The 72089-nt window shown below is 40.0% G+C and overlaps 1 protein-coding gene across 4 annotated transcripts; it reads left to right on the top strand.

Moving 5' to 3' along the window:
* Nucleotides 1-16507: 16507 nt before the first annotated feature.
* Nucleotides 16508-42964, top strand: LOC141386250 (uncharacterized). 4 transcript variants are annotated; one of them, XM_087257123.1, is made up of 5 exons: nucleotides 17045-17114; nucleotides 20134-20270; nucleotides 20666-20853; nucleotides 38646-39071; nucleotides 39131-42964. In XM_087257123.1, exons 4-5 carry the CDS (start codon nucleotides 38654-38656, stop codon nucleotides 39247-39249), a joined length of 537 nt encoding a protein of 178 aa, XP_087113249.1. In that variant the 5' UTR covers nucleotides 17045-17114; nucleotides 20134-20270; nucleotides 20666-20853; nucleotides 38646-38653; the 3' UTR covers nucleotides 39250-42964. The 4 variants fall into 4 exon arrangements, with proteins under 4 accessions (XP_087113246.1, XP_087113249.1, XP_087113247.1 ...); XM_087257120.1 differs by lacking the exon at nucleotides 17045-17114 and adding an exon at nucleotides 16508-16612 and having other exon boundaries at nucleotides 20098-20270; nucleotides 20666-20917; nucleotides 38646-42964; XM_087257121.1 differs by lacking the exon at nucleotides 17045-17114 and having other exon boundaries at nucleotides 20195-20270; nucleotides 38646-42964.
* The last annotated feature ends 29125 nt before the right edge of the window (nucleotides 42965-72089 follow it).

Here is a 72089-nt window from a genome sequence, read left to right as displayed (position 1 = left end):
ATATTACACTTGTGTTACCATAGCAACTATAGTATTACCACAACTGATCAATTGAAGTTCTTTACTGTAGTAGGCTACTGTTCAAAACATAGTACATGCCAATATACGTGTTCAGGGGCCCTGTGGAACAGCTTTCCTCAAAATGAAGAGGATGACATGGAAAATGTCCTCCACAATCTCATCAGCAAAGTGGAAGCCAGCAGACACTAGTTTACTTTATTTTAGCTGCCATGATAAAATGAGATTGATAGTGAGATTTATTTGAAGAGTGAATAATACAGTAGGCTATAATACCTTATCAAGTGTTTCCTTATTTTATCACAGTTACATTTCCACTTGCATTAGTTTTTGTTTAAATTCTTTTAAAATAAAATGTATTCTTTACATCCAACATCTATTCCAGGGGTGCCTTATAGTGGTGTAAACCCCTTTACAAGGGGTGTTTCCCCTGTGTAAACTCTAGCCACCCCGATATGATTTTGCTGTTGACATTATTTATTTAAATCTACTTACATAAATGCAATACAATGCAATATTTCAATAAATAAATAGCAGCCACTAAATTATTGTGGATTGATTGGTGCCACTGACGTAGCTGGCCTCTTCTGGCCACCCCTAAGCAAATTTTCAGGGGGGCACCACTGGTCTATTCTCTGTCTTTAAGTGTTTGAAACTGAAAATATCTCATCATATAACACAACCAAAAATGTTATGGTTTATTAGATTAAACATTTAATATGTAAGTCTATTTTAGTATTTTGGGTATTGTTATTAAACAGTGCAGCAATATGAATCATATCAAAAAGCATGAAAGGAAGAGGGAACACGACACAAATTGTGAGTCTGCATATAATCTCTGAGAGCGCTCAAGAAAATTTGTGTGTGAGCAGTGCAGATTTGAGAGCGAGAGAAAATTTGCGCGTGAGCAGCGTATATTTGAGAAGTCGCAATCAGTTTTGTCCACAAACAGAGGAAATCCGTGCATGAGCATCACACAAGGTAGAGAGCAAAGCTCTTCAACGTTATGTGAAGAAAACAACGTTATTGTTTGTATGAAGTAGCCTACTTCATTACCAATATGTGCTACCATTTTACATTGCTGCTAGACGGATTTGCAACTCCATCTCTTTAGCACACACGAGATTCAATTGACAAAATTCCAATTTCACTCAATTTAACTTTGCAGCATATACAGGAGTTGGTCTACTGCTACCACATTGAGGTTATGTAATTTTGGTTAATCACAAGTTGATCACCGAAGACATAACATAGCACAACTAAACTTAATGAATTAGACAGCAGTAGACCTGCAATTTCTGTGTGATGTGAGGCAAAATGGAGTCTTTTTTTGGTGGAACTCGTTCTTGTGCATTATGCTGTGGAGACGAGACGCAGCACTGTTCAGTACTTTTTCAGAAAATTGCATTTGTATTTTTATATATCTGAGCAATGTTCTTTCATAAAAAGGTTTGTTTAATTAATACAGATCTTACAACCATACCTTATCTGTATATATTTTTTATTTTTCTGTTAAAAAGACTCGAAAAGACTCGAAAATCAAACTGCAGGACTTTGGACTTGACTTGAGACTTGTTGCCTTTGACTCGGGACTTGCCTGTCTTGACTCGGGACTTGACTCGGGACTTAAGGGCAATGAATTGAGACTTACTTGTGACTTGCCAAACAATGACTTGGTCCCACCTCTGGATGATAGTACAGTCACTTACTGCAATCACCATAAGGCAAAGTAGCACCAACTCTCACTAAACACTCGGCTTAATGTTTTGTTGAATAAAATCAGCAAACAATGCAAAAGAAATATGACAACGAGATGCTGCAGTCCCAAAAACTTGCATTGTTGCCTGCTAGTGAAGGAGTCGTTCATAATGGAGATTCATTCACAAACGAATCGCTCCCTCCGTCAGTATGAGAACTGAAAGCAGGCGAGGAGGTGTGTTTCAGGACATGATTAGATCAAATGTAACAGGGAGGGTGGATAGTATATTTTCATACACAAAAACACAAGCTTTTTGTCAGGAATGCCTGTGCGATCACTTATCCATCAATGATGTAAAATTATAATTTACGTAATTAAAAAAAAAATTTGCATACTGACCCCTGGGAAAACTCCCAATTATAGATATGTATGTCTGATGTGTATGTAGGATGTGTATATCTCTGGCTTTGGATGGCCTTAGTCCTCCACTGCACCTTGGTCCCACATTCATCTCAAAGGAGCACTACCCTGTACTAAAATGGCAGCTCTATTAACGCATTCTTTCTAATAGATAACAACAGGGTAGGCAACATCTAATGTATATATCAATGAGATACGTCGCACACCATCACCGCTACCAAGAGAGTGGTGGAAAAAAAAAACATCTGAGAGATCTTAATCGGTAATGAAAATGTCGGGTTTTAAGAAAATGTTAATTGTAAAAGAGCCCTGTTAAATTATTCCGTCATAAGCCCATTTCAGTCAGATAATTCCTGCTTTCAGCTCCACTAAAATGGCAGGTGACAGTCAAATCAAGCAGATCTGTGCTGTCTGAGGAAAAGGTGAACACTCATCTTTCTGAAAATAAAAAATACTTAAAAATTGATTGAAACTGAATTCCATATAAAAACTAAATTGTTCTTTTCTTTTATTTGTTTAACTGCTGCAATATTACATTTATTTTTAATAAAAAGCTTTTTGGTTTTGAGTATAAAGAAGGATTTGTTTTACCCCGGAAGTATAGCTCTATCACTGTTTAAAGTAAAAGAAAAAAAAAAAAACAGGATCATACTTTTATAATGTTAGTTTTAATTGATTAAAAAATTTAATCAGAGAAATTCCCTGGCTTTTTTCTTTTTTGCTGTATCGAAAACGTACAGAACCGTGACACCACTGTATCGTATCAAACCATGATTTTTGTGAACCGTTACACCCCTAATATATATATATATATATATATATATATATATATATATATATATATATATATATTATATATTATATATATAGCGTACAGTCCATGGATAAAGATTACATATTGATTTTATATAAAAGGGTCTGAGTCTCCTCTGCGTTGGTTTATAAGTAGAAGTGGGTTTAAAAGGCTCTCAACGCTGAAAGGAACTCAGAAATCTTGGATCAGCCAAAAAATAAATGTTATGTGTTTGTAAACTTTGTATTTCATCTCTGATTTTGCTTACATGTATAATCCCTCATATAACCTGTACACCTTGTACTTTTAGGCCTTTTTAAAACATCAATAATGTAAGGATGTGGGAATATGTTGATGTACTTTTAAAACCGCCATGTGTGGTACCGTTCTGCAGCTTAAACAATTCTATAGCTCATGACCTAGGAGGCATGATCGTGATCAATACGGCTTACATTATTTAATGCTCTGAGTTAATGTCCCTCCACATGCTTTTAGGCGGACCCTTAGTTTGCATACTAGCAGGCCAGAGACAAAGAAGATCTCCCGCTCAAACTTTGCCACGAAACGATTGGTCATTTGGTAAGAAAAGAGGTGTGGCAGACCAAAGCTTAAAACCCAGCTGCGTGCCTAAGCTCGAAGCAGAAGTCCTAAAAACAATCTTTTCGAGAGGTGCGCCCCCTTTTTAGGGGGTAGACCACAGTTTTTTTGTGCCGTGTGGCTCACCCGAGCCTACGTTTCTTATTTTTCCGGCAAAGTAAACTCAGATCCTCCGAACTGCGTTGCAAACTCCACGCATCAAGAAAGGACATCAAAGGACTTCCAGCACATCGAAAGAAACTTGCAAAGAGAGAGAGACCGTGAAATCCTAACTCCAGGTACCTTAGTTATGTGAATAAGCTGTGCCCCTTTTATCAAAAAGGTGTTTTTTATAATCTTGGTGATGCTTAATAGTGTGTACAACTGAGGTAGATTTGCCACTCTTTATCTGAACTCTCTTTTTTCTCGCTTTTCTGTTATGTTCTATAGACCCGTAGATACCTAGATGCAGTATACTTTTGTTCTATGTTTTATGTTATGTTTGTGCGTTTGTTTGTTATATGTCAGACTAGTCAATAAACCCCACTATAATCAAATGGATTGTATTGTTTGCCTCACAGAAAAAGTCACTGATACGATAGATTTCCTATAGCTACTATAAAGTTGATCAAAACTTATGAATGATTAATCTACTTCACAATGAGTAGTAATAATTCCCTTTCTAAATAAATAGATCATTACAGAGTCCGCTCGAACGAGCGGTGAGGTCTGGGTATATTAATTTGGTCAAATGAACAATAAGTTAATCCAGAATATTAATGATTAATAATAATTCGTAATTGTTGATAACTAATATTCATAATCTAAGAGTCTGCTCTGCCAAACAGGCGTAATCATATACAATTATATATTTGTTTAACCAAATTGACAGAAGGTTAAGCCTGAATATTAATAATTAACAATAACTCGTTAGCACAGTGGGTAGCACAATTGCCTCACAGCATGAAGGCAACTGGTTCAAACCTCAGCTGGGTCAGTTGGCATTTCTGTTTGGAGCATGTTTTCTTCATGTTGGTGTGGGTTTTCTCTGGGTACTCCAGATTCCCCAACAGTTCAAAAACGTGTAGTGTATGTGAGTGTGAGCAAAAGTGTGCGGGTGTTTTCCATTGATGGGTTACGACTGGAAGGGCATCTGTAAAACTTATGCTGGACAAGTAGGTGGTTCATTCTGCTGTGGTGACCCCTGATTGGATGAATGAATGAGTCACAGACTACAGAGAAACAAAACCTGCTTTCCACGATGATGAAGTTGGAATAAAGACATATTAAAAACATATTTTAGCTTCAAATGTACATTTTGTTCATAAAACACATTCAAGCATTCTAATTTTGATTGATATGTTTAGATCCATAATGTGCTGTGATAAAGTGCTCTTTATTCATCAAGTTTTGAGAGTGAGGATTTTTGCTGCTATTTTATATTATTGTCTTTAAATTAGCTGTTTAATTAGCCATTAAAAATAGTTTTAAGCGTTAATGGAAATGTTGCCTGTCAATAAACTACATAAATTGAAACTGGAATAATTGTTTTGCTTGAAGGGGAATGTTACGGTTTGTGGGCGTTTGTATTTTTCCCCCTCTGTTTTTGCTTGTCTCCCTTCGCTCTCGCTCTCCTTGTCTGTCATTCACTCTTTGTCTCACCTTTTGTTCCGCTATTTTCTCTCTACAAGGTACCTGCTGACTGGATCCCAAGCTTGTCAGCTTTTCCCTGTGAACCAGTCTGGCCCAATTTCTGAACCAGTTTCACGGACTTTAAATTTGACCGGCACTTATGCTGTATGTATGTTTTGTTTTGTGTCTCTGAATAATTACACCAAAGTAAAAAAAAATCAGTAAGTTTAAAGAGTTTATCATTCCTTTTTGGGGAAAAGGGAATAGGTTACTAAGTCGCACGTCATACATTTTGCCCGTAAGTATCTTTACTGTTCAGAAACACTAGGCAAGTGGGTGAGCGCCGCATTTTGTATTTTTGTTTATTATTTCAGGGAGTTAAAGTTATTGTCGTCGCAAATGCTAAAGCTTTTGGTTTCTTTTTCTCATTTTGACTTTCATTAGTAAGTTTCAGTAGGGGGGTAACACTTTATTTTGATGGTCCCCCTTTAGATAGTCTGTTGACCATAAGTTACTTTTCAAGTTCTTATCTGTTTACCCAGATGAGAGTAAACAGATTAGAACTTGAAAAGTAACTTATGGTCAACAGACTATCTAAAGGGGGACCATCAAAATAAAGTGTTACCCAGAGCAAGGAAATTTTCACAGTATTTCTGATTATATTTCTTTCTTTTGGAGTAAATCCTACTTGTTTAATTTCGGCTAGAATAAAAGCAGTTTTTGATTTTTTTTAAACACCATTTTAGGGACAAAATTATTAGCCCCTTTAAGCTATATTTTTTCTCGATAGTCTACAGAACAAACCACTGTTATACAATAACTTACCTAATTACCCTTTTACCTGTCTATTTGTAACGGGGAGACTGACACGGAGGGATCCATTTTGCAGTATTTATTAGACACAGTCAAACACAAACATCCAACACGCACTACAGTGCAAACACACATCAACAGTAATCAATAACGGTCGTGGGGCTAGCGGTTGACAGACACAGAGTGATTTACCAGGCATAGATCAGTGGCAGGCGGCGTGGTTCAGAATCCTTAAAACAGGCGTGGGTCGAGGGCAGGCAGCGTGGTTCAGAGTCCGTGTATAAAGCTAGGGTCGTGGGCAGGCAGAAGGCAACTCAGAGTCAGAAACAGTCCAGGGTTATGCACAGGAGATCAGGCAGGAAAGAACGCTCAGTAATGCTGGCCGGGGCAAAACAGGACTTTGCACTGAACAGTGGTTTGAGTGTGGCTTATATAGGTGGTGTGGGTCATTACTGTGATTCAATTCTTTTTTTTTTTTTTTTTTTAATTAGAATATGCAAAAATCATACAAATACAAGAAAACGTCAACAAATAACAAATACAAAGCAACGAAACAAAAACAAAACAAAAACAACAACAATATAGTCATGTACTGGTATGTGCGTGAGTGTGTGTGTGTGAGTGTGTGTATGCATGTAAAGGTAACTTGGTGGACAGGTCAGAGTACATACATAAGGAACAATAACAGTCAATAAATGAAGCAAGTGTCACAGATATAGATAAAACAAAAGAAAGAAACCAGTCAGAGGTAGGGAGTAACAACAATGCTTATTAATGTATGATAGTAAAAATTAGAGTAAAAAGAAAGAAAGGACAACAGTAATAACTGACAACAATAATAATAAATCACAAGTGCTACACAAACTACTACTACAAAAAGTTACTTATATTACAACTACTACTGCTTCTACTACAGCCACAACCACGACTACTACTACTACTACTACAATGTCTACTAATACTGATACTACTACAACGACTACCACTACTGATACTACTATAGCGTTTGCTACAACTAATACAACAACGTCTACTGCTACTACTACTACTACTACTACTACTACTATTACCACTACTACTACTACTACAATCACTTCTACTACATCTACATCAACAACATCTACTACTGATATTACTACAACAACAACGACTACTACTACTACTGTAACTACCACACCATTACTACTTCTGCTACTACTTACATGAACTACTACTTCAAAAATCTCCGTAACAATTACTCAATAACAATCGATACTATTACACTGTCTACTACTTCAACTACAACTACTACTACTACTACTACTACAACAACTGCAACCTTAATAATGATAATGGTATAAATACTTGTAATAATGATAATGGAAAGATAACAGGACAAGTCAGAACAGTAATAATAATAATAATAATGATTTCAAAAAATAAAAGTAATACCATTTATGACAAAGGTGTCGAGGAGAGGGGAGAATGGGAAATCAGGGAGAGGACAAGTAATAATAATAATAAATAATAATAATAATAATAACAAATAATAATAGTAGTAAGTAGTAAGTTTGAAGGGGAGATAGAGGAAAAGAGAAAATAAACTAATGATAATAAACAAAAATTAATAAAATACTTATAATAAAAATAAATAAATAAAATAAAATAAAAAATAAAAACAGAAAAAGAAAGGGGAGGAGTAGAAGAAAAAAAAGGAAACAATAAGAGAGAAGAAAAATAAAGTTCAGCAAACAAAGCAACGAGAATAAGCCAAAAAAAAAAAAGAATAATAATAATAAAAACTGAATAAATAAAAAAGAAAACACTATATCAATGCTAATTATGAATTATACAATTCCACATGGAAGAATAATATTAAAGATATGTATGATAGATTATTACTGTAATTTGATAACTATAATATACTCATGCTGGTAATAATACTAATAATAATGATAATAATAAAAATAACAACAGCTGTAACAATAAATTGAGGAGGTTGTAGTTGTGTGATGGGCATTGAGGTATATAGTGTTTGTCAGTTGCTTTGTGATGCATTAAAAAAAGTGTAACGTGTGGCATGGATCAGTCCAGTGCAGTGCCCAGACTGCCATGCCTACGTTACACTTTACCCTGTGAATTTAGTACATGTAAGTAGATTTTTTTTCTTTCCTTTTTTTTCCCCTCTCTCTTTTTTTCCTCCTCTTCTCTTTCTTTCTTTCTTTTTTTTTATTTTTTTATTTTTTTTTATCTGTTGTTGGTCAGGAGAAGCACTGGTATATAAATAATAATAATAATAATTTATGTATAATAATAATAATAATAAATAGAAAACAAATATTATATATAATAATAATAAAATGAATAAATAACATTGATAGGGACAGGAAAGGGGAACAAATAGAACAAAAGGGAAAGTAAAAAAGTATATAAAGACCGAATTATGATTCTTTTATTTTATTTGTTTACATTATACTTTTTTTCCAATTGATTTATTTATTTTAAATTAGATTAAATATTAGATTTTTTTTTTTTTTTTCCTCATCTCTACCTGACCCCCTCTCTCCCCTCCCCTCTTGTTTATGTACTGATGAAGGTGTTGTTAGGGAATGGCTTCAGGCAAAGAGGATCTTCAATGGAGATGTATTCTGTTAACAAGTTTTTCCAGTATGAGATGTGAATGGTATTTCTTGATTTCCAGTTCATGAGGATAGTTTTCTTTGCGATAGTTAGAGCCACCAGCAGAAACTGACCATTTGTATTATTTATATTGATTGTGGATATGTCACCTGATATGCAGAGGGAGGGACACAGTGGGATGTGACAACCCATTAAGTTGGAGAGTGAGTCAGTAACCTTTACCCAAAATGATTTAATTGAAGTGCAATGCCATAAGGCATGAAGATATGTGTCTGGAGTGTTTTGTGTGCAATGTGAACATATTTCTGACGTGAAACAAACTGTGATTCAATTCAGGTGTGTGCACAATCAGTGTATGTGGATGATGTAATGCTAGAAGTCCGGGGATGCGGCCTCTGCTGGCCAGCGAGGGAAATGACTGGGACCGATTCGGTGACAGAGCCCTCGTCCAACGAACGTCTCCTGAAGTGAGAAGAATCGCGACGCCGGGGTCTTCCACGGGGGCAAGGGGCCAGCATCTCCGGATGTTGCAAGTGGACCTCATTCAACAGAGTTGGGTCGAGAATGTCCTTACGGTTGATCCAAGATCTTTCCTCCGGGCCGTACCCCTCCCAGTCGATGAGGTACTGAAGTTGTCCGCCCCGGCGTCTGGATCTCAGGATCTCATGGATCCGATAAGCTTCTTCTCCGTCGATCATGATAGACGGGGGACCCTGTTCACCGGCTGCCACCTCCCTATCCACCTCGGCTGGACCAGCAGCAGGCTTGAACAGAGAGACATGGAATGTGAGAGAAATACAGTTAGGCAGTGTCAGTCAAAAGGAAACAGGAGAGATTTGTCTTTCTATTTGGAAAGGGTTTCTTGCAGGGTAGTTTCAGGCAAAGGTCTCGAGTGGTTAGCCACACCCACTGTCCTGTGGACTACGTGGGACCAGGACGACGGTGACAATCAGCCTGTTCTTTAAATCTTCGGATGGCATGCGCAAGATGGGTGTGAGCTGCGTTCCATACCTCCTCACATTTCTGGAACCAGGTGTCAATGGCTGGAAGTTCTGAAGGTTCGCCAGACCAAGGAAATAGAGGGGGTTGAAAGCAGAGTACACACTGGAAGGGAGTCAGACCTCTAGATGGTTTTCGCAGTGAATTTTGAGCGTATTCTGCCCAAATGAGAAATTTGTTCCATTCAGCTTGGTTGGAGTGACAATAGGTGCGAAGGAATCGACCAATCTCCTGATTGAGGCGTTCAGTTTGGCCGTTGGACTGTGGATGATAGCCGGAAGTGAGACTGATGTTAACCTGAAGGTTCTTGAAGAATGCGGACCACAGACGGGAGGTAAATTTGGGGACCTCAATCTGAGACGATGTCTTCAGGTAGCCCATAGTAGTTGAAGACACATTCGCAAAGTAGTTCTGCCGTTTCTAAAGCTGTAGGCAGTTTAGGTATGGCAATGAGTCGGCAAGCCTTAGAGAAGCGGTCAACAACAGTAAGTATGGTGGTATTTCCTTGGGATTGAGGTAGATCTGTGATGAAATCGATAGCTATATGCGACCAGGGACGACGTGGAACTTCTAGGGGTTGGAGCAGCCCAGTTGGACGATGACGGGAATGTTTGGCCATTTGACAGGGAGAGCAGTTGTTAATGAAGTTGATTACATTTTTATTGATTGATGACCCCCAGTAACGGGACTGGATAAGTAAGACGGTAGCTGTGCTACCTGGATGACCGGAACTGGGGTGGTTGTGAACCTCAGCAATAAGTTTTTCTCGGAGCAACGGGGGAACAAAGATTCTGTTCTCGGGACATACCTGCGGAGTGGGGTTTTGTTCAGACGCTTGGAGGATCTCAGTATCAATATCCCATTGAATGGGTGCTAGGACTAGGGAATCCTTTAGGATTGGCTCGACATCCTCAGCCAATGCTTCTTCATCAGAGAGGCGAGATAGAGCGTGAGCCTTGACATTTTTCGAACCGGGAATGTAAGTAACCTTGAAGTCGAAGCGAGTAAAGAATAGAGCCCACTTTGCCTGTCTTGGGTTTAGTCTCTTGCAGGACCGGACATACTCAAGGTTTTTGTGGTCAGTGATAACGGTGAATGGGTGTTTGGCACCCTCAAGCCAGTGTCTCCACTCCTCCAATGCAGCTTTCATGGCTAAGAGTTCCCGATTGCCAACGTCATAGTTTCTTTCAGCTGGATTGAGTTTGCGAGAGTAAAAGGCACAGGAGTGGAGTTTGTTAGTCGTCTGGGACCTCTGGGATAGAACAGCTCCAATGCCCGTGTTGGAGTCGTCGATTTCGACCACAAATGGTAGATAAGGATCAGGGTGACATAGGATGGGCGCCGTTGTGAAGCGGGACAGGATACCGTCCTTCTTCTTAACAAAGAAAAACCCAGCTGAAGCGGGTGAAGTGGATGGTCGTATAAAGCCTTTCTCCAGTTCCTCCGAGATGTAATTATTCATGGCTTCAGTCTCAGGTTGAGAGAGGGGAGAAATCCGGCCACGAGGAGGCGTTGTACCTGGTAGTAGCTCAATGGCACAGTCATACTCACGATGAGGCAGGAGCTTAGTGGCTTTCTGTTTGTTAAAGGCTTCAATAAGATCTTGATAAACTTCAGGGATCTGACTTAATTCAGGGTCTTCAGTACTGGAAATGGTGTTAATCTGGACAGGGAGGACAGACTGCAGGCAATGGTTAAGGCAATTATTGCTCCATTTTACGATCTCACCAGTTTTCCAGGAAATTTGGGGGTCATGAAGTTGTAACCAGGGTAACCCGAGGATAATGGTGTGTCGAGGAGAGTCAATCGCTAGGAAGGAGAGTTCTTCTTTATGGAGAGAGCCTGTTTGAAGAGAGATTGGCAGAGTTCGGAATTTTATGTGTCCTTCCCCCAGGGGGCGCCCGTCTATAGCAGTGATGGCTAGGGAAGTATTACAGGAGATTAGAGGAATGGAGTGGGTTGTGGCAAACGTGTGACCTATAAAGTTGCCAGCGGCTCCTAAATCAACCATGTCGAGAGTCGAGATCTCAATTTCACCACATCTTAAATAAACGGGTACACTCAGAATGTCACTGGAAATCTGAACACGGTGGTTGCACTCACCGGAAGGGTCTTGGGTGGAGCTTTGTTGGGACACAGGATTTTCGGATGACCCGAAAGACCGCAATACAGGCACAGGTGGTTTCTCCATCTTCGTTCACGCTCCTCGGGGGTTAGTCGGGCTCTGCCCAGTTGCATTGGTTCAGTGGGACTCTTAGGGGATACATGACTGGGAGTGACAGAACACAGGGGTTTACTGATGTGGAGTAAATTGTCTAACCTGATGGAGAGTTCAATGAGCTGGTCCAACGATTTCCCATCATCGCGACATGCCATCTCTTTTTGCAGTTCGGGGTTTAGAGCTTTCCTGTAGAGGGTTTTAAGAGGATCATCAGCCCAGCTGGTTTGCGCAGCCAGTGTGCGGAAATGTAGAGCAAATTCGGCTGCAGGTTGATCTCTCTGTTGAACACCTGAGAGCTCCTCACCAGCATTACGACCACCCTCAGGATGATCGAACACAGTGCAAAAACGTTTGAGAGTCATTAAATGAGGGAAATATCGGGGTGCTGTCTGGCCAAACTGCAGTAGCCCAGTCTAAAGCTTTTCCCGTGAGCAGAGAACACACAAAAGCAATTTTACTGTTTTCATCCTTAAACAGATGGGGCTGTTGGGCGATAAACAGTTTGCACTGGAGTAAAAAGCCTTTGTACTTAGCTGGGTTACCTGAGAATTTGTCGGGGAATGCCAAACGAACCCCGGAAACAGTCTGGGTCTGTGTAACAAAGGGTTGACTTGGAGAGTAATTGGCGATGAGTTGCGCTGTGGAAGCAGCTTGCAGGTTTTGCAGTGATTTCACCAATTCATCTGTAAGTTGGGTGAAATGAGACAACTGTTGCTGATGTGTTGTTAATACCTGAGCTTGAACTGTGACTTCGTGGGACAAGACCTGCATGAGCCAAGACCGATCCATGTTGGGCGAAGTCTTCTGTAACGGGGAGACTGACACGGAGGGATCCATTTTGCAGTATTTATTAGACACAGTCAAACACAAACATCCAACATGCACTACAGTGCAAACACACATCAACAGTAATCAATAAAGGTCGTGGGGATGGCGGCTGACAGACACAGAGTGATTTACCAGGCATAGATCAGTGGCAGGCGGCGTGGTTCAGAATCCTTAAGACAGGCGTGGGTCGAGGGCAGGCAGCATGGTTCAGAGTCCGTGTATCAAGCTAGGGTCGTGGGCAGGCAGAAGGCAACTCAGAGTCAGAAACAGTCCAGGGTTATGCACAGGAGATCAGGCAGGAAAGAACGCTCAGTAATGCTGGCCGGGGCAAAACAGGACTTCGCACTGAACAGTGGTTTGAGTGTGGCTTATATAGGTGGCGTGGGTCATTACCGTGATTCAATTTAGGTGTGTGCACAATCAGTCTATGTGGATGATGTAATGCTAGAAGTCCGGGGATGGCGGCCTCTGCTGGCCAGCGAGGGGAATGACTGGGACCGAGTCGGTGACACTATTAAACCTAATTAACCCAGTTAAGCCTTTTAATGTCACTTTAAGCTGTATAGAAGTGTCTTGAAAAATATCTAGTAAAATATTTTTTACAGTCATTGTGGTAAAGATAAAATAAATCCATTATCAGAAATGAGTTATTAAAATGTCTAATAATTCAGGGGAGCTGTTGCATATAAAGGTTGTAAAAGAAAAAATATATGTATGCACTTTATATATGTATGTGGTCTCAAATGTGGTACACTGCCACCCTGTGTTTTTTTTTGTTTTTTTTTTTTTGCTTTTTGTTTTTTCTCTCTCTCTTTCTACCTTGTCTCACCTGTTGGCAATTAAGTGACTGGAGCATGTGGTAGGAGAGAACAAAGAGAGATTGTGCCAAACACTAGTTGGTGAAGGCTGCTCTCACTTGCTTCTCCTGCCCCAGACTAGTTTTTGGTGTTGAATAATTGAGATACTTGTTGTAAAATTACAAATCTTGTTGTTATTGAACAATAGTGAAATTTTGACTTTAAATTCCCTTTGTTTGTTTAATACTTTATCTTGTTGGTTTTGTTTCAACTTTTTGGAGCTGTACAGAGGTAGATGTCACTTGTTTGTTTAATACATTTATTTTTTCTCCTGTTTCTGATAAGAGAGGGAGCAAGGTAAGATCTTTGTTTTTCTTTTTAATTTTCTTTTGAGAATTTAGAAAGTTGCTTCCTCTATCAGTTAGATCTTTTGTTTATTGTTTAGGCATTATCCCCTCCTTAGTATGTTTGACCATAGGTTATTTATTATTTGTTAATCTGTAAATAAATATTCTTGTTTTTGTATATTGGATTTGGTGTGATTTATTGTAGAAGTGCTGGGACAGGAGAAGAGTGATGATTGTTGGCTGCCTTGCCCTTTTATTTTTTTGTTATTTAGTTATATTTTTATAGTATCAAAATTGGCCTCTAATTAATTTTATAATTTGGCTAAATTTAATTTGTTAATTTCTATTTTCTTTTTCCCTTTATGTTAAATTGTTGTATGTTTCCCTGACCCTAGATAGGGGAGGCATGTAACAATAATGGGCTCGTCAACTGCATTAAGCAATTTTGAAGATTTTTTCTTTCTAAACACTTGCTGCAGTTTTTGTGGCTTATTTAATTATAAAACAATTGTTGAATTGTTTTACAGTAAGCTTGTTTGGCTGTTTTGAACTTTGGCGGTTGAGGAAATCCTGCTTGAAGAATATGGATTTTGATTTGGTTAAGTTCACATTATCTCCGACTGTAGAAGAGTTTGATCATTGTCGAAAGAAAGATCTGTTTGTGATTGCAGACTTTTATCAGTTAACTGTTTCGAGAGCAGCACGCAAAGAAGTAATTAAAAATGAGATATATGCTAAATTGTTTGAGGAAGGAATTGTTGAACAAGAGAACAAGAGCAGCAGGAAAATGCTGAGCATATTTCTGGAGCTGAATCTGTCAACTTAGATTTAGATGGCTTAAATGTACCAGATGTAGACCCACACATTGCTGTGAAATTAAAAGAACTTGATCTGGTACTTAAAAAACAAGAACATGAAACTCAGTTGCTTCAGTCAAAAGCACTCGAAATTGAAGCAGATCAAGATATTAAGATGCATAAACTTGATCTTGAGATAAAGGCTTTAACCACTGCACCAGTTCCGCCACCACGTTCTCGAACACCATCGTCTCCTGCGAATAATTCTAAATCCGAATTTGATATTGGCAAGTATGTTAAATTGGTTCCATCATTTAGAGAAGCAGAGGTGGACTCCGTATTTCACTTCTTTTGAGCGTGTTGCAGCAAAACTAAACTGGCCAAAGGACATGTGGGCACTACTCTTGCAGAGTAACCTTGTTGGGAAAGCACAGGAGGTATGTGCCGCCTTGCCAGTAGAAGAGTCATTGGACTATGACATTGTAAAAGCTGCAGTCTTAAGGGCATATGAGTTGGTGCCTGAGGCTTACAAACAAAAGTTTAGGGCATGTTCAATACAGGCCAAACAAACTTACGTTGAGTTTGCAAGAGAAAAGAAAGCACTTTTTGAAAAGTGGACTTTTTCTTGTAAAGTAACTACTGTAGAAGATTTGCGATAATTAATCTTACTTGAATATTTTAAGAATTGCCTTCCAGAAAATGTAGTTATTCATTTAATTGAGCAAAAAGTGTTGATGCTGTCTGATGCCGCAGTAATGGCTGATGAATTTGCGCTTACGCATTGAACTGGTTTTTCCGCTGCGCGTCAAACAAAAACATCTTTTGCTGCAGATTTTGTTGTAAAAGAAACTTTTTGAATAATCTCAGTAAACCAGGCAATGGAGGAAGAACTGTGTCTAAGGCACAGAAAGAAAAAAGGTTTTACTTTTACTGTCTTGATCCACGTCATATAATTTCTGATTGTGTGGCTTGGAAGAATATGACTGCAAAACCTAAGAGCGTTGCACTTGCACAGACGGTTTCTGAGGTAAACCCTATGGAAACATCATCGTTTGGTCCTTTTATGCTAACAGCTCATGTATCAATTCCGGGTACTTCAGTATTTCAGCAGGTACAAGTGCTCAGAGATACTGGATCGACTCTCATTTATATTAGAGGATGTTTTGCCATTCTCTGATAGTACATATACAGGTGCAAATGTTCTTGTAAGTGGTATTGAAATGGGCTGTGTACGTTTTTCTTTACACACAGTTAACCTGAAATCTGGTCTAGTTTCGTGCTTGGTGGGGTTGGGTGTGTGTAAAAAGTTGCCAGTAGACAATATCAGTCTCATCCTGGGAAATGACCTTGCGGGTGGCAATGTTTTTCCCAGTCCAGTTGTTGTAATTAAACTAAATTCACCTGAATCTACTGATCTTTCTGTGTCTTTTCCACAGGTTTTTCCTGCTTGTGCGGTTACACGTTCCCAATCGAGAAAGTTTTCTGATGTTGTGGATATTTCAGATTCTTTCCTGACTCTGCCATCTAATCCGATAGAATGTAAATTATCTGTTAAGACTGACATGACTGATTCTGTCTCTCAGCTAACAGAAAAAAAACCATCAGTTGTGAGTAGGGAACATTTGGGTGCTGCACAAAAGATGGATCCAATGCTCACCAACTGTATAAATGCTGCAGTTGATGACCGTGATCTTGTTGGAGAAATTGGATACTTTTGGGAAAATGGGATTCTAATGCGAAAATGGAAACCAAAGTCTTCAGAGGAAGATGATTGGTGGACAGTATACCAAATTGTACTTCCCGCCAATTATCGTTCCCAAGTATTGAAATTGGCACATGAAAATGTTCTTTCAGTCACCTTGGTGTCACAAAAACATTTAATCAAATCACAAAACATTTTTATTGGCCAGGAGTAAAGTCTGCAGTTTCTGATTTTTGCCGCTCATGTGATGTTTGCCAGTTGGCTGGAAAACCAATTCCGAACATTCTAAAAGCCCCCCTTCATCCAATTCCTGTCATTGGAGAGCCATTTGAAAGATTACAAATGGATTGTGTAGGTCCCCTCCCCAAGTCCAAACATGGGCACCAGTATATCTTGACGATAATGTGCACTGCAACCCGTTACCCAGAAGCTGTGCCATTGAGCACACTAAAAGCACAGACTGTGTTAAAGGAGCTAATTAAGTTTTGTACCACTTTTGGATTGCCTAGAGCAGGGGTGCTCAATCCTGTTCCTGGAGATCTACCTTCCTGCAGATTTTAGTAGCTACCCATATCAAACACACCTGCCTGTAATTATCAAGTGGTGTTTAGGTCCTAATTAATTGGTTCAGGTGTGTTTGATATGGGTAGCAACTGAAATCAGCAGGAAGGTAGCTCTCCAGGAACAGGATTGAGCACTCCTGAGTTTTGAACATATTGTAAGATCTTAAGTGAATTGGCTGGCAAACCCCCAAATAAAGAGTTACAAAAATCTATACGAGACTTGATAAAAGCATGGACAAGCTTTTCAGCATCTGGTGTTGAGAGAAAAGGACGGATGCGGGCAATGTTGCGTAAGTGATAAAAGCAGTTTTTGTTAACAGTTTAAAATGAGGTTTGAGGCTAAGCTGAGCATCAAAGAGGACACCAAGATTTCGCACCTGCATAGGAGTTAAAAGAGATTCATCAACTTTTAACTTGAGATTGTCAGATCTCTTAACATTAGAGGGTGTGCCAATAAGTAAAATCTCAGTCTTGGAGCTGTTTAATTTTAGATAGTTTTGTTGCATCCAGGCTTTAATCTCCACCAAGCAGGCGTTAAGTGTCGACAGTGAGGCAGATAGATTAGGAGATGTGCTATTATAAATCTGTGTGTCGTCAGCATAGCAATGATAATTAATGTCATATTTTTTGTAAATTTTTTCCAAGAGGTAGCATATAAATGCTAAACAAAAGTGGCCTGAGTACCGAATCCTGGGGGACACTGTGACACTGAGGGACTGTCCGCGATCTATGACCTCCCAAATAAATGAACTGCAAGCGTTCGGTTAGATAGGATATGAACCAATTTAGTGTTGTCCCAGCTAGGCCAACCCAGTTTGGAAGTCTGTCTAATAGTAAGCTGTGAGAGATTGTGTCAAATGCTGCAGTTAGATCCAAGAGCACCAGAATACCACAAGCCCCAGAGTCAGCAATCATAAGAAGGTTATTAGTGAACTTAACTAAGGTTGTTCCACACTGTGACCTGATCTAAAGCCCGATTGAAATAAATCAAATAAGGCATTTACCTTAAGGTGGTTTTGTAGTTGACTGGCAACCACACACTCAAGAACTTTTGCTAAAAAAGGTAAATTCGAAATGGGCCAATAGTTTGATAAATTAGTAGAATTACAGCCAGGTTTTTTAAGGACAGACGTAAAAGCAGCCGTCTTCAGCGCGGTATCTATTGACCCTGTACTGAGTGAGGCATTCACAATAGCTGTGATATGAGGCACAACTAGTGATAAACTGTTTTTTAAAACAGAGGTTGGAAAGGGATCTAGTATGCAGGATGATGAAGTCATTGACATCAAAGTCTTTGCAATAAGATTATCATCAACAGCATTAAAAGATGAAAAACTCGGAGCAGAGAGAGGAGAAGATAAAAGCTCAACATGCAGAGAATTCGCATCACAGGCAATAGAGGTGAAAATATTATCAACTTAGTTGTGGAAAAAGTCTAAGAATTCATTACAGATCTCATCGGATGCCGAGGTGAATTTTTTTGGGTGGTCCAGTCAAATTATTAATTGTTCTAAAGAGAATTCTAGAATTGGAACTGTGACTACAGATGATGCGGGATTAATATTTTATTTTTGCAACATTCAGGGCATTATGATACTCTGATTGCTGCTGTTCAAACATTTGTTTTTGTATTATTAAACCAGACTTGCTATACTTTCGCTCTAATTGCCTGTTTCCAGATTTCATTTTTCGTAATTCCTGCGTAAACCACGGGGATGACCTTTTAAATAAAACCTCTCGGCTTTTCAGAGGAGCGATATCATCAAGAACAGATTTAAAAACATCATTATACTGATCAGCTGTGGACATGATGGATAAACCTTCAATGTATAGATTCAGCTGGTCAGTGTTGTATATCATCAAGTTTCCTAAAAATAATAATTCGCTTAAAAGTTGTCTGAGATGGTGCTGTGTACAGATGAAACGTAATAAGTTTATCGTCACTCAACGGCGCTGTAATCGCTTTGGGTGGTTGGATTTTTACTCCAGATGTGCATACAAAGTCTAGTGTGTGACTACATTTATGTGTTGGAAAATCGACGTGCTGAACAAGATTAAATCAGTCAAGTATGTCCAATAAACATGAGGCTTGAGTACAGTCAGCATTCTCCACATGAAAATTTAAATCACCAGTTAAAAGTAGAGCTGGGCAGAGTACACTAGTAAATGTCAGAAGGTCTGTAAATTCAGAAAATAATTCCGAAGAGGGTTTTGGAGGACGATAGATGTTTAAAATGAGGACAGATGAAGTATCAGTCAATTTGAATGCCAGACAATCAAAAGTTGTAAAACAAGGCAAAGTTACCTCAATTACAGTAGCATCAGAATGGTAAATGACTGCTAAGCCACCACCTCTGCCGGTGGAGCGAGGACGCTCTAAATATTTGTAGCTTGGCAGAGCGCACATATTTAGGTTAAAATAGTCATTTGTCTGATGCCAGGTCTCACAGATACACAGAAAATCCTGATCATTGCCCACTACTAAATCGCTTATAAAAGCTGCTGTGTTGTTTATAGAATGAGAGTTTAAGTGAGCAAATCTGACCGTGTTTAGTTGAACTCCACTGGAAGACTTCTGAAGAGGTATAAGATTCATCGGGCAACCCCGTGTTGAAGAACAAGGATGAACCACACGCCTTTGAGACCATACCATGTTTATCGCGCCGGTCCGATGAACCATTAGATTCCGGCGAGAGCCCCGATGAGTGTACCTTGGGCGCCGTAAGAGTTGTAGCGAGCGAAGCGTAAGCATCACATCTGTAGCAGGAGTCCTGGTGTGATCAAGTTGACAGAGATCCATTCCCGAATAAGTGATCATGATAATGTCCAAGTGACCACGAAAGACCTTGTCAGGTACTCCAATAAAAACCAGAAAGAGAAAAACAAAGTATCTTATCAGCATGCTAGCCACCGGGACGTGCCTCACAGGTCGCAGTAATAAACCAGGTACCTGCGGCAAAAATCAGTTCCAATTTCTTTCAAAAAAGATGCAGTATGATGTGTAAAACAGCATAAAAAGTCACATCTAAAAAACACTAAAATCAACCATTAAAACTTGCAAGATACTGGGGGAGAAGCAGCAGCCAAATTGCGCCAGCGTCCTCTCACATCACGTCATCTCACTGTGCCTGTTTCTGTGTCGGACTAGCTTGTGAATTGGCAAGATCTCACCTCTCCACTGCACAATCTAAAATGAAAGCTCACTTTGATGAGACAACAGCACAGCAAAGTTTTCAACCTAAAGACTCTGTTCTTGTACTATTTCCTGTTCAGTGACACAGACTATGTCTTAAAAACACCTGATCGTAGGCGGAAGAAAAGGGTCTGCCACATCAACATGTTAAAACCCTATGTTAGACGTGATCCACCTGAGTTCTCTCTGAATGCAGCATCATCAAGCCAACATTGTTACAGCTGTACCTGTCTGTCTTCCTGCTGCTGACGAAGTAAGTGATGACACAGACTTTATTTTAGCTGAGCCTCAAACACCTGGATTTCAGTTAAATAATTCAACTATATTAGCCAACCTGGAGTCACACTTGTCTTAAGAAAAAACAAAATAAAAGGCGCTCTGGGGTAAGTTCAAATGTATGGTCGGTGCTCTTTGGGTAAGGGATTCATCAAATCTGCAACAAGAATCAGACCAAGATCTAGCCATGTGAATAAAGGCTTTTTAATTTTTTCACTTTACTCGAGTGCCTTGGACTGATTCTTGTTGCACACTTGTCTTACTTGACTGAGAGCCAATGTGTGGACATTATAAACTTGTTGCAATGTTATCCAACACTGTTTGCTGATGTTCCTGGAAGAACTAATGTGTTGTTTCATGACATTGATGTAGGTACCTCTGCCCCGATCAAACAGCATCCATACAGAGTAAACCCTACCAAACGGGAGGTTATGAGGTCTGAAGTAAACTACTTTCTTCAACATGGATTGGCGGTGCCCAGTCAAAGTCCCTGGAATTCGCCATGCTTGCTTGTGCCAAAGACTGATTCCAGTTTCCGTTTCTGTACTGATTATCGGAAGGTAAACACAGCCAGACTCTTTTTCCACGTATGGAAAATTGTGTGGACAGAGATGGAGGTTCAAGGTTTGTCACTAAGCTAAGCTATGACCAAAAACAATAGCACTAAGCTATGACCAATTAACTTACATGCTCGCGTGACGTCACTGGCGTCACTGTCTCCGTTCGGTTGCCTACTGCGTGTGCTTGAAGTTTGGACTTGCTATTTACTCGCAATTTAAATCTTAATCATAAAATTCTTCCTCGTTCGCTAAGTATTTGTCTCTCCTACTTAGGGTGAACAATAGTGTTGGGGTACTCGACCTTGGACTCGGACTCGAGTCCGGACTCGAGTCCAGTTTTGATTGGACTCGGACTTGTCACGGACTTGGGTAAACTTTTACTCGGACTTGACTCGGACTTAAAATATCACGAGTCCAGTCGAGTCCACATCATTTCCAAAACAAATATAAGATATTTAAAATTAATAAATAACAGCATAAAACTATAACAAGAATTAGCGATCTCTCTGGCTGCATGCCAGCTTTTATTTATGCCACCGCACCGTACCAGCAGGCAGCAGCAGCACGTCATCACCTTAAACGTGTAACCAGAAATAGCCATATCACACAATGCGTGGCTAAGTTTAGGACAATAATGTCTTCAAAATCAGCAATAATTTGTCTTCTACCGACATGTTAAAAGAAAACAAAGAAAGGTGAGAGCTTATTTACCTGAATTGTACATTCATATCGTAGGGATGATGTTAAAACATACTGGCGATATTGTTTTGTTGTTTATATTTGTGTCAATATATCCGCAAATAACTGCCAAATTCAAAGTTTTGCTCTTTGGCTCTGAGCCAGAGAATTATGCGTTCAGCGCTTGATTTAAGCCAGCTGGGGCTTCTCAAATCCGCACTCCTTAATATTCAAGTTTTTCCTGTAACTCTTGTAAAGACATCCCGCTATCATCCCGATTAATTTTCCAATTCTTCCACCTTATGCTTAATCTTTCTATGAAAAGTGAAAGTACCATCAACACAGCCGATCTAAAATGTGATAGAACTGCAAGAGCTGTTCAAGAGAATTGTGCTTTCGCTTTATTTTGGCTTGAAAGCACGTTAAAATGAATATAAAAACGTCTGCATTCACTTTCTTTCCATTAAAAATGTGCGTCGATCATCACATTTCTGAATCAGTGTAGCCTATACATGCTGACTGACGGACGCGTTCCGTATAATAAACTCATCCCAGATCCCAGATCAGCTTCTGCTTTTGAGGGTAAGGTTAGGAGAGTATAACGAGTGTGTAAAATTACAGTAATTAAATGATGGAATAGCAAAAATGTTGTAATAATATAATATGCAACTCCAAGCTAAATTAAGTCAATATAAGCACAAATGGATTTAATGTAGAGTTATATTCAAATCCAGACAACATTCAGAATGGATAATCACTGGACTAAGTCCACAAATTCAAGCAATAATTTAATCTTTTTAAAGATAGAATGAGGTTTGACTTTGTGTAAAAAATAATATTCAGGTAATATTTTGATGAGAGACATTGGAGAGATTAGGGGTGCCTGCGTACACATTGTGAGTCTTCTGTGTGAGAATAAACATTACTGTTTGTGAGTAGCAGTATATATCTGCCCTACATGTTGAATATGCAAGAGACAATCTGATAATGACACATTTCTGATTCTATTTATATGTAGTCAATGACCGAGTGCAAGAATATGTGTATTGCACAATTAATCATCTCAAATGTTTCGTTTTAAAATAATTCAAAATTATGCATAGTTGTATGCTGATGTCATCATCACTGTCTTTTGAACAGAGGACCAGGACTATGACCTATATCCTCAAAAGCCCCCCACCCTCCATTTATTTATATATATAAATTATTATTATTATATTAGCCCCTTTCACACAGTGATACCGGTAAATATCTGGAAAATTTCCGGAACGACTTTACCGGTATATTCAAAAAAGCGCTGTTCACACAGGCGAGGACGTTACGGAATTTTTCCGGAAAAGAGCATTCACACATCCATCCCAAAATACCGGTAAATTCTGACATCATTCACCACAAATGAGCTTTAAACGGCTGCGCTTGTATTTGTAAACATTTGACTAAATTACAAACTCTGTGGATGATCAATATCGTGAACAACTTTCGCAGGATCACTTTCGCATGTCGAGATGTTCATAATATGTGCGTGTTTAGGCACTCACAGGCTGTTTCACAGGCACACGCAAAGCTTGAAGGTAAACAAACAACGGCTTATCATAAGCATCTAATTGATGATTATTTACACAGTTGGCATTAAGAAGAACATATAAACGTGATCTGACTAACTTCTAGCAGCTAAATGTGTCTGGAAAAATATTCAAAGGCTTTTATCCTCACAAACCGCGCGAACGTAAATGCGTCTGACTGTTGTGATTGGCTAAAGCAGACGTCTCACGTCAGCACGTTCTAGACGTGCACGCACTTATTACGGGAATCTTCCTTCTGCATTCACACAGCGCAGCATTCCGGCAAATTGCCGGTAATGTTACAACTTTTCTTTCCGGAAAATTGCCGGCAATTTTCCGGAAAGGTCTGTATGTGTGAAAGGGGCTAATGACAGAGTGCAAGAATATGTGTATTGCATAATTAATCATCTCAAATGTTTCGTTTTAAAATGATTCAGAATTATGCATAGTTGTATGCTGATGTCATCATCACTGTCATTTGAACTGAGGACCAGGACCATGACCTATCCACAAAAGCCCCCCACCCTCCATTTATTTATATATATACAAAAAATATATATATATATATATATGTTACGCCCCGTGTGGCTCGGAGGATGAAAAAGGGCTTAACATAATTATGACAACCCAATATTTTAAGAATTCCTCTGAGATGTTAACTGCTATGAATCAACACAGACAACGACGTTGCAAAAAAACTGGTTCGCTTTATTACAATAAAGATAAAGAAGTGAATATTTAAATCACCCAAAGTATATTTACAAATATGTACAATAAAACAAAATGCAAATGCAAAAAGTAAACAAAAATACCTTATGGAGGGAAGGAGAATAAGCGGTGCCAAATCAAAGAAAATAACAAATTAAACACCCGCTAACTAATCCCTCCCCCAACTCTAAATAACTAAAGAGAAATATGTAAATAAGAAAAAAAACATCTTCAGCGTCACACGTCCCTTACTCAACTACACTGACTGTAACAAACATACATATGGTAGCACCCGCCTCTTACCTAGTGGAATAACAAAAAAAATCTACTACGTGTGTGTAAAATGTAAGTCACGTGACATACTTCCCTTCACTTCCCTCTTGGTATTTTTAAATCACAAAAACTCTTTAAAGCGAACCCGAGCACAAGATAGGAACCAAAAGTTACAAAAACACAGCAGCAACAAGCAACATGGATCCCCCTCTCATCTGGGCTGAGTCATCACTGGAGCGTTTAAATAACACCCATCCTCTTCTCATTGGTCCACTCGGGAGAACTCTGCCAACCAATCGGAACACCTAGATTTTAGAAGTATAGGAGACAGCAAATAGAAACAGAGAGGGGAGGAGGGAACAACAGAGCAACACCCCCAGGCATGTAACACCCCACCACTTAAAATCAAACATTATACTCTCAATGATAATGTTTGTACAAGCAAAAGAATGAGTTAGTTACACTCTTGAAAGTGCATCAGCGACCACATTGTCCACTCCTTTCTTGTGCCGAATCTCAATATTGTAGTTTTGAACTACTAAAGCCCACCGCATCAGCCTTTGATTCTGGTTATACATTCGACACAAGAAGGTGAGAGGATTGTGGTCTGTGTATACGATGACTGGATAGGTGGCACACCCAACATACACCTCAAAATGTTGCAACGCCAACAACAACGCCAAAGCCTCCTTCTCAATGGTTGAATAGTTACACTGGTGCTTATTAAATTTCCTAGAGAAAAAACAAATTGGATGGTCAATCCCTTCTCCATCTTCCTGTAACAACACAGCTCCTGCCCCGACTGCGCTGGCATCCACCTCCAACTTGAAAGGAAGAGTAAAGTTAGGAGCGGCCAACACTGGTGAACTACACAGTAGCTGTTTGATCGTTTCAAAAGCAGCCTGACTTTCTGCTGTCCAAACAAAACTTTTTGACGGGCTAAGGAGATCAGTCAGTGGTTTAGCCACAGATGAAAAGTTCCTACAGAAACTTCTGTAATACCCTGACATACCCAAGAACCTCCTTAACTCGCGTCGAGTACTAGGTGCTGGAAATTCTTGAATGACAGCCACTTTTGCCTCTACAGGGCGAACCTCACCTTTTCCTACCTTTTTACCCAAGTAGTTTACTGTAGCTTTACCAAATTCACACTTTGACAAGTTTAAAGTCAAGGATGCATTAGAGAGTCGCTGAAAAACTTTAGTCAACACAGACAAGTGCTCTGGCCAAGTTGATGTATAAATAACTAAATCATCCAGATATGCCTCACAGTTAGATACATCAGCTAGCACCATGTTAACTAACCTTTGAAATGTTGCTGGGGCATTTCGCAGGCCAAAAGCCATAACATTATACTGCAGAAAGGCATCAGGTGTCACAAAAGCTGAAATGTCTGAAGCTCTTGATGTCAACGGCACTTGATAATAGCCTTTAAGCATATCTAGCTTGGTAACAAAAACAGCAGACCCCACATTATCAATGCAGTCATCCATCCTTGGAAGTGGAAAACAATCAGGTACAGTTACAGAATTAACTTTACGATAATCTGTACAAAATCTAAAAGTTCCATCAGCTTTTGGTACAAGAACACAAGGAGAACTCCAAGGACTAGCACTGGGTTTTGCAAAACCCTCACTCAACAAATAGTCCACTTCCTGTCTCATGGCAGTTCTCTTAACATTATTCAAACGATAAGGATGTTGTTTTATAGGGGTGGCATTACCAACATCGATATCGTGATAAACTACACTAGTTTGTTTTGGTATGTCACCAAAGATGTGAGGAAAATTCTGAATGAGTGTGACTAATTCTGTTATCTGATCTTTTTCCAGATGACTTAGAAACTTAGGAAGGTCAGTTAGAATCTCAGAATTACTTAAACGAGCAAAAGGCATTGGATCAACTTGCACTTTAACTTCATCCATCTCAAGCTCATCATCCTGAGAAAAAGGCAACACAGTCTCGCAGTTCACCGCAACCGCAGAAACTGCAGGCTCTGTGTTCACTTTTGAACAGGGAGATGGTGCTTCATTCCTAGAATGATAGGCTTTAAGCATGTTAATGTGGCAAATGCGTTTTTGTCTTTTCCGATCTGGTGTCTTAATGATGTAATCAGTCTCACCTCTCTTACCCAGCACTTCATACGGACCAGCAAAACGTGCAGACAATGCAGACCCTGGAATTGGTAACAAGACAAGAACATTATCCCCTACAGAAAAGGATCGTGAGACAGATGCCTTATCAAAGTAATGCTTCATTCGTATTTGAGCTTTTGAAAGAGCATCTTTAGCTTGAGCACAAGCTTCCTGCACACGCTCACGAAAACGGGCCACATAATCAAGAACATTCTCCTTTAAACTCAGGTGATTGTTCAGTCCAAGCATTTGTTCTTTTAGAACCTTCAATGGGCCTCGAACACTATGGCCAAAGACCAATTCAGCTGGACTAAATCGTAGAGACTCTTGTGGAATCTCCCGAATAGCAAACAAAACAAAGGGTACTCCCTCGTCCCACTCATTTCCTGTATCCCAACAGTATTTCTTCAGCATACATTTAAGTGTCTGATGAAATCTTTCTAGCACACCTTGACTCTCAGGATGGTACGGGCTAGAAACACGATGTTGAATACCTAAGGAACTAAACGTTTGCGTAAACAACTTAGACATAAAGTTAGTTCCTTGGTCAGTTTGTATGATTTTGGGCAAACCAAAGGTGGAAAAAAACTTGACCAAAGCCTTAACCACTGCCTTAGATGTTATTTTCCTCAGCGGTATTGCTTCAGGGTAGCGAGTAGCTACACACATTACCGTGAGCAAAAACTCATTGCCAGATTTTGTTTTTGGAAGTGGCCCAACACAGTCCACAATGACGTGTTCAAAAGGTTCACCAATAGCAGGAATGGGAACTAATGGCGCAGGAGGGATTACCTGATTAGGTTTCCCCATGACTTGACAGACAGAACATGTACGGCAATAAGCAGCTACCTCTCGTTTTAGACCAGGCCAGAAGAAATGATGTAGAACACGGTTATAGGTTTTTGTAACACCTAAGTGTCCAGACATGGCATGATCATGGGCCAGGGAAAGAATAGATGCACGATACTCAACAGGAACTACTATTTGACAAACAGCAGCACATTCTTCACTATCTGAACCCCTTGGCTTCCACTTACGCATCAATAAACTATCCTCCAGAAAATACAGTGTACTTCCTTTCCTATTATTCACTGCCTCAAAACACTTTTCTAAAGTGGCATCACGCTGCTGGGCTTCAATTAGCTTATCACGGGTAATGGGTAATGAAGGTAGAGGTAAACTACTAACCTTTCCAGTTCCTGTTTCCTCACTACGGTGGTTTGCTGCATTAATAATGTTGTCATCTGTGCACATAAATGTATCATCAAGTGTAAAGTCTGTCCCCATCTTCCTTGTTTGAGCACGAGTTAAAACACACGCCGGAAATGCTTCAGGATACTCCTGAGTGAACTTTTCTGAAATAGAAGTTATAACAGGCCTGTCCAATACTTCCAACACCGGTATCACGTTACCACCAGCCAGATCGTTACCTAAAATCACATCAACACCAGGCACAGGCAAAGCAGGTCGCACACCTACATCAACAAATCCAGTGATCAAATCAGTTTGTAAATACACTCGATGTAATGGCACCTTCACAACTTCCATACTGATACCTTGCACTAAAATACTGGAACCAGTGTAGGAGTCATCAGAGAATGATAATACATCCCCACGTATAAATGAGCGGGCTGCTCCCGTGTCCCTCAACACGTGGACTCCAACTCGATCACCTGGTTGGTCACTGAAAGATACAAACCCATCAGATAAGAATGGCTCATAAGCAGAGTCAACAGCAATTGGCATTGTTTTAATCAACCCAATAGGCTGTGGACTGTTAGAATTTAGTTGTTTCTTTTTCAACAGGCCACAATCGGCAATTAAATGACCAATTTTTCGGCAATAAAAGCATTCGCGCTTTTCTCTGGGCTGCTCTACTTTTGGTTTTAACTGAGGTGCAGGCCGTAAAGAAACAGCAGAACTACTTTTATCCCCATGAGCAGAACTGAACACCCCTTTGTGTGTCAGAGCAAACTCATCTGCTAACACAGCAGCAGAGGCCAAAGTTGTAACTTTCTGCTCATTCAAATACAACACAGTTCGCTCTGGCACACATTTCTTAAAATCTTCAAGGAGCATTAACTCACGCAACGTAGAAAAATCCTCTGCCTGACTTGAAGCACACCACTTATCAAATAACACTCCCTTTTCCCGTGCAAATTCCACATAAGTCTGATTACTGCTCTTCCTGTGGTTTCTAAATTTCTGCCGGTAGGCTTCAGGCACTAACTCATATGCACGCAAAATAGATGCCTTCACGGTCTCATATTTCAAACTGTCTTCCAAAGACAGTGTGGAAAATACTTCCATAGCTTTCCCAACTAATCTGCATTGCAACAGCAATGTCCACACTTCTTTTGGCCAGCTCAACGAAGCAGCAATTCTCTCAAACACACAAAAATAACTGTCCACTTCCATTTCTCTAAATAATGGCACTAATGAAATGTTTTTACTTACATCAAACGTAGAGTTAGTCGAAACACATGGTGCTGTTGGTTTACCAGCCGAGTCAGAAGCAGGCAGGCCAGTAGAGACAGATGAAAGCTTCCTCTCCTCTAACTCTAACCGTTTCATCTGTACCTCTTTCTCAGACTGAATTTCGAGCCGTCGGATTTCGAGCCGCAGATCAAATTCAGCACGTCGGACTTGAGCTCTTTCCTCCGCTTCAATGCGAAGCCGAGCAAGACGAAGCTTCAACTGCGCATCCACTTTAGCACCCGGTGACACCGGAGAAAATGCTTCAAAGGGGGGGAAGACCTGTTTTAGCTTTTGCCTCCACATCCACGTCAACATGCCCATCCACCACACTGTTTGAATCAGCGCCTTCGTCTAAATTATGTTCACTAATTTGATCTGCTTCTCTAACCGCTTCAGGCACACTGAAAATATTTTGTTCTGCCAATCCATTCAAAACAGCAGCTTTAATCTCATGTTTTAACAATTGCCGATTAACAGAGACTTGGAAGTGATCAGCTAATAGTAACAAATCGTCTTTACGAAATTTAACGATGAGATCCAATGATGGATTCTCAATAAACTGAAGCACCAATGAAGACATTGCGAGCTTAACGTTAACAACCAACTACACAGGAATATCAAACTTGTAACACTCACCTATCATCAATATTTCTACAAAGTTTGTGTTGGGTCACAGCAGCTACTCCCAGGGAAAAATACAGGCTATCAAAATTATCCGGGCTTCCTCTACACAAAAGGAAGGATCCCGGACGAGCCCCCAAATTATGTTACGCCCCGTGTGGCTCGGAGGATGAAAAAGGGCTTAACATAATTATGACAACCCAATATTTTAAGAATTCCTCTGAGATGTTAACTGCTATGAATCAACACAGACAACGACGTTGCAAAAAAACTGGTTCGCTTTATTACAATAAAGATAAAGAAGTGAATATTTAAATCACCCAAAGTATATTTACAAATATGTACAATAAAACAAAATGCAAATGCAAAAAGTAAACAAAAATACCTTATGGAGGGAAGGAGAATAAGCGGTGCCAAATCAAAGAAAATAACAAATTAAACACCCGCTAACTAATCCCTCCCCCAACTCTAAATAACTAAAGAGAAATATGTAAATAAGAAAAAAAACATCTTCAGCGTCACACGCCCCTTACTCAACTACACTGACTGTAACAAACATACATATGGTAGCACCCGCCTCTTACCTAGTGGAATAACAAAAAAAATCTACTACGTGTGTGTAAAATGTAAGTCACGTGACATACTTCCCTTCACTTCCCTCTTGGTATTTTTAAATCACAAAAACTCTTTAAAGCGAACCCGAGCACAAGATAGGTACCAAAAGTTACAAAAACACAGCAGCAACAAGCAACATGGATCCCCCTCTCATCTGGGCTGAGTCATCACTGGAGCGTTTAAATAACACCCATCCTCTTCTCATTGGTCCACTCGGGAGAACTCTGCCAACCAATCGGAACACCTAGATTTTAGAAGTATAGGAGACAGCAAATAGAAACAGAGAGGGGAGGAGGGAACAACAGAGCAACACCCCCAGGCATGTAACAATATATATATATATATATATATATATATATATATATATATATATATATATATATATATATATATATATATATATATATATAATTTTTTTTTAAATATATGAAAATTATTATTATTATTATTATACAATTAATATTCTAAATAAATAACAGAAATTTGTCCTAAATGTAACTGGAACACAAAGAGACAACAGGAGTGATGTATTAAGATCATTTGAGAAGTCTTTTGCAAGAATATTAATTTAATTTGACAATTCCATAAGGTACAAAAAGATGTGTTTTATAGAATTATCTGTGGGCTGCACGGTAGCGCAGTGGGTAGCACTGTCGCCTTACAGCAAGAAGGTCGCTGGTTCGAGCTACGGCTGGGTCAGTTGATGTTTCTGTGTTGAGTTTGCATGTTCTCACCGTGTTGGCGTGGGTTTTCTCCGGGAGCTCCGCTTTCCCCCACAGTCCAAAAACTATAGGTGAATTGATGAATTAAATTGGCCATAGCATATGAAGGGAAGGGCATCCGCTGTGTAAAACATGGTTGTTGGCGGTTCATTTCTGTGTGGCGACCCCTGATTAATAAAGGGACTAAGTCGAAAAGAAAATGAATGAATGAATGAATGAGAATTATCTGTTGTCTTTTTAGACCTGAATTGTGAACTGTTTTAGGCCTAATCTTACCTGTCTGACTCTTCATCCTTCTTTTCTGCTTCATAGCATGTTTAGTTAAAATAAGATCATCATCATATTGTTTTAATTTTTGTTTTGTCCACTTGCAAAACTTACGCAGGTTTCACAATGCATAATCGCTGCGTATTTTTTCGAGGTGTTCCAGAGTTGCAAAAACTTCTAAGTATTTGGAATGTACACTTGCTTTATTAAAATGAAAGAATGTCCAAGACAAAGCTAATAAGTGTCTTATGAGTATATGTACACTAGCAGTGGAATTTACTGGAATTCACCTGAAATCTTGCCTAGGGCTCCAAATTGGTTAGGGCCAGGCCTAATCATGATCATGCTGGATAATCGCGCGTGCACGCCTGTTTTAACACACTGCAGCAAATCGATCATTTGAATGGAAGAAGATGTCGGCCTCACTGAAAAGAATTGATTAAGAGAATAGACAGTTCAAAGTTGAATGAACAGATAAGTATGTGTTTATTTTGCCCTAAGCCAGCTCGAATCAGTAACCTTCTTGCTGTGAGGCCATTGTGCTACCCACTGCGTCATGGTACTGCATCTTATGGATGTTTATTAAAAACAAGTTATGTAATATCAATTGTTTCATACCTTTGACCTTAATAAAAAAAAATTCAGATTTGGAACTTTTAATGTAGACATTGAGAACGTTCGAGGTTACAGAAGTAACCCTTCGTTCCCCGAGGAGGGGAACGGAAGTGCCATAGAGTGGATTGATTGAAATCCACGAAATGGGAGGATTCGGTTCAGAAGCCGCTTGTCTGAAAGAGTATTGAACGGGCCAATGAATGCAATGAGTTGGCAGCGTAAGCTTGCACAGGTGTACTTCATTGCCAATTATCCCAGCATATAAGCACACCTGGAGCAAGCAGACGCCATCCTTTTAAGCTGAAGAGACTTTCAAACAGCTAAGGGACAGTCATTATGGCGACGGAGTATGGCACTTCCGTTCCCCTCCTCGGGGAACGAAGGGTTACTTCTGTAACCTCGAACGTTCCCCTTCGGTTGGGGAACTTCAGTGCCATAGAGTGGATTGATTGAAATCCACGAAATGGGAGAAGTATGGAAAGCGCCATAATGACTGCACCTTACCAACGCCCCCGATGAGGGGATTGTCAAGCAAGCGTGACGCACCCACATCATGGGAGGCTCGGTCCTCCAACGTGTCCCTGGCCCTAATTTATCCTACTTCAACAGAAGTTTTACGGATTTAGATATATTTTTGGGAAGTCGTGAGCATCTAGATAATTCTAGGAAAATACGACAGTACGTTGGGAAGCATGCAATCCCGATAGGGAGGACGCAGCGGAGGCCATCCGTTACCCAAGGGGGGATAGATGGCAGAATTTACATATGCACTAGCCCTAAAAAGGGGGCGTACGCATAGCAAAAGAGTGGTTAGCGGGGAGGGAAGACACGGGTCCGCCCGGGGGGGGGACTTAACCGTGGCGGAATAAGCATATGGGAATGCCTAGTGGGGATCACGCATAGCAGGCACCTTTACCCAAAACGCGGGCTGACCAGCGGGCAGACCTACAACGTAGTGGGCCAGCAAATGACTCCTCCGCTGAGTCAGTGCTGGGGGCCACGGAGGAATCTGCAGGGCTCACCTGACGGGGAACTTTACTGACAGATAAAAAGGCACACGTACCTCCGTGTTAGGGAGAATGGCGCAGCAAGCGTGTTTCAACACCCTACCGAATTGTTTCCTCAATCACCAAGGGTTACCTAATACCCTTGAGGAAACCGGCTCCACTCGCAGATTGTAAAACCTTGCAAATGTGTTGGGTGTCACCCAGCCCGCAGCTCTACAGATGTCTGTTAGAGGGGCGCCGCGTGCGCGCGCTCGAGAGGATGCGAAGCTCCGAGTGGAGTGCGCACGCGCTCTCGGGGGACGCGGCTCATCTCGGCTCTGATAGTGAAAGAAAGGCATCCACAGTCTAGTGGGAACTTATTTCGGTACGGCACTTCCCTGCTGCCGACCGCTATAACAGACGAAGAGCTGCTCAGATAATCTAAACTCTGAGTGCGGTCCGGATAATACGCAAAGCGCGAACTGGACAATAAAGAAGGGCTGGGTCTGCCTCCTCCGAGGGCAGCGCTTGCAGGCTCACTACCTCGTATTAAAACGGAGTGGTAGGAACCTTGGGCACATATCGCGGGCGAGGTCTCAGGACGTGAGAGAAAGCCAGCCCAATTACAAGCACAAGTCACTGACCGAAAAATGCCTCCGGGTCCCCGACCCTCTAATCGATATCAACGCGACCAGCAGAGCTGTCTTCAGGGACAGAAAGATACTGAGTCGAGGATCGAAGGGATCTGATGCGGCTTGTGTAGCGAGGGCGAGATCCTAAGAGGGCATGAGAGGGGGGCGAGTTGGATTAATTCGCTTAGCGCCCCTGAGGAACCGGATGATGAGGTTATGCGTTCTTATGGTGCTGCCAGCCACCGCGTTATGAGAGCGGAGATGGCAGCCACGTAACCTTGAGTGTGGAGGGCGACAGCCTGCTCTCCAGCTTCTCTCGGCGTAAAGAAAGCACAACGCTGATCTGGCAAATTACGGGGGTCTTCTCAGCGAGAGACACACCATTCAGTGAATAGACTCCACTTCAGGGCATAGGCGCGCTTGGGGAGGGAGCTCTAGCCCGAGTGACGGTATTAGCCACCGCAATCGGAGGTTACCTAAGTCTTCCTCGCGTCTAATGACCTCCAAAGATCGGCGAGGGTGCCAGGTGGTGCCCTGTCCCTGAGAGAGTAGGTGCTCTCTCGAAGGGACTGCCAGGGGAGGGCTATCGTGAGGGAGAGCTCTGACATCCAGGTCCGGTTGAGCCAGAGGGGCGCAACCAGCAACCTGTTCCTCGTCCTCCCTGACCTTGCACAGTAACTGCGCGAGTAGGCTCACTGGGGGAAACGCGTATTTGCGCATACCCCGAGGCCAGCTGTAAGCCAGTGCATCCGTGCCGAGAGCACTCGGTCAGGGAAAGAACAACTGGCAATGAGCGATCTCGGGGGAAGCAACAGATCGATCTGGGCTTCCCCGAATCGCGCCCATATCAGCTGAACAGACTCGGGGTGGAGTCTCCATTCTCCAGGACGTAAGGCTGCCGTGAGAGCGCATCGGCTGCACGGTTGAGCTTGCCTGAATATGAATGGCGTGCAGCGATTTCAGCCGCGGATGACTCCAGAGGAGCAGACGGCGGGCGAGCTGAGACATGCGGCGAGAGGGCATACCCCCCATACGGCTGATATACGCCACCGCCGCCGTACTGTCCTTCCTGACCAGCACGTGTTGCCGCTCCAGCACCGGAAAAAAACGGTGGAGAGCGAGGAACACTGCCAACAGCTCCAGGCGATATGCCAATGCAACTGGGTACCTTTCCACAGGTCCGCAGCCGCATGCCCGCAACGCACAGCCCCCCAGCCCGTGTTGGAAGCGTCTGCTGAAACAACAAGACTGGACGCCTGTTCTAGAGACACCCAGGCCTGTAGGAACGAGGGGTCGCTCCAAGGGCTGAGGGCGCGGCGACACAGCGCAGTAACAGAGACTCGGTGTGCGCGCGCGTGCCATGCGCGTCTGGGGACTCGATCGTGAAGCCAGTGCTGAAGTGGTCTCATATAGAATAATCCGAGCGGCATGAAGCGGCTGCGGATGCCATATGCCCCAGGAGCCTCTGAAATAGTTTCAGTGGGACCACTATTTTACTGTCGAGCTCTCTCAGACAGTACAGCATCAGCTGAGCGCGCTCTCCGGAGAGGCACGCTGCCATGGTGACCGAGTCCAGCTCCAGCCCGAGAGAAGAGATCCTCTGCACGGGGGTGAGTTTGCTCTTTTCTCGGTTGACCTGAAACCCCCACATGTGGCATTGCCAGAGCACTTTGTCTCTGTGCATAATCAATTGCTCCGAGAGAGGGCAAAAATCAGCCAGTCGTAAAGAAATCGAGTATGCAGATGCCCGCGAGCCGAAGGGGCGCTGAGGCACCCTCCGCGGGCTTGGTGAGGACCCGCGGAGACAGAGAGAGCCCGAAGGGGAGGGCTTTGTATTGCCAAGCTCGACCTTCAAACGCAAACCGCAGAAACTGACGGTGGCGAGGAAGAGTGGAGACATGGAAATACGCGTCCATCAGGTCTAATGCTGCAGACCAACCCAGAGGACGAACGCACCGGAGGATGCGCTTCTGCGTGAGCATTCTGAACAGCAGCTTGTTCAGGCAGCGGTTCAAAACGCGCAGATCTAAGATTGGCCGTGACCCACCACTCTTTTTGGGCACGATGAAGTGTGGGCTGTAAAACCCGCTCTCCATCTCGGCTGGAGGGTTCGGCTCGATTGCATCCTTCGCCAGGAGGACAGCAATCTCCTCTCGCAAGACAAGGGCGGACAGGGGGCTGACCCTGGTGAATACACACCCGCGACTTGGGGAGCCGTTTCGCGAACTGAATCACATAGCCGAGTCTGATTGTGCGTATGAGCCACCGCGAAGAGCTGGCCCGCGCTAACCAGGCAGGCAGAGCTCCCGCTAATGGACTCATCGCTACAATCGCTGACGTACCAGCAGTGGGGCAGCGCGGAGTGGGTGTGCTGATCCGGGAAGCTCGCGGGTCCCACAGAAAAGCTGGAGGTGAGATATTTGCTCTCACTCCGAACCCGAGCTCCGGAGGGGAGGCTCAAGGGGTGGGAGAAAGGAGACCGTCCTCCCAGCGCTCGTGAGCCACTGGCGAGCAGCTCTCGTAGGCGGGCGCCTTCGGCGAGGAGCAGGTATGAATGGCACGGCGGGCGGAGCGGGCTACGGACCGCCGATAAGACATCACCCATCAACTGCTCTCTCACCGCCTTGAATTCCTGGGTGAATTCACAGACGGTGTCGCCGGACATGGCTTGGGATATGGGGAAAGTCAAGAAAGCGGACTTTGTCGACTTCGCGCATATCAGCCAGGGGTGGCGCTCCTGGATCACTAATGTGGACATCGTCCTCCCCAACGCACACGCAGCGGACTCAGTAGTCCGAAGAGCTAAGTCGGCGGCGGTGCGAAGCTCGTAAGCCTGGGTTGGACCCACCCTCGTGCAGCTCGGCCAGCGCCTGCGCTAGGTAGCGCTGGTAGGTGGCTATCGCATGCAAAGCGGAAGCAGCCTGGCCCGCAGCTATGTAAGCTCTAGCTCCGAGGGAGGTAGATAACTTACAGGCTTTGGATGGGAATATGAGGCGGACCCCGCCAAGAAGAGGCGCCGCGCGGATTTACCGCCATCGCGCACTCAACCTGAGGAATCGCCACATACCCCCTGGCTGTTCCACCATCAAGAGTGGTTAGGGTGGAGGGACACGCAGCACGAGCAGAAAAAAGTGCTTTACAAGACCGCGTGAGCCTACTGTGCACCTCCGGGAAGAAGGGAACGCCCCTCTAGTCGGTCCGGCCGCAGAGCTGGGGGATAAACCATCTCCAACTCACGGCCAAAGCAGCCCGGGAAAGCACGGCTAACATGTCCGTTTCAGGATCCGTAGTGACAGCTCTCAACAGCCCGAAGGGGGCGAGCGGGTCTGGATCATCATCGGACAATGAAAGCCCACCCTCCGATGCCGCGGTGGACGTCTTGTCTCCGGTGACATCGGGCGTAAGGGCTACCATCTGTTAGACGGATCGCTTCCCGAAGCTTGGATGGAGCGCTTAGAGGAGCGGGAGGTCCGCGGGTCCGTGGGCGACGGATTATCTCTCGCTGAAACCCTCAGATCTGCCCGAGTGCCCGCTGTAGAGCAGGGGACAACTGGGGTGGTTCGCCCTTTTGCAAAGGCTAGCCGCGATCTTTACTGCGCAACATTCATGGCATCGCAATGACGACATGAACTGCCCGCGAGCAGCGCATTAACATGCTGGACCCCCCAGACATGCAACGCAGTGCTCGTGCCCATCATCCGAGGACAGGAAACCACCGCATCCAGAAACGAGCAGTCGGAGCGCCATCCTGAAAAGGACGTGCTGCACAACTGTGTTGCTCTTTCTGTGAAGTTTGCAACTTTATACGCACCGCTCTGGAGGACCGGACCCAAAGAACGCCAGGCAAGTGAGAAACCCAGCTCGACCGTCTGCCGCTGCGTGTACACACTCATGACCGGGAGAATGCTCTCGTTCTCTCAGAATCGCTGGTCACAGCAGGAGGAACCCTCATCGACTCGATCAGAAAGTCTCTGAAGCGAAAAGGATGGCGTCTGCTCGCTCCAGGTGTGCTTATATGCTGGGATAATTGGCAATGAAGTACACCTGTGCAATCTTACGCTGCCAACTCATTGCATTCATTGGCCTGTTCAATACTCTTTCAGACAAGCGGCTTCTGAACCGAATCCTCCCATTTCGTGGATTTCAATCAATCCACTCTATGGCACTGAAGTTCCCCAACCGAAGGGGAACCCCTGTTTCAGGCTATCATTAACAGATAGACCCAGATCATGTGCCTAGAAATCTGCACTGGACTATTTTTTTCAGTCTGATTCCCACTGGTTTTATTTTGCACCTAATTGCCCCTGCTATTTATTTAATCTTTGTTTATTTAGAACAAAATTCATCTGACTGTTGATTCCCTGTTAAGACAGCGGTGAAGCCAAATGGTCTCCCTTTGCTGAACCTTTATGTTCTGTGCAGATCTGGGTCAGTCCGCATGAATATGGTTTAATTTTCCACACTGGGGCTGATAACAGAGTTTTCTGGAATTAATGTAAAAAAATGCATTGTTGCCTTGGTAATGCAAGCGTAATTTAAACAAGAAATGTGAAAAAGTGGCATGAGAATAATCTCAAACGCGTGACTCTTGTAAAATAATAAAAATTCTACATATATCCTCCAATTTTCATTTTAATTTGAAGCAAGCTAACAAAAAATACAAGGCATTTTGTAAAAATGTACCAAAAGTTTAAAATTTTCATTTAACAGTTAATTGTTAACAGAAAAATATATTTGATTCATTATTATTATTATTATTTTACACTTTTTTACTTAGGTGGCACCATGGCTCAATGCTTAGCACTGTTGCCCCACAGCAAGAAGGTCACTGGTTTGAGTCTCGACTGGGCCAGGAGTGTTTCTGTGTGGAGTTTGCATGTTCTCCGTGTGTTGGTGTTGGTTTCCTCCGGGTGCTCCGGTTTCCCTCACAGTCCAAACAAATGCAGTATAGGGGAATTTAATTTACTAAAATGGCCGTGGTGTGTGAGTGTGAATGAGAGTAAATGAGTTGCGGCTGGAAGGGCATCCGCTCTGTAAAACATATGCTGGACTAGTTGGCAGTTCGTTCTGTGGCGACCCCTGATAAATAAGGGACTAAGCCAAAAGAAAAATTAATAAATGAGTTTTAAGACTGTCTGGACTCGGCCGGACTCGACTCGGACTCGGATGTTAAGGACTCGGACTTAAGTCCGACTCGACCCCTTTTGGACTCGGACTTGGACTTGTACTCGACTGGTTAAGGACTTGGTCTCGACTTGGACTCGACAAAGGTGGACTCGACCCCAACTCTAGTGAACAAACCCTTAATACATTTATACAAACACAACTGCTTTAAAAACGGTCTGTCCCTCGAGCATCCGCCTGTTGTTTGTAGCTTTAGCCTGCTAGCGCCGCTGGTCAGCTAAAGATACCGACCTCTTTTACCATACACTTTTGACTTACTGGCTTTGCTCTTTACCCCATAAAATGTCGCTTCCGTCTCTGTCCTTGTGTGCAGGAGAAGCATCGATGGAGGCGCTGGAGCTGGAGCAAGTGGAGTCCCAGATCCGGGCTCTTCTGATGAGGCGGACGATGCTACGGGAACAACTGCTTGTTGTACCTAACGCTAAGGCCGCCTCATCATCTAAGGTACGTGGAAATTACAACCACATCATTCCCTCTACCTCAACCCCGTGTCCTTCTCTGTCCAGGCCCAGCGCACCCGGGGCGCGGCTCGGCCAGGCGTCGTTCACGCCGACACCCGGCTACCACGGCGCCTGGGAGCATCCGCGTAAGGTGCTTCCCAGATCCCGGGGCAGAACGTCTTCTCCTCCCATGTTCGAGATCTCCACGGAGAACCGCTTCTCCCCTCTCCGCGAGTCGGGTCCCGATGTGGCCATCATCGGTGACTCGATCGTTCGTCACGTCCGTGCCGCCTCCTCAAGAGGTAATAAAGTACGTACTTTCTGCTTTCCTGGTGCCCGTGTGAGAAATATTTCTACACAGATTCCAACCATCCTGGGCGCTGTCGAGAGCCCTGGTGCCGTTGTCCTCCACGTGGGGACAAACGACACCGGGCTCCGGCAGTCGGAGATCCTGAAGAAGGACTTCAGGAGCCTGATTGAGACTGTTCGACGCACCTCGCCCGCCACGCAGATCATCGTTTCTGGGCCGCTTCCTACCTACCGCCGAGGATATGAAAGGTTCAGTAGACTTTTTGCTCTGAATGAATGGCTATTAACATGGTGTAAAGAACAGAAATTGCTCTTTGCTAATAACTGGAATCTTTTCTGGGAGCGTCCTAGGCTCTTCCGTGCTGACGGCCTGCACCCTAGTCGAGCTGATACAAATACAAATTTCGTAAAGCTTGGTCTCCTAAACATCAGGTCACTTGCACCTAAAGCACTTATCATAAATGAAATAATAACAGAAAACAATCTTAATGCACTCTGTCTCACTGAAACCTGGCTGAAACAAAATGACTATATTAGCTTAAATGAAGCAACTCCTCCAGGATTCTTATATAAACATGAGCCTTGCAAACTGGTCGTGGTGGTGGAGTTGCATCAATCTTTAGTGATTTCCTTAATGTTAATCAGAGAAACGGACTTATGTTTAGCTCCTTTGAAGTATTAGCGCTTAATGTTCAGCTTCCAGATACTATGCAAAAACCTATGTTATCTCTCGCTTTAATCACCATATATAGACCCCCAGGACCCTATGTCAATTTTCTAAAAGAATTTTCTGATTTTATTTCTGACTTACTAGTCAAAACTGATAAAATGCTAATTGTAGGTGACTTTAACATCCACATAGATGACGCTAATGATACATTAGGGTTTGCGTTTATGGATTTAATACACTCACTTGGGATAAAGCAAAATGTTGTGGGTCCAACCTATCACTTAAAGCATACATTAGATCTAATTCTGTCTTATGGAATCGAGGTTATTGACGTAGACATTATACCACAAAGTGATGATATTACAGATAACTACCTCTTAATATATAAGCTGTGTTTACCTGAAATCAGCAAACCCGCTCCAATAATCCGCCCTAGTAGAACTATTGTTCCGTCAACTAAAGATGAATTTATAAATAACTTACCTGATCTCTCTCTATTTCGTAATGCACCCGCAAACTCAAATGATCTTGATGTAGTAACCAGCAGTATGGATGCCATCTTTACTAGCACACTAAATACTGTGGCACCCATCAAATTAAAAAAGGCTAGAGAGATTAAAACTACACCATGGTATAATAGTCATACTCGTGCGCTCAAAACAGCAACCCGCGCCCTGGAACGTAAATGGAAAAAAACTAATTTAGAGGTCTTTAGAATTGCGTACAAAGACAGTATGTCCAGCTATAGGAGGGCTCTAAAATCTGCCAGGACCGAGCACCTGCGCAAACTGATAGAAAATAATCATAATAATCCTAGATTTTTATTTAACACCATCTCTAAATTAGCAAATAATCGGTCATCCTTGGAACAAACTGTTCCACCGCAAATTAGTAATGATGACTTAATTAATTTTTTCAGTGATAAAATAGAAGGCTTTAGACAGAAAATAGGAGATGCCAAACTTTCTGCAACGGCTTATGCTCCAAATCCTGTAAATATTTTATTGAATCATAACAATAACCTACACTGCTTCAAAATCATAGAACAGGAAGAGCTAGATAAAATTATAAATAGCTCTAAACCAGCTACGTGTATGCTGGACTCAATTCCAACAAAATTACTGAAAGAGCTGCTACCTGCTATAGGAGAACCTCTTCTTAACATTATCAACTCTTCTTTATCTATAGGCCATGTTCCAAACTCTTACAAGCTAGCTGTTATTAAGCCTATTATTAAGAAACCGCAACTAGACCCCAACAACTTAGCTAACTATAGGCCTATTTCAAATCTTCGATTTATGTCTAAAATACTGGAAAAAAGTTGTTTCTACTCAATTATGCTCATTTCTGCAGATGAACAATATTTTTGAAGTGTTTCAGTCAGATTTCAGGGCTCATCATAGTACAGAAACTGCATTAGTGAAAATAACCAATGATTTACTCTTAGCTGCTGACCGAGGGTGCGTCTCGCTATTAGTTTTGACCACAATATCCTCATAAATCGCTTAAAGTTCACAGGTGTTCAGGGACAGGCTCTACAATGGTTTAAGTCATACTTAACTGACCGTTACCAGTTTGTGAATATTAATGCACAGCCTTCACAAGTCAGCCCAGTAAAGTATGGGGTGCCTCAAGGATCAGTTTTAGGCCCTTTACTGTTTACAATTTACATGCTACCTCTGGGAGACATTATTAGAAGACATGGGATCAGCTTTCACTGCTATGCAGATGATACTCAATTATATATTTCAACTAAACCTGACGAGACGTCTGAACTTTCTAAACTAACTGAGTGTATCAAAGACATCAAAGACTGGATGACCAACAATTTTCTTCTCTTAAACTCCGACAAAACAGAATTATTACTTATTGGGCCTAAATCTTGCACACAGCAGATCTCGCAACTCATTTTACAATTACAGGGATACAAAGTTAGCTTTAGCTCTACTATAAAAGATCTGGGTGTCATATTAGACAGCAATCTAACTTTTAAAAACCATATATCCCATGTCACAAAAACTGCCTTCTTTCATCTGAGAAATATGCTATCCATCTCAGATGCAGAAAAGCTAGTCCATGCTTTTATGACTTCGAGACTGGATTACTGTAATGCTCTATTTGCTGGCTGCCCAGCATCCTCTATTAACATACTTCAATTAGTACAAAATGCAGCAGCCAGAGTTCTGACCAGGTCTAGAAAATATGATCATATCACCCCAATTTTATCCTCCTTACACTGGCTGCCTGTTAAGTTTCGTATTGAATTTAAAATATTACCTATAAAGCTCTAAATAATCTAGCTCCTGTTTATCTAACCAACCTTCTGTCTTGCTACAAACCAACTCGCTCTTTTTAATATCTCAAAACTCAGGGCTTCTGGTAGTACCTAGAATAGCAAAATCAAGTAAAGGTGGTCGAGCCTTCTCTTTCATGGCTCCCACACTCTGGAATAGCCTTCCTGATAACGTCCGAGGCTCAGACACACTCTCCCAGTTCAAAACTAGATTAAAGACCTATCTGTTTAGTAAAGCATACACTCAATGCATCACCTAGCGGGTTCCACACAGGCTTCTGCATCTTGTTTATATACACTATGAACAGTAGCTACGCTAATTATTTTCTTTATTCTCTATTTTCACCTGGGGATACTCATCCCGAGGTCCTCAGATTATGCGGCGTCACTGATTGGATCCAAGACCAGCGACGAGATGATCCCAAGGATTCCATATCCTGAGCTGCTGCTGCGCTGATGGTCGTAGGAAGTGGAGAACATGAGTCTGATTCCAGCGACGCTCCAGGGACAGACGAGTCTTCGCTGAGGCCATCTTCCAGCCTCAACCACGGCGAATGAAGCTCTGCACTAGACTTTTGGCCAGTGGAGAAATTAAAATGGTCGTGCCAAACTGAGTCTGGTTCTCAAGGTTTTTTTTCTTCACTCCCATCAGGTGAAGTTTTTTTTCCCTCTCCGCTGTCGCCACTGCCTCGCATGGTTCAGGATTGGTAGAGCTACGCATCGATGAATTTGCTCTTCAGTGTTTGAACTCTCAGTAATGATTAAATCACACTGAACTGAGCTAAACTGAACTGAACTGAACTTAAACACTAAAACCTGGACCACACTGTTCCAGTTACTATGACCATTTATGTGAAGCTGCTTTGACACAATCTACATTGTAAAAGCGCTATAAAAATAAAGCTGAATTGAATTGAATTAAACTAAGCTAGATCTTTTGAAAGGCTATTGACAAGTCCCTCTAAGTCCACAAGCATGTGAAATCTCTGCATTTGTAACTCCTGACAATTACATACAGTACAACTGTATGGCCTTTGGAATGCGAAATGCACCATCAACCTTTCAGCGCCTCATGCACAAAGTTCTTACAGATTTGCCTAATTGTGAAATTTACCTGGAAGATATTGTAATTTATTTAAGTGACAGGATTGATCCCCTCCACACCCTAAAAACTGTTCCACAAACTGAAGCATGCCCAAATTACTCTTAATTTAGCCAAATGTGAATTTGCTAAAGCAGTTGTAACATACCTTGGAAAGCAAGTGGGCCAAGGGTCTGTGAAACTTGTTATGGCTTAAGTGGAAGCTGTAATTGACTCTCCTACTCCATCTACTAAACGGCAGTTCCTTGGAATGGCTGGGTATTACCGAGGTTTTTGCCAAAATTTTGCAACTGTAGAAGGCCCCTGACTGATCTACTCAGCACAACCAGGAGATTTGTTTGGACTGCTGAATGCGAAAAAGCTTTCCTTGCTGCTAAAAATCTTCTTTGTCATGCCCCAGTCCTTTCTGCTCTTAATTTTGCTAACCTATTAAAGCTGCAAGTTGATGCAAGTGCTGTTGGAGCAGGTGCAATCTTGTTGCAAGATGACAGTGCTAGAATAGAGCATCCAGTCCACCATCAAGGGCTCTGAAAATGTCCTGGCGGATGCTCTGTCTAGGGCCTTTGATTCTGGGGTGTAAAAACAACCTTTTAAGTATTTACAACCCGCTGGTTGTAAATTTGGTGAAGGGGGTGTTGCATATAAAGGTTGTAAAAGAAAAATATATGTATGCACTTTATATATGTATGTGGTCTCAATTGTGGTACACTGCCACCCTGTGGGGGGTTTGTTGTTGCTTTTTGTTTTTTCTCCCTCTCTCTCTCTCTCTCTCTCTCTCCCCCCTCTCTGTTTGCGCATGTGTGTGAATGGAGGGCTTCTCAGAGTGAAGTTGCGGTTGCCAAGGAGACGAGCATAGATAGTGCTGCAGCTTTAATTGAGGGAGAACAACATGATGAAATGATACTGACAGAAATACAAGCCGATGAATAGAAAAAGTGCTTGATGTTGGTAAAGATAAGAATGCTACAGAGAATGAAGGGTTGATAGCTCCTGCAAGTGAATCCGATGATGAGGATAATGCATCGAGATCTGGAGAACAAATGTTGATAGAACCGTTTGTGAAGAAGTCTGCACTTGAGCTGGATGATTATTCGTTTAAAAAAAAACTAAAAAAAGAAAATTAAAAGAAAAATATACAAGGAAACCAACTAAAAAGTGGAGGGGAGGGAAAGCAGTCAAAATGAAACTGAAAGTGAAGGCGAAGTATCGGATTATAGTCTTACAGGCAGTCTACCTTGTAGTGGTTTTTTCAGCAGATTATACACGGCAGATGACATTAAGCACTTTTTAAAAGAGACAGAAAATGTCAGAAGAGTCAAAATTGAAGAGCTTTTCCCTGACATTTTCTAGTTTATAGACAAAGTTAAAGTGTTCCGAAAGGAGAATCTTTTTTCTGATCAGGAGGTATTCCGGCTAAGGAAATATATTACCAAAATTAATTCGCAGTCAAAATGGCTAAAGTCTTTAATTATCTTACTTGAGTATGGCTTATTCTTTACTTTGTGTGTTGACTCTTCCTATTCATGAGAGTGGTAAATTTTGCCTCATTAAATATCAGTGGTGCAAGAGATATTAGAAAGAGAGAACACATTTTTGAAACTATGTTACAGAAAAAGATAGATGTTTTATTTTTACAAGAGACTCATAGTGACTTGACACATGCAGTAGAATGGGAAATGAGTTTTGATGGACTATCAGTACTGAGTCATTGTACGTCACTTAGTGGTGGTGTTCTATTTTGTTTTTAAAAAATGTTATACCCACACACTATGAAATTGAAGAAGTGATCAAAGGTAGACTGCTGAAAGTCAAAGCTGTTTATAATAATAATTATTATTTTGTATTGATTTGTGTTTATGTTCCAAATATTGCTGCTGAGAGAATGTTATTTTTACACACTCTGTGCAAAGTGTTGGGTGATTGTAGTCCTGAAGATGTTTTGTTGTTAGGGGGAGACTTTAATTGTACGGAGCATGTGATGGACAGAAATCATGTGGAGCCACATATGCAGTCACGTAAACAGCTAGTTCAATTATTAAAGTCTCATGATATTTTTGAAATTTGGAGAAATTTTCTCTATACACAAAGACAATATACCTGGGCACATGTTTATGATATTCAGATATCTTTAGCAAGATTAGATAGATTTTATGGTTTTAAACATCAAATGAATTTTTTTAAAGATTGTGTAATTATTCAAGTGGGGTTCTCTGATCACAGTTTGGTGAAATGTGAGATGTTTTTTAATTGTGTCAAACCAAAAAGTGCTTATTGGCATATCAATAATATTTTGTTGGATGATGAACATTTTAAAAATGTTTTTAAGGCTTTTTGGGCCAATATGCAAATCACTAAATCTAATTTTCAAACCTTGCAACAGTGGTGGGACTTGGCTAAAGTTCAAATAAAACAATTGTCAACAATATACTCACAACGTCACAAAAGAGAAGATTAAAGAAATGGAAAAACTTGAGGATGATTTAATTAAGATGCAAGAGAATTTGGAATTAACAAAAAGTAAGACTCATGCAGAGTCTTTTAGAAAAAAAAGCTTCCTTGTCAGATTTGTTAGATTTAACAACACAAGGTGCTATTATAAGATCCTGTTTTCAAAGCATTGAGGCTATGAATGCGCCTTCAAAATTTTTCTTTAATTTAGAAAAAAAGAATGGACAGAATAGATACATTCATGGTCTACGTTCAAAAAAATGAGATCTTTCACTAAATTCTACAGATATTAGAAAGAGAGCTTTAGAATTTTATGAAGATTTGTACAAAAACTAATTGTCAAATACACCTCTCATGAACGGTGTTTTTTTTTTTTGACAATTTACCCCAGGTTTCAGAGGAATTCAACAAAGTTTCAAGTGAGGCTCTGACTATAGAGGAAGTAGAGAAGGCTTTGAGTAGTATGGAAAACGTAAAAACGCCGGGTATCGATAGTCTCTTAGTTGAGTTTTACAAGACATTCTGGTAAGAGGTAGGTTCAGATTTGCTAGATGTACTAAATCATAGTTTATTTGAAGGTCAGTTACCTAAAAGTTGTCGCAGAGCTGTTATCACTTTACTCCCTAAAAAAGGAGATTTAAGTGAGATTAAAAATTGGAGGCCTGTAAGTCTTCTATGCAATGATTATAAAATATTATTAAAAAGTTTGACGAATAGATTAAGAAAAGTTTAAGATTTAATTATTCATTTAGATCAAACATACTGTGTTCCAGGTCGAAGCATTACTGATAATAAATCTTTTATAAGAGATATTTTAGACAATCGTTATTTTTCTTTGGATTTTAGCTTAATTTGGATTGATCAAGAAAAAGCATTTGATAGGGTTGATCATAATTATTTATGGAAGGTTTTAACTGCTTTCGGTTTTATTTCTGATTTCATATCAATGATTAAAGCTCTATATTGTGACGTTGAGAGTATTAAGATAAATGGTGACTTATGCTCTCCTTTTAAAGTGCTAAGGGGTGTCACAAGGGTGTGCATTGTCCGGAATGCTACATACATTAGCAATAGAACCTTCAATTTAAATAAATTAAGAGCTGTCATGTCAGGTTTACTGATTTCAAATTACACTGAAGCTGTTAAATTATCAGCTTATGCTGACGATGTGGTAGTACTGATTAGTAACCAAAAAGATGTGAATGTAATGTTACAAATATTAGAAGATTTTAGAAATATTACTTCAGCAAAGGTAAACTGGCAAAAAACTGAAGCTAAAATTGTTGGGAGTTGGTTGCAAGGTGAACCCACCTTACCAGTTGGGCTAAAGTGGAAAAGAGAAAGTTTTAAATATTTCTATTTCTAATATATCTTTTTAGGTAATGAAAATGAAATTAAGAAAAACTGGTGGCATTGAAAAGGTGAAGGGTCGACTTGATAAGTGGAATTTTTTACTTCCAGAGATGTCATATAAAGGACGACTTTTAGTTATTAATAATTTAGTTGCCTCTACCCTCTGGCATCGCTTAAGCTGTATAGACCCTCCAATAGTTGTATCAAAAATTCAGTCATGTTTAGTGGATTTCTTCTGGGACAAGTTGCACCGGATTTCCAAAAGTGTACTATACCTTCCCAAAGAAGAAGGAGGGCTTGGACTGGTGCATCTACAAAGTAGAACTGCTGCATTCAGACTCCAATTCGTACTAAGACTTTTATATGGTTCAGAGGATTTGAACTGGAAGAGAGTATCCTTCTCTATTTTCAGAGGGTATGGTGGACTCAAGTTGGACAAAACCCTTTTTTGGCTAGACCCTCTAAAATTGAAACTTGCAAGGTTTCCTGTTTATTAAAGTGTGGACTCTGTTCAAGGTTTCAAGAGAAAGAACTGTAACTTCTTTACACTGGCTGTTGCAGGAGCCTTTAATTTTAGGCTCTCGTCTGGCCTGCTCCAGTGAAATAGACTATGCTGTAATAAAGAAAAATCTTCTTAACTCTGGTTTGTTAACAATTGGACAAGTTTTGAATGCAACTGGTGCTAATTTCACAGATGTGAACACATTGACTGAAAAACTGGGGATGAGGTCAATTCGTTTGGTTACCAGAGCTCTTGAAAGGTGGAAAGCAACACTGGATGAAAGAGTTGAAATTGTTATTGGACTATTCATTGGGTCTTATTAATCCAGATCAGACTGATCCATTTCCTGATTTGTATGTAACTACGAAAATGGACAATTGTGAAGGGTTTCTTTTAGAAGTGAATAATTTGACAGTGGTGGGTTTAGATATCAGTTTGGGGAAAAATTGTTATAAAATTAATGTTAAGGTTTTTAATAAGAATGTTTTAGATAAAAAAAAGTTGACACACCTTGGCGTAAAGTACTTCAGTTAGAAGAGTGTGAAAAACCTTCATGGAGAGTATTTTATAAGTCTTGGAGATTTACAATTGAGGTTGTTATATGGTGCTATTGCGGTGAACGCTTTTGTTTCTGTGATTAATCAAGAAGTTGATTCACTATGTCCATTTTGTTTACAAAAGGAAACAGTATTTCATGGTTTCACGCAGTGTGCTAGATTGACACCTTTATTTATGGTCTTAAGCTATTTTTTCAAATGGTTCAACGAATGTTTTTCAATGAAAGTTTTTATATGTGGTTTTAAGTATTTAAAAAGCCAAAAAAACATCAGTGTCAGTTGTTTAATTTTATGCTAGGACATGCCAAAATGGTAATTTATAATATGAGAAAGGAAAAGATTGATCATGGCCTGTGTAATGATTTGTGTAATTTTTAGGAATTCTGTTAAATCAAGAGTCTTAATAGATTTTAATTATTATAAAGCCATAAATGATCTTGCAAAGTTTAATCAAATTTGGTGTCTAAAAGGGGCTTTTTGTGCAATCATTAAAGATGAATTGTGTTTTTGTTTGTAAAGTTTTGTTTTAATATTTAATAATTGTGAAAAAGTGTAGCTTAAATATATTGTAATAAAAGTGATTTGAACCTCAACCTCTCTTTCTACCTTGTCTCACCTGTTGGCAATTAAGTGGCTGGAGCATGCGACAGGAGAGAACAAAGAGAGATTGTGCCAAACACTAGTTGGTGAAGGCTGCTCTCACTTGCTTCTCCTGCCCCAGACTAGCTTTTGGTGTTGAATAATTGAGATACTTGTTGTAAAATTACAAATCTTGTTGTTAGTAAACAATAGTGAAATTTTTACTTTAAATTCCATTTGTTTGTTTAATATTTTACCTTGTTGTTGTTTTTTTTTAACCTTTTTAAAGGTGGATGTCACTTGTTTGTTTAATACATTTATTTTTCTCCTGTTTCTGATAAGAGAGGGAGCAAGATAAGATGTTTTTCTTTTTAATTTTCTTTTGAGAGTTTAGAAAGTTGCTTCCTTAATTAGTTAGATATTTTATTTGTTGTTTAGGCATTATCCCCTCCTGAGTATGTTTGACCATTGGTTATTTATTATTTGTTAATCTGTAAATAAATATTCTTGTTTTTTTATATTGGATTTAGTGTGATTTATTGTAGAAGTGCTGGGACAGGAGAAGAGTGATGATTGTTGGATGCCTTGCCCTTTTAGTTTTTTTTTATTTGTTATTTAGTTATATTTTATAGTATTAAAATTGGCCTCTAATTAATTTTATAATTTGGCTAAAGTGTTGTTAAATTGTTGCATGTTTCCCTGGCCCTAGAAAGGGGAGGCATGTAACAGGGCTAATAATTCTGACTTTAACTGTATATATATGTGTGGGTGTGTGTGTGTGTGTGTGTGTGTATATATGTATGTATATATATATATATATATATATATATATATATATATATATATATATATATTAAGGGTGTAACAATACGCGTATTTGTATTGAACTGTCCGGTACGAGACTTTCGGTTTGGTACACATTGCAAATCGAACGATTCAATTCAGACTATCATCTAAAAAGATAAAAGGGATTAAGTACAAAATATGTTTTCAGTGCAACAATGCTCAGCATGTCATCCCAAATGACATGGCAGACAACATGCTGCCTTCGCTGCTGTCAATTTAAACAGTAGACCATCGCTTTTGAACTCAGAATATCACTTTAATCAAGCATGCACTCATTACCAATCTTGCTAGCTTCTGTGTCAGCCTGGCTGCTCGTGCTTGCTCTGCCCCCGTTGCCCCAGCAACCCTGGACCCCCGACACAAAAGAGTCAACCTCCAAACACTACTTCAGGCATGCGCTACACTAGGTCGCATAATGGCTAGTAACGATAATGTAATCCCAGACATCCCAAGTCTTGGGAGACTCCTGGATGCCAGCAAACAAATGATAATCTTCTGGAAAGTCCCCCCCCCCACCCCGGTCCTTAAATACCTTGCACACCCGTCTCCACTGCATCCCTCCCAGCTCTTCAGGTATGTTGGGCACAACACACCCCCGCGCTCAGGTACATTGCACGCACACGCCCCCACTGCTCTTCAGATATGTCGCGCACCATCACCGCTACAAAGAAAGTGGTGAAAAAAAACATCTGAGAGATCTGAATCGGTAGTGAAAATGTCAGGTTTTAAGAAACTGTTAAATGTAATTGAGCCCTGTTACATTATTCCTTCAAAAGCCCATTTCAGTCAGATAATTCCTGCTTTCAGATCCACTGAAATGACAGGTGACAGTCAAATCAAGCAGATCTGTGCTGTCTGAGGAAAAGGTGGACACATCTTTCTGAAAATAAAAAAAATACTTAAAAATTGATTGAAACTGAGTTCCATATAATAACTAAATTGTTCTTTTTATTTGTTTAACTGCAACAATATTACATTTATTTTTTTATAGGAAGCTTTTTGGTTTTGAGTATAAAGAAGGATTTGTTTTATTTACTGCTAAGCAGAAACCTCAGAAGTATAGCTCTATCCAAGGGCGTAGTTTTGCGCTTGACATTGGTGGGGACTGGGGATGGGTGAATACAAACCCCCCCCCACCCCCGCCAAGAATGAATATTGTTTATTTATTCATACATTATAGTAGGAAATTGTTTTGGTACATCAAAAAGTGTAGTTATAATAACTATCCAACAAGATTATCCAGCAAAAATTAGTTCTTAATTTGTCACTAAAATGTCATATTTATACCTCAGGTGAATAACTGCAAAAAGGTTAAGTTTTTTTTTTAGAAAACAACCTGTCCTTTCATTAAACTGGCTACAGGACTGAAAGTGTATGTTAAAAGAATGTTTATTAACTGATAAAGAGAGAGTTTAATAAAGACTTTCATTCATTTTTCGTACAAATTAAACATGTCTCATAGTATTTTTTAAAAAAATGGAGCACAGGCTGTAGTTTTTTTTTTTTTTGACACATTGTTTCAATCAAAATTGGAGATGTTACTCTAAGAGCTTAGGAGAACAGGCATGGTCATACGTTTACATGTAGGTGTTTATTCTGCAATTAGTTTTCAGGGAATATTGTTTACAGACTATATCAGTCTGCTTTAACATTAGACTGACCGTAAAAGCAATAAAAAACACAAGCAATACCAGCATTATCATGATGGACTCATTCAGTAGCGAACTTAAGTTTATGTGACTTACACTTTTCGTTGAAAAAAAGCTCTATGTTTACCTTTTTTTGCTACCTCCATCCTCACTTGTGTGTGTCACACACATCGGGAAATTCCCCCCGCGCAGTTGTTTTGGCGACGCTTGTTTGTATCTGAAACTATGATCTGAAAGCAGCCTCTCACATGACGGCAGGGAAAGGCACAGCCAATCACAATCTTCATATGTGTTTGGGGGTGGTGCGACTCTAGATAGAACGTGATTGAACCCTTTTAGCATGTCTAGGTTTATACTGACAGCGCGATGTTTTTAAGTGAATTATTGGTGGGGACATTTCAGTAGTTGGTGAATATTAGTGGGGACACGTCTCCACCATCCACCCTAAATCTACCCCCCTGGCTCTATCACTGTTTCAAGTAAAAGCAAAAGAAAAAAAAAGATCATACTTTTATGATGTTAGTTTTGATACATTAAAAAAAACTAAATCAGAGAAATCCTCAGCCTTTTTTTCTTTTTTTGCAGTATCAAAAATGTACCGAACCATGACACCACTGTATCGTATCGAACCGTGATTTTTGTGAACCGTTACACCCCTTAAATATATATATATATATATATATATATATATATATATATATATATATATATATATATATATATATATATATATATATATATATATCAAGATAGTTCTAATTGTCATCTACATAGTTGTAGATACATAAAGATATAGCATACAAAGAAAATGTAAATTAATTTTACATTAAAGCCACTTTCCAGTTTGCGTTGGCAATCAAAATGGGAGCATGATGACCACATCGTTAACAAAAATAATTATACTTGTAGCTCCTTGAAGCTGAGAAGTGATTAAAAGGCTTTTCTTACTGTATTATATGGAATATACAGCTTGCTGTGCTCCCCCAAAGTACGCAAGAAACGTCCAATTGCAATATGATTCTGTGAAAGGTTGAGAATACATTACAATTTTTTCTGAGCAATATGTATAATTATGATGCTAATGCATGCTAAAATGGCATTTCACTAGACTGCACTGTGTCATGGTATGTGCACTTACCATATTTTAACAGTGTTATTTATTATGAAAGAAATGTGTTATTAAGTCACTACTTTGCTTTAGGTTAGGTTCAGAAGTAAATTTAGGGGTATTATAAGTCTATAATAAGTCTTGTGCATTTGGAAGAGGCCTGTATAATAAAATGCTGTAAATTGTACTTACTGAAGAACCAGTTGTCAAAAGTGAGCACAAGCTTATTGTAAGGAACACTGTTGTTAAAATTGTGAAATCCAGACTCGTATAGTCTTGGAATCGGACTTGTGTTCCACAAAGTGGGCATTGCTTTATGTATACTGCAACCTCTGTTTAAAAAAAAAAAAAATAGCAAAACAGATTACACAAACATACATGTGTGTGTGTTTGTGTGTGTGTGTATGTTTGTGCGTGTGTAAAACATTTCACAGATCTGAGATTGACATTTACCTTTGTCTATAGAATAAAAGACCGTAAATTGTGCCATGCTTTGTTCTTAGCACAGGTTAACTCAGTTTTGGGGGACATGGTCCTGGACAGTAAGGGTACAGAGTCTCTTCAAGCACAAAGCACTCTGGGATTGACATATCGTGTAGTATCAAGTCCTGTGGTAATTGTTCCGTAATTCTCTTGGACCTCCACAAATACTCAGTCATTTTTATCACGTGTGTTTCAGTTACTGGCTGAGACTTCTCATCAAGCTCTTCCGCTTGTTTCTCCAGAGCCTCAATTTCCTCTGAGATTACATTAGTTTCTTTTTGCAGTAATTTTGGGCACTCCTGGAATATCCACCACATGGACTGCCTCCTCATTGAGTGCCATTTGACTGTCATTGGGTCAAATGTCGCAATTGCATACCTGTCAACATTGGGATGTGAAAATAAGGGATATGCCCACCATAATAAGGGATTCCTCTACCCCCCTTAAAAAAATCCACAAATTACTAAATATGTTAATTTGGAGCTGTTTCATTGTAAATGAACAGTTAAATGGTCAGTAATACATTTTAAAATTATTAATAACAAAAAAAAAATAAATAAATATATACATTATCAGCAAATACATTAGCAAACAGTTCAGCTTATTAAAATTAATAACTGTTATAATGAAATAGAATCAAGCTATCAATCTCATTAGCTGTTTCTCCACTGTATAACTTACAAATTCTGCTTAAAGAGCAATGAATGAATCTCTTATTTATTATTATTCTTTTATTATATTAAATTAGAGGTGTCACTTTAAAAATGCACCTAACGTTATAATGAAAGCATTCGACTGCTTTCCTTACTTTTTATGTTCATTTAAGACAAAATTAGTTGTTTGAAAAAAAGAAAAGAAAAAAACATACCAAGATCGACAGCCTTATATGTTGTTATTATTATTATTATTATTTTTAATAATGTGTATGTGTCAGTTTAAACATGCACCCAAAAGCCAGACTTTCTCTTCGTGTCAAATTGCGTGTACAGAATCCGTTTGGGAAACAGCATCTGTTTATCACTATGGAGCACGTCAGCTGACAGTCATGCACCATTATTTGACTGTTTTGAGGATTGTATAGGATGGGCGACGGCACCTGTAATCAAAAGGAAATGGAATCATGCCATTTTTAATATTTATTTATAAGCATTTTCATTCCTAAACAAAGCGAAAGCACAGAACAGACTCATGTTTTAGAGCAAGAGGCGACCCCTGGTGGTTTGGCAGTATGGGTTGCGTATAAGGAGGCTCGGCTGTTCAGAGAAAGACTGAAAATAAGGGAGAAATACGGGAAAATACCTTTATAGGATGATAGTGGGATAGAACAGTAAAATATGGGTGAATGCAGGGAAAAACGGGAGGGTTGACAGGTATTCGTCCAAGCTGACACCAGTTGTCCTTGAGATCAGTAAAAACCGAAAAATAAATTTAGGTCTGTGAAAGGCCATATTTATCCCAAAAAATGGGGAAGACTGCGTCAACGCTCTCTTCGATGGCCTTCAAATGAATGTTTTTACATTCCTCAAGTCGTGATGTTGAAATCCATCCTTTGTCAAACATTGCATCCAAAGAACAATTGTTCAACTGGGCAGGTTGAATGTAATGGTGGGCGGTTGTAATTCTTTTAAGGTGGTGACACTCAGTTCCAGGGTGTCCACTCTGGGCAGTGATCTTTGCCATATCTTGGCAAATTTGGCATTTACAAAAATCTTCCCCAAAACAAGTGATTTTAGTTATATGTAAAGGGTTCTTTCATCTTTTGGTTCTTGCATTCTTTCAACACACAGCATTAGCTCCTACAAGCCATGTTGATTTTTTTTTTCATGCCTTCTCAAACTGGACGTTGTTGAAAACTCCACTCGACATGTTCTGCATTTAAAATGACCCTTTGCCTATATGTTTGGCCATTACTGTGAGGTTGTGACTCACCTTTTTCCTCTTTAGATAAATTATCCTGTGAATTGGACTCTTTAAGTTCAGAAGCACGTGGCTGGTTTACTGTGAAATAAAAAGAACAACAACAAAAAATGTATAATGCCTAAAAAAGATGCATAATTTTCCAATGCATTGGTACACCAAGCAAATAAACTAAAATTTGGTAAAAAGTTGACAAACCTGATAGTTTATCTGGCACATCATAACCTGAATAAATATATTAGCATGAAAAATATAAATTAAAATGTAGCTGCTGATTTAAATTCAGATAACCATACACTGCACTTGGCTATGAAACAGACATACCATGGTTTTTCAAATGGGTTTTGAAGTCCACTGATCTCTTTACAGTTTTTGTACAGTTAAAGCAGTGACAGTGACTCTTGCCATAAACACTATCTTGGCAGTAGCATGGTATGCTCAGTTTATCTATAAAGCAATAAAATAAGTGCACACACTGAAAAAAACATTAATGGGAGGATTCAGTGGTAAATGGTTGAGTGCATTACCCGTGTTTCTTCGGTGAAAAATATAGCATATTTAAGATGTCTTCTTGTTAGATGCGTCTCCGTCATAATTACATCTTTGCAGTATAGACATTCTTTGTCTGCACTCAAACTGAACAATTCTTTAAATGTAAACACAAATGTCCTCTCTGAAAGTAAAAATAGAAAAAAAAAAAATTCTTTTTTTTTTATAGTTACATGACCTTCGTGATTTCATAACATAACATTTGTTAAGAAAAACAACAATAAATATTGAGGGATTGTTACAACAAAGAACAACAAATTTTGCAGCATCTTGTCACGGTACAGTGAGGGGGAAAAGCAGCAAAACCCAAGTGCAGGGTAAAGAATTATTTATTGATTTACAACAAAACAAAATAAAAGGCAAAAACAGCAAAACAAACTACCCCGAGGGGGAAATCATTAGCTAAACAAATAAACAAACCAAACTAGACTGGGCTGGGCTGGCTGGCTGGCTGGCTGGCTGGCTGGGATCACGACTGGAACAGACACACGACAAGGTAACATACAATGACGAACTGGCACAAGACAACAGTCATGAGGGGTTTATAAGCTGTAGAAAATGAACACAAACAGGTGAACACAATTAACTAATAATGGGTTAACAAGGAGGGTGGGACTAGACAACAGACGGGAGAGCGCATGACACAGAGACAACACAAGCCATGCGCTCAAATAAATGACTAGAACACGCAGCCAATGAGATAACTCATTAATGAAAGCACTTACCGTGCACTCACACACGCAGCGTGCAGGTTTCATCCCAGCGCCAACCAAAACCAACTAGATTGAGATGCTGGGAATGAAACACCACGCTGCAGACAGACGAACACAAACACGAGTACAAGAGCGCGTGCATCAGAGGTACGCAGAACCCGCGCAGCCGCATCAAGCAGAATCCCCACGAAGGCGTGCACACACACGGAGACACACACAATAATAGAAACAAGTGCTCGACCCAAGAAAACTCGAGCCAAGCATGACAGGACAGGACTAGACATGACTAGTGTCCGGATTCTGCCACCAAAACAAGAATTTACATCACCAGAGTAGCAGAACCCTGACACATCTAATACTTCAAACAATCTTTAGACAATATGTAACAGGTTGTCTCACTCATTATTGATGTCATTATTTTTAAGGTTAATTACAAGTTAAAATTAATTAGGATCTTAAGTATTTGGTTTGACCCCTGAGGCATAATTGGATGTTTTTGGAAAAAAATGTCTAGGCACCTTGACTTGAATGAAACTTGAATATATTGAATGAAACTTGAATATATTGAATGGAAGTCCGAATATATATATATATAGAATACAAGTCTGAATATATTGAGTGAAAGTCTGAATATATTGAGTAGAAGTCTGAATATATGGAATGAAAGTCTGAATATATGGAATGAAAGTCTGAATATATGGAATGAAATTCTGAATGCCATTCAGGAAATTGAGTATATGGAATGGAATAAAAGTCTGAATATTTGGAATGAAAGTCTGAATATATGGAATGAAAGTCTGAATATATTGAGTGAAAGTCTGAATATATTGAGTAGAAGTCTGAATATATTGAGTGAAAGTCTGAATATATTGAGTAGAAGTCTGAATATATGGAATGAAAGTCTGAATATTTGGAATGAAAGTCTGAATATTTGGAATGAAAGTCTGAATATATGGAATGAAAGTCTGAATATATTGAGTGAAAGTCTGAATATATGGAATGAAAGTCTGAATATATTGAGTGAAAGTCTGAATATATGGAATGAATACTTGAATATATTTAATAAAACCTGAATATGTAAAATGAATGTCTGAATATAACAAATTAAGTAGAAATATGTGAAGTCTGAATATAAGGAAAGAATTGTTGACAATTCTCAAACTCATACTCATTAACAGATTAATAGCAATGTAAAAGGAAATGTCATTTCCTGAAATTATTTAATACTTTGTTGACCTACAAGACTTTTTTGCAACAGCTGGGGCCTCATGTATCAACGCTGCGTACGCACAAAAACTTTGCGTACGCCAGGTTTCACGCTCAGAATCGCTCACGTTTGGATTTACTAACAATGAACTGAACGTGGGAATGTGCGCAGCTTCACGGCAGCTTTCTGGCTGGCGTACGCACATTTTTTGTGCGTGTCTGTTTTATTTCCATTGGCGACTCCTAGAGGCAGTTGTGTTAAATTGCTCTCTACAAAGTGTCTGAGCCTTGCAATGGCAGCTGTATGAGACGGGTTCATCTAGTAGGTATGTAAGGTTTCCATACCATACAGTTGACCAGCTAAACATTAAAGCACAATCTGCAGCAGTCGCCTGTTTTCCCAATGTAATCTGAGCAATCTACCGCATGCACATTGCTATAAAGACACTATCTGAAGATGAATTTGCAAGCGTGAATCAGAAACATTTCCATTCAATAAATGTGCAAATAAAATATGATGCACAAACTTATTAATGATTCCTACTTGTCTTTCTCGTGATAAATAGTGGGCAAAATCTGATATGAAGCGGGGAAAAAAAGAAGAAAGAGATCATCAGACGCTGGATTCGAGCCGAGTTTATGCTCGCACGTGTCAATAAATGATCACATACGTCTTACGAGGTGCGCCACAGAGACTGCTAAGGGTACTGCAACATTTTACAGATATAAACCACATTATTTCTTTTTTTAATGCACTCAGTGCGATGTTCAGACCCAACTGTGTTACCCGCATCAGCTAAACTCTCCCACTCTATTTTTTTCTTTTGTTGTTAATTCCGGAGAACAAACTTGCAAATAACACCGATTTTCTACGGTCTACCTCCGAAAGCAGCACCTCCATTTCACGTTCTGTTCAAAGTTTCTCTTTTTGCTTGATTTTGCCATTGCTTTTTCGTTGGGTTTTGCCATTAGCATTGTCATTAGCATATTCATACGGGGGAGGAGGCAGGGAGGGGTTTTGTGCTCGTGCATGTTGCGCTCAGTTTCACGTTCATTCGGATGTACAAAAGAATATGCGTGAGACTCGGCGTACGCAGTGTTTCATACATCTGAATTTTTTTCTGCGTACGCACATTTACAGCTTTGTGCGTACGCAATGTTTTAGTAAGATTTCCACGCAAGTCTTCGTACATGAGGCCCCGGGTCATCAACATTAAGTTAACAACATTGAGTTCACATCACGTCATTTTGAGGATCATATTTCTATTATTGCAACATTCATTGTGCTTACTGGTAATTATGTTCAACAAAATGTTGCTAAACAAACATTATGCATCATTCTCGAAGGAATTTATGAATCTCTTAGGGAATTGTTGAATGAAATAATGCTCCAGGTAGAGGCTGCTACACAAGTGGATGATATAGGTGCACATTCTGCATTACAGACAGGAAGACAGAGGTATGTGATAATGTACAGTAACCTTTTTGCAAGTTGCAAACAAAATGCATTTACATTTTGTGATTTTACACGTTTTTGTCATTTAGATTTTTTTCTCTTTGAAGGTACAACATACCAGCTGTTCTGTTAATTCACATGAGGGATTTAGCATTTAACTGGATGAGCATGTCGCGAATGCTGTCTGTAAACATTCGAACACTCTACAACCACAGGAGACAATTTGGTTTACTAGACTATGGGAGTTTCACAAACATTTCAAATGATGACCTTGATCTTCTTATTGCTGAAGTTCTTCAACAAACCCCTGGGTCTGGGGAGACCTACATTTCTGGTAGTTTGAGAGGAAAAACGATCAAGGTTCAGCGATGGCGAGTACGAGAGTGTTTACGAATAGTAGATCCAGTGGGAAGAGCCATACGGAGACAAAGGGCTATTCATTAGAGGGTCTACAATGTCTCTGTGCCAAATCAACTGTGGTACATGTTTTTAAATTTTGGGAGGAAATTGGTAGTAGTAGTAATAATAATAATAAGTTATATTATTATTGTTATTATAGCGAAATATTACAAAAATGTGAAACAATGCAGGATTATGCAGGACTAACAATGAAAAAAAAACTATATTTGGATTATTTATATATTTTCCCATATTTTAGAAATGTTTTGGGGTAAATCTTTTTTTAAACAACGAAGCAAGGATATTACACTTTGATTAATATCCAATGTTGTTTATAATATTAATAATATTATTGTTAAATTATCATGAAACTTTAAAATAATGCAACAAAAACAATTACAAGCATTTTTTATGATAATAATACCCATAATATTTACTTTTATTTTCCCGTTAAAAAAAGACAAATCCAAAATTGTTACATTTTTGATGTACATCCAATGTGGTTTATAAAAATAATAATTATTTTCCCAGGGATATTGACACAAACCACAAGTTAAGTACATGGGGATTTGTGTTTCACAGAGGAGTTGATGGCTAAAGCCGCTGCATAACTTACCTGAGATGTTGCACAGACAACAGAGCATCAACAGCCTTGCAACTTTTCCAAAATGCTGTGGATCTGTTTGGACTCCCACATCATGTCAAATGAGATGCTGGTAGTGAAAATATGGATGTTCCAAGGTTTATGATTGAGAATCGTGGGGCAAACAGAGAAAGCTTTATGGTTGGATGTAGTGTTCGTAATCAACGCATCGAAAGATTGTGGGCAGAACTTAACAAGGTGGTGTCAGCTTATTTTAAAGACCTTTTCCTTTTCATGGAAAATACTGGAATTTTAGATAGCAACAACCCACTTCACATTAGGGCTCTTCACCATGTTTCTTCCAAGAATAATTTTTTTTTTTTCATGATGAACCCCTAAATGTTAACACCTTATAGATGATGTGTATGATGTGTATCATTTTAAACGTTCAAGGTGAAACCTGTGTTTTTCAAATGTTAAGTACATTTGTTGAGCACATGAGTTATGTGGATTATCATTAATAACTACAGTATGTTTTATAAAATTAGAAAATAATTCAATTACAGTTTTTCTCAGTGGCTTTGGTGCATTTTTCACAACACTATTTACATTTGCACAACAGTTAATCCATTTCTTGAAACAATTTGTCATTTTTGCACATCATAATAGCAGTTTCTCATTCCTTCCGACAAATTGCAAATGCTTTTGGACATGCATCAACTGCTTTCAGACAACTTTTGCTTATGTCTTGTCAGTCAAAATGAACTAAACTTGTGAAGGCTGAATAGCCAGTCTATATAAAACTAATATTCCTCATTTCATTACTTGAGTCATTCCATACAAAAAGCTTCATCTAGCGGTCAAAATCTGTCAAATGTAAATTTTATTCAAAAAAAATCAAATGTTATGTTTTTTTTTTTCTTTCTGAAAATGTCTTCTAAACCGAACAATTTCATAAATGATTTACAGACCTGTGTGTGCTGTAGGTTCAGTTCCAATATGTACTGCAATAATGTTTATGGTTACAGTTTTTCTCAGTCGCTTTGGTGCGTTTCTCACAACACCAGTGCATTTCTGCACAACAGTTAATCCATTTCTCAAAACAATTAGTACAAACTGCAAAACCTAGCTGATAACCTGCAAAAGCGCGTCACATGCTCAAAATGGATAGTTCATTCAACAAAAGCAAGTATTCATGTCAATCAAAGAGTCGGTGTCAGGACTCTTCATTTTGATGATACTATTGTTTAGCTTAGTCATGTTTACATTATGACAGTTTACTCTGGACATTTTTTCAATGCAAAAAAGTTAGATGTTGGTGACACTTCCTGAAAATGCTCAAGATAGCACTATATACTATTTGCACAGCCATTTGAAAACTACAGTAAAGTTGGACATCACTGCATTTACTGAGGTATCTGAGTACAAGACACTGGATATGTATGTTTCACATTTTTACTCTGCATTTGCTCTTTACAATCCTAATTTATTCACAGCATTGTGCAAAAGAATAAACACACCCTTACAACAAACATAAACTTCCTTTGGGTTGAACTGTGTACAACTGTAAACAATATTGCAGTACATATTGGACCTGAATCTGCAACATACACAGGTCTGTCATTCAATTTTAAAGACATTTTCAGAAAAATAAAGATTAAAAAAAATTTTTTTACAAGTTTGCTTGACCGATTTTGACATCAAGTTCAACATTTTTGTATGTAAAGACTCAAGTAATGAAATGAGGACTGTTAGTTCTATATGGAATGCCTATTCAGCATTCACAAGTTTAGTTCATTTTGACTGACATGACATAAGCAAATGATAGTGTTATAAATAGCAGAGAGTTGTATGAAAGCAATTGATACATGTCCGAAAGCATTTGCAATTTGTTGAAAGGAATCTGCTACTAGGGTGTGCACAAATGACTAATTGTTTTGAGAAATGCATGACCTGTTGTGCAAATGTAAATAGTGTTGTGAGAAATGCACCAAAGCGACTGAGAAAAACTGTAACATGCAGGTTGATTGTTGCATAAAATTAATAGTTTAAATAACAAAATGGTATTTAATTAACAAGCAAGATAAATATATTTAAATAAGACGAAAATGAAAGAGCTAGGGACTGAAACCAGCTCAAATGGTCATGAATGAAAACATATTACTGGGATGTACACATGTACAAATATGTCATGTCTGAAAAAGCCTTTATCAGAGGTGTTTTGACAGTTTAGAGCCACCGTACAAGCCAACAGCTAAATACATATAGTACGTTTTAGTACGTTTAGAAAATGCGGCAGATTCCTCCTATTTGGCGTTTTGACATGTCACATGTAGCTGCTGCTTGTCAATCAGACGCTTCTGCGCTCGTTCTTGCCGTCAATCGCGGGAAAATGATCGATGAAAAGTTTATGATAAACCACTGAGAGTTTTACTCAACTGTAGAGGCAGAGTTGCCATCAGAGTCACCATTGAGCTGACTTTATAACACACACAGAGCAGAATATAAAGACAGAATGAGCGGCTAGTTAAGAGTCCCTTTGACTGGATTCACCTCTCGCCTCTCACCTGTGTTACAGTGTGTGTGTGTGCGGTGACAGCTTGCCCTCGTTATAATCAATATGAATATTCCGATCAAACTGAATACATCTTACATCAACAAGACATGACCAGCAACGCAATGATAATAACAAATAATCAGATTACAAACAACCGTTATGTTTACATATGTTGTAAAATGTGCGGGTCCTTCAACGGGACTGGGCTGCGGTTTGGGTTGTGTGTGAGACAGAGGGAGAGGGAGAGAGAAAAAAGAGGAGCGGTTTTTAATCTTTGATGACTTATTTGTTGTACCACACGAAAAGTAATAAATATTTTGGACCAAGTTACATGTGTCCTCTATCATTCACCAGCTGCAACGAAAAGAGTTCACCCCGAAACTAATATTATTCGGCCCTGGAGTGATAAGTGAATCTCCCCTGATATCTCTTAACACAACAAAGAGACATAGCAGGAAAGGTTTACACATGTAATATTTTTCCTTTTTTAAATCCTCACGATTTAAAGCAAAATACACAATGACTCTCAATCAAGCATATCTACAATGATAAGGAATGTGGTTACTTACTGAGTTATTAACGCACAGTAATACCACTTGAATAGAGGACGGACTTTGAAGGAATATACAGTGTGAGGAGAGCTCCATAGTGCACTGGACAAGTCTGAACATGTTCCGCCCACGCGAGCACGGCAGCAGGTCTGTACAATCACGTAATTTATCGGCTTAAATATATCAGCTAAATTTAGACAACGGATCGATAACGATAATCTTAAAAATAGTGTTTATCGGCCGATAACGATATGGGCGCCGATATATCGTGCATCCCTAATCTCAACTTAATCACCGTGCCCAGAACATGCCTTAAAAAACAGGGGGATCGAGCGTTTGCTGTTGCTGGTCCTAAACTCTGGAAGTCTACAGATTCTCATTAGACTTTCCCCCTCCATCTCTGTGTTTAAGTCTGTTTTAAAGACCTATCTATTTTCTCTCTCTTTTAATACTTCTTGATTACTGTTTTATTGCTCTTATCTGTTAAATGTTTCTTTTATATTCTGCTTCTTTGTTTTTAGCACTCCTATGTACAGCACTTTGGTCAACCTTGGTTGTTTTTAAATGTGCTCTATAAATAAATATTGTATTGTATTGTATTGTATTGTATTAAACTCATGTAATTAATTTAAGCTTACTGCAAAAAAATTTTTTTAATTAAATAAATAAAAACATTAATTAAATTCATCCTAACTATTTGTGGAACTTGTTTGCATAAAAAGTAAACATGTACTGCTTTCAGATTGTGTTAACAACTCTTTTAATTTTAACACAAAAATTAACCTTACATGAGAACTTTTTTTTTTGGACCAACAACAGCCAGTAATTAGTGTACTCAGCAATTTTAGGAGTTCCAAAAAATTTTTTGCAAACATTTGAACTGCCTTTCATTTAAATGTTTCATAATGTAACAACTAGTACAATTTATACATTTTATTTATTATAAGGTATGTACAAATTATAAATGTTTTAGGACTAACTTGGGGCTTTAAGTAAGTCAGTATTAGGCCTTAGGCCAATTAAGATAAAGAAACCGGTCTGGACTAAACTAGATGACTGAGATATGTAGAGTTTACTAGCAAGCGAGAGTAGGTACATGAGCATTGATAAACACAATAATCTGACAAAGAGTAACAAGAAGGAACAGGTATTTAAGGAGGGACCAATAAACTCAAATGGAAACAGGCGAGTAATGCTTGCGCGCCAGTGCTAATTGAGAGGAGAAACAGCTGAAGTTAACAACACAGAAGATTAGATTAAACCTGAATCGTAACAGTGCCCCTTTCCCAAGGGGCGCACCCATGCGCCCCAAAAGAGAGAGACTGCTGAGAGCGTAAGAAGTCCTAGATCAGCGAGCGGTCCAAAATGTCCCGAGCCGCCAAAGAACTCCTCTCACTTGGACTGTATCCTTCCAAATTGACAAGATACTAAAAACCCCTGCCACGGGGACGTGAGGCAAGAACCTTCTTAACAGTAAAAATAGGGGAATCATAGACAAGAGCGGGATGGGAGGAGGGGCAAGATGTGGAGGGAGCTGTGATAACATGCTTAATACAAGAAACGTGAAAAACAGGATGAATGAGCTGCATAGAGTGGGGTAAACGGAGGCGGACAGCAACAGGGTTGATGATTTTGGAGATGGAAAAGGGTCCAATCAATCTTTGAGTGAGTTTACGAGAGGGAGTCTGCAGAGGGAGGTTACACGTAGATAACCAGACTTTCTAGCCGCAGACATAATGGGGGGCTTTCTTACGATGTTGATTGGCACTGCGACGTGTTCTTTCGCATGTCTGACAAAGTGATCTGCGCACTCTAAGCCACATATGTCGGCAACGTCTAATGAAAGAGTTGATAGCTTAAGCAACAGTGAAAAGGGGCCCGTGCAAACTGAGGCCCGTGGTCTGACACTATGTCAGAAGGTAAGCCGTGGATCTTGAATACTTACCGAATACAATTTGGGCTGTTTCTTTGGCCAACGGCAGTTTGGGCAGAGGAATTAAGTGTGCGGATTTGGACCACTGTGAGAATAACGGTATTACCGGCGGAGGGTGGTAACCCAGTGACAAAATCTAACGCAATATTAGCTCATGGACGTGACGGAAGGGGAAGAGGGCGCAAAAGTCCGGCCGGAGGGGAATTGTCAGCTTTAGCTTGAGCAAGTACTGGACAGGACAAGACAAACCAGCGAACGTCATGAGCCATGGATGGCCATCAAAAACGTTGCATAGCGGTTGCTAGAGTGCCTTTTACACTGGGATGGGCTACGAGTTTGGATGAATGAGTCCAACGCAGGACCGCTGGATGTACAGACTTGGGAACGAATAGTCTCCCCTCTGGGCAGCCACGGGGAATAACCGCATGAGTAAGAGCCCTTTTAACCTGGCGCTCTATGTTCCAAATAACCGCGCCTATCACTCTCCCCTCGGGAAGAATGGTTTTGGGTGGTTGCTCGTCTTCAGTGGTATTAAATTGACATGATAACGCGTCTGGTTTGATGTTCTTGCTACCGGGTCTGTAGGAGATGGTGAAATCAAAGCGGCTAAAAAAAAGCGCCCATCGCGCTTGTCTAGCATTAAGTTGCTTGGCCGAGCGAATGTAAGTTAAATTTCGGTGGTCGGTCCAGACAACAAATGGTACAGACGATTGCTCTAATAATTGTCGTCATTCCCCGAGAGGCAAGCGTACCGCAAGGAGTTCGCGATCTCCCACATCGTAGTTGTGCTTGGCAGGAGAGAGACGGTGAGAGAAGAAAGAGCATGAATGGACCTGGTCATCCTCTGCCTGCTGCAAGAGAACATCGCACATTCCCACGCTAAACCCATCTACCTCGAGGATAAACTGGTGTGACGGATCAGGATTGACAAGAATGGGAGCAGTGGAGAAAAGCTGTTTGAGCCGCCGGGGTCCAATCGAATTGGGTCTTAGTGGAAGTAAGCGCGGTCAGCTGAGAGGCAACTTGGCCAAAATTTCGGATGAAACGACGATAGAAATTGGCGAAACTGAGGAATCTTTGCAACGCTGTCTGTGAGTTTGTCACGGGCCATTCAATTACCGCGTGTACCTTCGAAAGATCCATACTGATCCCCTCCGCCAAGATAATGGACCCTAAGAAAGTGACTGATTTGGCATGAAATTCACACTTCTCTGCTTTAACAAAAAGGCGATTCTCTAGCAGACGCTGTAAAACGTGGCGGACGTGCTGAATGTGAACGGAGAGGTTAGGAGAAAAGACTAAGATATTGTCCAGGTATACAAAAACGAAGACATTAAGCATGTCCCGAAGAACATCGTTAACCAGGGATTGGAATACCGGCGGAGCGTTTACTAGCCCGAAGGGAAGAACCCTATACTCGTAGTGGCCGAATGGGGTCTTAAACCCAGTCTTCTACTCGTGACCTTGTTTCATGTGTACTAAGTGATAGTCGTTACGCAAGTACAATTTAGTAAACACCTTTGTGCCCTGAAGAACATCAAAGGCAGAAGCCATAAGGGGTAACGGGTAGCAGATCTTGGTGGTGATGCTATTTAACCCTCTATAGACTATGCAGGGGCGTAAGGAACCATCTTTCTTCTTTACGAAGAAAAACCCTGCTCCAGCCGGAGAGGTAGACGGGACTATGGTTCCTGCAGCGAGCGACTCGGAAAGATAACTCTCGAGGGCTTGACGTTCGGGTTTCGATAAAGAATAGAGCTTACGGGGAGGAGTGCTCCCTGGGACGAGATCGACGCTGCAGTCATACGGACAATGCAGAGGAACAGAGACGGCCCGGGAGCGGCTAAACACCGATCGCAGATCGTGGTACTCTGTAACACCGGATAATACACCAGGCTCCTCCTGTAACACAGAAACAGAAGACACAGCAGATACGAGTCATTTGACATGACAAGGTACACTCCATGATAATATAGTACCCTTAGACCAGTCTATATGAGGATTATGTTGAATGAGCCACGGATGACCCAATACTAGTGGCTTGTATGGAGAGCGAAATAAGGCAAGGCAAGTTTATTTATATAGCACATTTCATACACAGTGGCAATTCAAAGTGCTTTACATAAACAAGAATGAAATAAACAATTATAAGAAAAATTAAAACAAATAATAAAAATCATTAAAAAACATAACAACAGGTAAAATGTGAAATAAAAGAATGAAAAAGAAGAGAAAAACATCTTTCAGACGTAGAACAGTGCTCATTCAGTAAAAGCACAGCTAAACAGATGTGTTTTCAGTCTTGTTTTGAATGTGCCTACAGTTGGAGCAAATTTGATCATTTCTGGAAGCTGATTCAAGCAGCGAGGGGCATAGTGGCTGAAAGCTGATTTACCCTGCTTTGACTGAACTATTGGAACTTCTAGTTTATATGATCCTAAAGATCTGAACAATCTGTTAGGGTTCTATTCAGTGAGTATATCTGTAATGTATTGAGGTCCTAGGCCATTTAGTGATTTCTTTATTTTTTGAAGTCTATTCTGAATGTAACTGGGAGCCAGTGTAAACAGCTTTCTGGATGAGCTATAACTGTCTGACTATCTTTTTAGGAAGACCAGTGAGGAGTCAATTACAGTAATCCACCCTGCTGCTGATAAATGCATGAACAAGTTTCTCTAAGTCTTCACTGGAAACAAAGCATCTGACACTTGCAATGATATTGAGATGATAGTATGCTGATTTACTAATTGTTTTGACATGACTATTGAAACTCAGATCTGACTCCAGAGTCACACCAAGATTCTTGACCTTATTTTTTGTTGTTTGACCTTTAGTGCCAAGGTACACATTTAACTTGAGAACCTTATCTCTGTTCCCAAACGCAATGACTTCAGTTTTCTCTTTGTTTAACTGAAGAAAGTTTTGGCACATCCAATTGTTCATTTCATCAATCCACTGGTAGAGGGTGTCAATGGGGCTGTAGTCATTAGGCAGTAAGGCTAGGTAGATCTGAGTGTCATCAGCATAGCTGTGGTAGGAGATTTGTTTTTTTTCTCATTATTTGGCTCAGAGGGAGCATGTAAAGGTTGAATAGGAGAGGTGACAGAATCGAGCCTTGTGGGACTCCACATGTCATGGGTGTCCACCTCGACCTATGGTCACCTATACTGACATGGTAACTTCTACATTCAAGGTAAGATCTAAACCATTTGAGGACCGTGCCAGATAGACCAGCCCAGTTTTCCAGCCTATCCAGAAGTGTGCTGTGATCGACAGTGTCAAATGCAGCACTGAGATTGAGCAATACCAGCACTGTTAGTTTGCCTGAATCTGTATTTAGGCGGATATCATTGATTATATTTATAAGAGCGCTCTCTGTACTGTGATGTGCTCTGAAACCAGATTGAAAATTGTCCTTGAAGCCTAAGAACTTGTTAACCTGGTTAAAAACAATGATTTTTCAATGATTTCCCAGTGAAAGGAAGATTTGAGATTGACCTGTAATTGCTCAATAGCGTGTTATCCAGGTTACTCTTCTTCAAGAGGGGTTTAACAACTGCCGTTTTAAGTGAGTTTGGAAAAATCCCTGAAAGAAGTAAAGCATTTACCACGTTTAGAAGATCTATTTCTAAACAGGTAAACACTGTTTTGAAAAATGATTTGGAGAGCGTGTCAAGACTGCAGGTTGATTTTTTCATAACTTGCACGATCTTGCACGAAAAGATTTTACCATTAATTGCCATGAAATCAGACATAATGTCTGATTTCTTGAGTTGTGGTTGTGCTGGTTTGACTTCAACACAACTTGGCTGATTGGATGGGCTAATTGCCTTTCTGATATTATTGATCTTATCAGTAAAGAAATTAGCAAACTCATTACATTTGCTTTCAGAGAGTAGTTCATTTGGAATCCTACTGGGGAGGTTTGTGAGTCTCTCTATTGTTGCAAAGAGTGTGCGAGCATTATTTAAGTTGCTGTTTATAAGGTTTGAAAAGAAAGTCTGCCTAGCAGTTTTCAGTTCCACATTAAAAGCATGAAGACTGTCTTTATAGATATTATAATGGACTACTAGTTTTGTCTTTCTCCATATACGCTCAGCTTTTCTGCATTGTCTTTTCATCATTTGTACTCTTGGTGACCTTGTCCAAGATCCCTTTTGCCTGCCAGTCATTCTTGACTTTAACAGGAGCAATGTCATTTATGACAATCTTAACTTTAAAGTTAAACAAATCAAGGAGAGAATCAACAGAATCTGCAGATATGCTTGGTGCTAGCGATATGGCCTTCATAAACTGTCAGAAAGAGATGCATAAATGAGAACACCAGTGAACAGAGACTAATCTGTCTTTAATAGCAGGAGTGATCAATATATCAAAGAAAATACAGAAATGATCAGATAGTGCCACATCCTTAACAACAGTCGATGAAATATGTAAACCCTTAGTTATAAGCAGATCAAGAGTGTGTCCACGATTGTGTGTGGGTCCTTGAACATGCTGAGTCAGATCAAAAGTGTTAAAAACAGTCATAGTTCTTTTTCAATATTAAAATCCCCAACAATACTAAAATAATCAAATTCAGAGGTTACTATTGATAACAGCTCTGTAAAATCATCAATAAAAGCTGGAGAATATTTTGGAGGTCTGTAGATATTGATAAGTAAGATGCGTAGAGCCCCTTTCAGTGCTGTACTCAGATATTCATAATCCCTTGTGAGATCCATCCGGGATGTGTATTGGTTGGATTATTCTGTCAGGCTCGGACAGAAAACAAAAAGTTCTGTTCAAAATCAGGAGTTTATTTTGCAAAAACGGATGAAACAAGTTAGCTGCCGATCATCCACCTCTCGTGGGAGAACACAGACTGGAGAGAGAGAAACTGGTGATCCGCCTCGGCTCCCTCGTAGTGGAGCGAGGGCTGTAGCTGGCGAGCGCAGGTGTGGAGCAGGATGTCAGTTGGCGAGAAGACTGCGCAGATCACAGTTAAGCAAAAGCGTTAAGTTGTTAAAGAAACCGGACTGGACTAGACTAGACTGGATGGCTGAGAAATGTAGAGTTTACTAGCAAGCGAGAGTAGGTACATGAGCATTGATACACACAATAATCCGACAAAGAGTAACAAGAGGGAACAGGTATATAAGGAAGGACCAATAGACTCAAATGGAAAAAGGTCAGTAATGCTTGTGCGCCTTCGCTGATAGAGAGGAGAAGCTGAAAGTTAACAACACAAAAGATTAGATCAAACCTGATTCGTAACAAGTTTGCCCTAAAACTAGTTTTTTCTTACACTCAAGTTATTTCAAAGCTTTACCATTTAAAGGTTCAGGACAACTTTTTTTATATATTAACAGATGTGTGTGTGTTGAGCATCAGTTGAGACAATGTTAGCAACTGTCAGCTTTAATTGTGGGGAAAACTGGATAATTTTGAGCTTTTGTCAGCTAATTTCAGCTTCCGCGTTTAAAATGATTTTTGGGGCAGGATCAAAATCGGCGAAGTAGCACAGTACTGAAAGTGCAATGATGACGCGTCGGTTTCTCATTATTATTCATAGCGGAGTTTTCTTATCCTATGAAAAGAGCCGGCTGCTTAATTATTCATGAGACCTGCCAGTGTCAAGCCCGAGCTGAGAGACACGGAAACCACGGCACAGTATTTAGCCGTTCATGAAGGCTCATATGCGTTTGTTTCCATGATCCATGGGTTTTGTTGCATGTTTTCCCCCGCGATCTTGTCAGGGCCGATCATACAGCAAAGCTATTTGTGCTGCTAGCATTTTTGTCGGGAGAGCAGCACGAGAATTAGAGAATGGCGAACGCTGTCTTTTAGAAGGAGTTTGTTCACATTCAGACACATCGCCGTGCTGCTGTGTTTGCCTAAATCCTCCAGATTACCAGCAGGTTTAATGGTTAAAATAGACAGGTCAGAAGACCTGCTGCACTGAGTCTGCTGGATACGGGGATTGAGGGAGAAGTCCTCATTTATAGTGTTTACATGAACACACTTATCTTTATAATGATATAAATTGTGGTTATGTGTATATGAAATTACGAATAACAAATGTAGCAGGGCATTAAATCACTGTTCATTTCTTTGCATTTTAACTTTGTAAACTATAAACTCATGCGTCTCCTCATGGTTTGTGTCTCATTTTGTGAGCTAACTGACAACAACAGTTGTTCGCTCACGTTCTTCCCTGCTGGCTACGCCCACTCCTGCCCGATGCTCGCGGAGCTCCACGCCCATTAATCATGCATCTTTTGAAAAAATTCTGAAGTAGACTTTAACCTAAAGTGGGGGGCGTCATGGCCTTTTAATTTCTTCTTTTGAACACAGAAGCAAATGTTTTAAAGACAGCTGAAAACCTGCAACCATTGACAATCATAGTAGAAAAAATAAATACTATGCAAGACAATGGTTTTTTTTTTGTAAAGATTTTTTCTAAATATCTTCTCTTGTGTTTAACAAAAGAAAGTAAGAGAGTCAAGGGAGACTAAAATAACGGTAGAATTTTCAGTTTTGTGTCAACCTTTAAAACATATTTTTTACTTGTATACATTACATACATTTATTTTACAGATATCTCAGAACCTAAATACAATACCATATGTTGCTGAATATGTTGGTCAAAAGTTGCACATAGACCAAAATGAAAGGATGGTCATGTTTGGATTGATTGTAATGGATGTATTATATGATGCATTAACAGAAAAGTATTTAAATATATAAATACAAATTTAGTGTTTTGGCCTTCAACTGTTATTCTATAAATATTATTAGACTGTGTGTAATTAATTCAAAATTAAATTTATTTTTGAATAAAACAAAAAATAAGAAATTAAGTCTATGCCTTCATGCCAAAATGTTTTTGTGTGTATGAATGTGTGAATGTATTTGTAATTATAATTTATTTAAATATTGTCTGGATGCATTTACAAAAGACAATTTGAAAAATAGCAAAAAATCAAGAGAAACAAAAAAATATGATGATGTAGATTGTAATTTTTTGCTAAATTTTGCATGAATTTAAATGTATTATCTTTTATTTCTAAAGATGTTCTGTGACTAATATATTATTTTAATAAATATAGCTGTTAAATGTTATATCTATTAATTAATCAGTTTGTTCAAATACACCAATGTATATTACCCATATTCACTGAGAAATTGATAAAAATATTCATTTTCAAAATGGAGTGTATTCATTTATGCAGAGCTCTGTATGTACACACAAACACACACACACACACTGTGTTCAGCATAAATATGTATGTGTTTGCGTGCGCCTTCAAGAACTGAAAGGGTGGTTATGTAATGCTTAGATGACGTACAGCAAATGATCAATGCACGTAAGCTTATTAATTTAGTTAAGGCTGAGGATGACTTAGATTTAGGAAGGTACAAGTAGTATGATTTGATAGATAATGTACACATACATATTAGAGGCTTTTGTGACTGGTTTCTGACTGATTCTTGAGACTTAAGGACTTGCGAGCTGAACGGATTGGAAGGATTTTCCAGGTGTCTGATTAGCTAACTTAATTGGTTCGTTTTAAT

The sequence above is a fragment of the Danio rerio genome, chromosome 6, assembly GCF_052040795.2.
Source record: "Danio rerio strain M-AB ecotype USA chromosome 6, GRCz13ab, whole genome shotgun sequence".
NCBI lineage: Eukaryota > Metazoa > Chordata > Actinopteri > Cypriniformes > Danionidae > Danio > Danio rerio.
This window is presented reverse-complemented; position numbering and strand designations above follow the sequence as displayed.

Bases quoted from the DNA above. Each gene is read 5' to 3' on its own strand.
- LOC141386250 (XM_087257120.1), top strand. From the start codon at position 20,725: ATGAGGTCTGAAGTAAACTACTTTCTTCAACATGGATTGGCGGTGCCC. The intron at 20,918-38,645 runs GTTTGTCACTAA...TGTGTGCAGGAG, and splicing joins GACAGAGATGGAGGTTCAAG to AAGCATCGATGGAGGCGCTG.